The sequence below is a fragment of the Parambassis ranga genome, chromosome 3 (genome assembly GCF_900634625.1).
Source record: "Parambassis ranga chromosome 3, fParRan2.1, whole genome shotgun sequence".
NCBI lineage: Eukaryota > Metazoa > Chordata > Actinopteri > Ambassidae > Parambassis > Parambassis ranga.
Window position 1 is genome coordinate 6,441,411 of NC_041024.1, and position 72,089 is coordinate 6,513,499.

Sequence of the window (72,089 nt, forward strand, 5' to 3'; positions counted from 1 at the left end):
GTTTTCTAAGTTTAATCAACACCTTAACAACATGAACCAGACACTTGAAATTTCTTCAAAACAAAAGTTGAAAATGGAACATGCACCCAAGCGAAGGTAAAAAGTGCGTTAAAAGTCAGCCAGACATCTCTACAAAAAGTGACATATAAACAAATGGATCACTCTGAAATAATAATAATAAAGTCCACAGACCTGCAAAAAACTGCTCTGTCTAATAACGACTTGAGGCTGCCTCCAAAAGCGATTCAAACGATAAACCTCCATGTTAAAAAAAACATTTGAAACCTGTCACAAAACCCTAGTTTGACTTTCAACACAACAACCGTACATAACAATAAACTATAGTGAAGACTCAAATGATGCATCATTATGGCCGTGATTGCGTTGGATGTGCTAGGATGGAATATGTGTGGTGGAACAGCGTACAGTGTACGTCACATTTTTATTAAACACCTTTATTAAAGGTAGGGTAGGAGATTTAAAAAAAATGGTGAGTCAGCCAGATTTTAAAAGTAAACACACGCCCCTTTCTCTCGGAGCTCACCCCAAAGCCACGCCTCCCAATCACATGGACGCCCATTACCTGAAGACGAGCTGCGGTCTGTGACTTCAGCCATCATGCATGTACCTCTCTAATCTAATGAAATCTCCTAACCTACCTTTAACTAAACACCCTTCAACATTAAAATCCAATGATGTAGGACTTGGGTATCTTCATAGTAGTAAAGTAGTAAAAAAAAGGTCTCTGATTAAATATAAAATCTGGACTGGGAGAGAAAGATAACACGTTAGGTCAGCAATGAAAAATCTCGACATCATGTTTAAGTACATGTTGTTTATTATGGTTGGAATATTCGCCAACACAGATAAATACAGAAAGGCCATAGTCAGCCAGTAATATCACAGCACTAATGTTGCTGCCGAGTCTCATCACTGACTTAATGCATTGTAGTTTAACGAGCAGGCTGACAAGTAAAAAAAATAAATATTTTCAACAGGTTCATCACAGTCAGCGAGTACAATTCAAAAACCAAGAAAACATGTTTGAACCTCAAACTTTTCAGAAATCTTAATTTCATTTGGTTTTATCTTAGTTGTAGGAGTATATTAACATATTGCTCATACTGTGTGCAGCCAGCCGTAACAAACACGCTAATTTATTGGGTTTACCAGGCTTGAGAGTACTTGTAGTTTTAATATGGTCTAACTTAATGATGGGCAGACATCCCTACGCTATGTTTAGAATGATGTCAGTTTTTAGCTTAGATACCGATTTCCTCTGCTCCTCAGCATAAATATAACCTCTTTATGAAAAAACGGCATCTTGTACAGATAGTCTTGTGAAATCAAAGTAAAAGTATGTACACAAAATCAAAAGAATTTGATTTACTTGCAGATTTCTGAGGCAAATTTTGGCACTTAAGAAGTTTGCTAATACAGAATGCATCATAAAATACAGCACGTCTGCTTGATGTTTGAAATTAACTATTCTTTAAATTTAAAATTTAAATGTTGGAGTCTTTCATATCTTTTGAGTCCCAAGCACAACCAGCAGAGGCTGTGCCAGTAGTTTCCCTCCTAACCATTATTATATATATTACAGATGGACACCGCAGTTCTGCCGCCATAATGACATGAGCAAAAGTGAGGCCAACGTATCTTACTTCCAGGCACTATGTTGAAAAAAGAGTCTGTGCAGTAAAGGTTGAGAGGTAAAGCTGCATTGATGCTGTTACATTGAAACAGCAGCTTGGCTGCTCCATGGCTACTGGTTGTGACCTTATTTCCTCTTTTTTAGCCAACAATATGAATGTATGAAAACAATTGGCACTTGAAGGCAAATCAGTGTGATAACAACTAGCTAACAAGCTATAAACCCTCTCCTGAGGAGTTCTTCTAGTTTTGAGTTTTTCTGCATGCTATTTATTAAATTGGAGGAGGCGGGGTTGATGACCTATACCGCAGTCAGCCACCAGAGAAAATCCAGATGTTTTAGCCTCACTTCTGGGTCATGTCATCCATTGTTACAGTTCCAACACTGTAACCCAATAACTTCTTGCACTGACCACTAGACTTGGTTTCTGTGTCCACATCCCATCCTGCTGCACTGACTGCACCCACTGCCCAACTTCAAGACAATTCTGCGGCAAGGAATTATAGCGAATACGTAGAGACGGATGGTGAGTAAGTTACTATTTCTTTCTACCTGTTTTTCTTCAGTTGGTTTTTCACACACTATGAAACAAAAGTGTCAATATCAAAAAGAAATCTGGCTAATTTAAAACTACAGTGCAGAACTTCTACATACAATAAATGCCGATTACTCCCAATGTTGCAGTACATAGATGAGATATGAGGGGTTCCGGCAACTAATGTGTGGCAGGGACATTGAAAGCTCCATCAAGCAGCCAAAGAAAACTTTCTGAGGAAGTTTTACACGAAAAAAAAAGCAGACTACCATTAAGGACAAAGTATTCAAGACTAACGCTACATAAATACTGATCTTTTTTAAACATTTTTTAAACAATCCAATATCCAGGAAAATATAGCAGGTAGCCTACTACCTAGTATATTTCACTCTTCAAAGCCTTACCATTGCTAATCTGTGTTAGTGAGCTAGCTAACATCTCTGAACCTTCCAAAAACCCAAACATCAACTTGACAAGTGGACCAATCACTAGAACCTTCACCTGCTCTTACCCCATGGCTTGAGCCACAGCTCAGTGTTTGTTTAGTTACTTTCATTCTGCACTGTAGCTTTAATATACCAGCTTCATTTATAAGAAAAACATTTAGTAATATGCTTATGTGGACACTACTTGAGATTTTTCCTATTTCTTCCATTTTCAGTCTTGCTTAAGGACCGTTTTTAATAAAAGAAGAAGTTACTTTACACAGCATAACTGCTACATGAATGTAGAACTAAACTGATTTTTTTTTTTTTAAAAACCGAGACATTGGGAAGTTCTGAGGAGTCTACATGTTGCGAGTTTTAGATAATTTACAGTTAAAGGCGAATGATTAAAATCTATCTGGATAAAAAACACATCCTCTGATGCCACTGTAGGCTGTGTTCACTGTTAACTTGTAGAAGTAAAGGCATTTAATTGCACTTGAAAGCACTCCACATTTCATCTGCTGCATGTAAGGACCTAGTCAATCAATTCATTTCAGCACATTAAATTTGCCTCAGTCAGGAGAAATCCATATAATTGAACATTTGGCTTGTCTTTGGTGTTAAGCACACTGCATTAATGTTCCCGCTCTACAATGTATCAACGGATCTCATTAGGCAATCAAAGGAAATGATTCATTTCCTGTACAGTCCATGACATTTCTTTCTAAAGTAAGGACTTAATGGTCGTAGTGGGCATAAAACCATGACTACAAGGGGAGGTTATACGTTCATTGCTTTTTTAAAAAAGTCTCTAGCACATTTTCCTCAACAGTTTTTCAGTGGCTTTCAGAAATGTCTGTGCAAAGAGGAATAAAAAATGTGATTTAAAAGCTGGTTCAAATATCAATAAACTCCGTTCCTTCTTCCTTCACTGTTCCCTCAGTGAGCAGCTTCACAGCAAAGCAAAGCTGTACTTTAACACTCACTGGCTCTGCTCTTCAGCTCCAGCGTCACTGGTTTAGAAATAAAAGGCTGTACCTGCTCTAGCCCAGGAACAATTTGGGGGGAAAACTTGCTGTTACAGTGACAACTGAAGTTTGCTGAGGTAATACATTATACCACCGGGGGAAAAACAGGCACACATACGGGCTGTTACTCACAGGCAGAAACCTTAACATTCACTAGAGGGTTGTCAACAGTAAAGCACAAAACGGTTATTTGAGATACTATCATAGAAGCAGAGCACATCTCTGCCAGTGTATTGCAGTCATATGCTTTGAAATTGTTTATTGTCTGTGATCCTGTTTATCTGCGGCACTCGCTTCATTTTTTTTTCCTCCCCATAAAAGCAATGAGCAAGATCGACTAAAGAAACCAGCACAGATCTCTCAGCACAATCTGGATGCAGAGGTAAAATTCAGTCCAAACGAAGCCACCTCCTCTGCACACAGGTGCTGCTAAACACAGAATTACTCACATAAAGCATGAACATCTAGTGATTTCTGTCCACTCGGGCAGTGCATATGGACATACTTGATCCTGGGCGCCTTTGGGTTTGGGATCAAACGTCCGGGTCCATCCTTCTAGGGTGGACAGCTTGAGGACGTCAGATGCGCCCATGGGCCTGCGGAGCTCGTCTCTCCTCCAGACAGCGACAGACCCACATCGACACCACCTCTGCATTTCCATCGTTAAACTGTATGATGAAGGAATGGTCCTAGAAAATAAAACGACACATAGATACACAGTTAAATTGAAGTAAATTTGGTTGAAATGAACTGAAGTGGCTGTAAAAACACAAGTAATGAGCTTTCTAATAAAAACAGAGAAAACTAAAACAACTATTAAAATGATAAAAACCCATTCTGCAAAATTATTTTTACTATCAAACAGATTGGAGCCACAAACATTATGACACCTTTATGCAAAGTGTATGCTTTGAATCTACTGGTATAATTATTCTAACTCATGACTCACGACATAATGATGAAGTACAAATAAACTCAATGGGAATGTCATTAAAGCCTCTTAAATATTAATGTGTAACAGATTTGGCTTTAAGTGCAGAATGTGTAAGTAATGGCTTTTCAAGGGCATTCCAAAGAAATATCTGGAGTTTAACGGTCGACATGAGTCATAGCGGACTGTGAAATGAGCTTTGTAGCAGCAGCAACACCAAGAAATGCTCCTGAACAAAATCTTGACAGCTTTGTTCCAATAAATGAGCTTCGGGAACCCTGCAAACATATGCCCTGTCTCTGCATGTCTGTTCAAAGCTGACGGTGTTCACTTGTTACTGCTGCAGGACTGAAACAGAGATGTCACATGTGATATTTCACTGACAACAACCACCAGCAAGCAGGCTCATCTGGCCGACGGTCCAGACCTGAGCCGGAGGTCAGGGAGGTCGCAAAAGGGGGTCAGAGGTGAGAGGGGAGGAGGTTGTACATGAGACAAATCAACTCAGACTAACCATGAATTTTATCTGAGGTGTCTAGATGTCCAATTAGATAAACAGGGCTCTGGCCAGGCCTGTTTAAATGAACTTGTCAACACTGATTCTAGCAATATCTGTCCTTAACAACAAGAGACTGTCACCGCTGTTCACTGCACAGTTCTAAAGCAGGAAGATCAATCAAAGTGAAAAGACTCAGTTATTTTGTTACAATTAGAACTTGTGCGATACAGACTTACAGTCTGTGCCGAGAGCAGACACAGTGATGTGCATGTGAAATAATTAATAACAAGAAATTATTCACAGGGTGGCACTGTTGGCATTGTGCGCTGACAACAGATGGATTCTTTTTGAAAAGTCTGCAGCAGACACCACAAACTGAACTTCAGTGCTCTGAGTAAACGTTTGAATATTAGGTTCAACGGTAGGCTGCTATGCGATGGAAGCATCATATGCATCATATTAATCAGGAAAATTATCCTAAGACTAAACAGTCTCACTGAACAACAGGTTGTGCAACCTTGAGGAAGGTCAAAGGATGCAGCCACTGAGCTGGGACACAGCTTTAACATTTACCAATGAGAGGCACTTCAGGTAACTTCAAACTTAGTCGGGCTACAGTCTGTGAAGATGGTTATGCAACACAATCTCATACTGTTTTCTTTGTTTACAACAATGATACTCCTACAGTTTTTATTGTGACTGAAACCAAACATGCAAATCTTGTCAACGTGGAAACAAAACCTCCCTATAACAGTGATGTAAGTTTGACTCAAATGAAAGCAGAAAGTGACTTCAAGGTGAGCAGTGTTGTTGTCAGCTGTTTCTTCTGGGGTCGTTAAATACCCCCCAGCAACACCCAAACTGGCGCAGACAATGTAAGATTAGTAACAAAGTAGGACAGACTGGTAATGATGGTCCACTTTTTTCCTCCAGAGATCCTTCTCATCTATTTGTGGCAACATAAGAAAATATCTTAAAATGAAGATCATGTTTGGTAAATTAAAAGCACATGAAGGAGGAATATAAGGACTAGGTTTCTGTGAGTACTCTCATCTGTTATTCCTCATCACTGTTACTGTGACTGACTATTAAATTACAACAGTAGTTTCATATTTTAAAGTAAAACGGTGACACTTTCCAGTGTGCTCTAATCCTGTATAAACTATAGAGATTGTTAAGGACTGGGGGGAGACCCATCAATCCTGTTGTCCTTCTAATGGGCAGCTGGGGTTAACACAGTCTGAGGTTAATTACTCTCATATCAGTGCGAGCATGTGTGCATGTGTGTGTCAGTATGCAATGGGTGGAGTGGACGCTCCTGGGTGCCCCTATGTGCTGAATACTCATCTCATCAATCATTCTTCCCTGCCTCAGTACAGAGGGGGTGATACAGAAATAAAGGAGGAAGTCCTGAGTGATGCTTTTAAAATCAAGCTCTCCAACCTCTGCTCCACAAATTAACCCTGACGGGCCCATAGACATCTCAGGGAATGCGACCTGGATGAAGGTGCGCATATCAAGAAACATTAACTTCAGCCACTACGAGCAAATTACAGCTTGAAGGTGGAACACTGTGGACATGCTTGACCCTCTTTCTCACCTCATATTTACCCAACATACAAGCAAGCGATACAGTGTGATTGAAAACAGCATTGTCACTACGGTTTAAATGTGACTCTGATGATACGTTACACAGCAAATATATGTTCATTAGGGTTGGGCGGTATTAAGGTATTAAGGTATACCGGCGGGGCACACGAGTGGCATGGTATTATTTTTAATACCGTCAATAAAAAAAAATGCAATGTACATATATAGAAGATAAAAATAAAATATGAACGTTTATGAACATGACAGTGACAGCGCAGAGGAGAGAGAGAGAGAGAGCGCTGTAGTCGCACCTGTGACCTGGTCCCTTTAGAAGAACACTGCTGTGCTTTAGAGGACGAGCCAGAGCTGAGATGGTATTTAGTTTCTGAGCGGTGTAGGCAGAAGCCAACAGTTTGGTGCCGCTGTTTGAGCCTTACGTTTATGTCTTAAATTTTTTCCATTAGAAAAACTTGGCAGTGGAAAACGTGACCGGCAGGTTTTCAGTTTATCGGACAAATGTTTTTATTACCCTGCGTAACTTCTAATATAAATACTGCACAAGGCTGCGCTCTTAACATGATGAAATTGCAACAACAACGGCACACGACACGGCATTTACGTATACCGGGGTAAAAAGTGGAGGCCGTTTGACGGTATCAAAATCTGGATACCGCCCAGTGTTCATACAGTTGAAACTACTTAAGATTATTTTGTAGCTTCTGTTTTAGTATTAAGTTAAAAGTTACCCTTAAAAACAGGACAGCTAATAAATCCATGTTTTCACAGTTAGAGTCAATTCAAAGGTCTTTTTCTTTATTGCATGACGGTAATAACTTCATGAACTCTTCCAGCCATGAAGACCACATGGTCACAGGCCACCATGGATGAGACACAAGTGCAGAGTGTACACAGACTCCTAATTTGTGTGTGCAATACCACAATGATCTAAAAAGTTTAGATCGTTTACATTTGTAAACATCTTCCTGCACATATGCTATCTGTCTCACACACTCGTATAGACACACACATGCACACACACACAATCATTTATTAATTAAATCACCCACAGCTTAATTTAGGTATGAAACCTGTAAGAGAAGAGTTATGAATACAGAGTGAATAACTACTCTTGGTTAGGTCATTGAAGGTGTTTGGCTTTCTGTTGTTGCAGTGCTTGGGCAGAGGTGAGATGGAGGGGGGGGGGGGGGGGGGGGCTCATTTAAAAGTTACATTAATCACCGTCTGGCCACATCAAACTGGGATAATCACCTGCAACTGCTCTGCTCAAATAGAAATAGCCTAAACCCAGGGGAAATTCTACCTAACTCTTTAATTGTTTGAAGCCTTTGAAGGGTCTGTTTAATCTAAGATTAATTTATGCGATTTTAAATAACTCTATGTATGATTAATACGCTCAGAAGAAATTAAAAGGAGTTTGAGGCAATTATAACAAGAGACTGGTCATCACCTCATTAGAATAGTGTCGGAAGAAACATGGTGTGTGTGTGTGTGTCAGTGTGTGCGTGTGTGAGAGACAGGGAGAAGGGTGAAGAGGTAGATAGAATAACTAGGTCTTTACAGATTTGCATGCTAATCACTAGATCCCCCTGGAAAGTGGCTGGTTGGTGTGTGTATAAATGCAAAGCCTGTGTTTGTGTGTGTATAAGAACTCTGGCTAGTCTAGACTTTTAGTAACCTGTATACCTCAGTGTGGCTACATCAACACACTCTCTGTCCAGCTGTGTGTTTCAGCTTCAGCCATTAGACATAGGAATCTTTGCAGCGTGTCATCTGTGGGTCTAAAATGCAGGAGCACGCGTGCTTAAGAAGGAAAAGTGCCTAAACTAGTTTTATTACCTCACAAAATCATGTGTAATTTTGTCCTTTTAACTCCAGCTATGATTCAAAATGACGTGGCCGAGTGAGAGTCGCAGCAGCACCTCACCGCAGTCTTGGTATGTGTAAATGGGCTGTACGTCAACAGAGACCCCAGGGTGAAAAGTGAAAACATTTGGCAGGGAAGGTGCTGAGAGAAAAGTTTGGGGAGGATGAGATTTGTTAAAATCTGAAGAAAGGTGCAATGATATGTAAGTATGCACGTGAAAATCCTTTTTGCACCACCGAGACATACGGTATTCCTCAGATGGTAAACTTACTTTCAGTTCAGTTTTAGCACACATAACTACAACTTGTACAAGACAACAGCCACTTCAAACATCCATCATCACTTAGCAGATCTATCAGCAACTTTTCCAAGAAGTACAAAGGCCATATTTGCTATTCCGTTGAGGTTTATCTATGATTTTTAAAATGTGGGAATGCAAACAGTTTAACCTCAATTCTGCTCAATTTCTGTATGTGTGTGTTTGGCGAAACTAGATTTGGGGACAGTCAGAGACAAGAGGCGGTTCTTTTGTGAAAAACCAAGGGGCTCATCTGGTGTCTCAGGGGTTGAAAGGGGGGGGGTATGAAATTTGTGTGTGGTGACGATGAATAGAAAAGCAGAATAAGAGGCCTGCATTGACAAGGGTGCTAAAAGGCTGTGTGAAGGCTGCTGGCTGGGGAACAAGGGACGATGGGGGAGAAGGAGGAGGGGCGGGGGAGAAATGAAATGTCCATCAAACCACAATCCAACAATGTGAGGACGTAGGGATCCTAAAATCTGGCTTTTCCTTCCTCCATGCACACAGAATATGACAAAGAAACACACAATATGATGTTATTTTTGGGTCTTGCTTTAAAAGCTATATAAATAAGCCAGGCTATGTATTAAAGGATAAGGTGGAGAAGAAAGACATGGCAGAGAGAACCAACAGAAAGAAACCTCAGACAGGACAGGTCATCACCAAATACCTGCTTCTAAAGCCCTGGGAGCATGCCAGTGGAAAAGTCTCCTCAACTGACCCACGTCATTAGTTTATGATGACAGGATAGGGTGTCCACAATGAAAGATGCATTAGTATTAGGAGAGAAAAACGCACTCACTTTCCTGTCTGATGGCTCATCACAAGAGCCTTTACAAAAGAACAAAGATCTCTTACCGATACAATTGAAGCACTGAGCTTGATACAAGCGCTCAGATATTTTGTCTTAATTCATTAGCAACAAACAAAATGACAGCTGAGTAAGGTCAGATCAATATTTCTGTTGGCTCCACATGACCTTTTGGTAAGATAATCATATTACAAGCCACGGATTTACTTGTTACATACAGTGCAGGAAGCTAAAAGCAGTGTGAAACCAAAGAGATGAAGACGGTGATGAAATTCTACTGATTTGCAGCATTTTCAGACTGAAAGGCATGCTCCTTACTAGCAGTGAAGGAAAAACTGAACCAAGGCATATTGTACATATTTAATTGCCTTTTAAAAAATTAGACATTAGCACAAAAGGAACAGGGGTTTTCTGTTTTATTCACAGTTAGTGCAACTCCAAGGGCAATTTGAGATTCTTTTTCAGTGGAGTGCAACGACCTTTTCTTGTTCAAGCATGATAGTTCCTCTCAAGGGTGGATTATAAGTGTCTATGGATGCAATTCAAATGATTCTTCTCAGTCCTAGAGATTCAAGAGATTTTGATTCTGCTGGGTGTTTTGTTTTTGAGGATATACATGTACGACCAGTTTCCTCTGCGGTAATTAAGTTCAGCTTTGCAGATGTATGGAGATAAGTGTTTTGGCTAAAAGATCCAACTTTTTTGAAGTAAAACGTGTCACCCTCAACACTGAAAATGCCATTTTTTCCTGACACAAAATAAAAACACATGCTGTGGTACAATATAATAACTGATGACGGACACTTTCATCCTACTACTTGTGGTGTGATTAAAAACGTTTTTTTGACATAAAACTAAATAGGATAGAAAAATTCACAGTACTGGTACAAGTGCTTGTAACAGACTGCATCAAGCTTGAGGGACTCTAAAGAATGTCTAATAGGATAAAATCCAGGCGACAATAATGACGTCAATAAAAGCTATACCAGTGATTAGAGAAACCACATGCTGAAAACTGATGAGCAAAGTAGGGCTACGAGGTGCATTTGAATGGTCTTAAAACAACATTATTTGCTCAGTGTCTACACCATTGTGTGATTTCCTGCATTACCTTCCAGCAGGAACAAGTTGCATCGATAAAAAGTCTGAGCAAATGGTGGCACTTTCTTTGCAGCAGGGAGAGAGGGAGAGAGAGAAAAAAAGGGGGAGCGGTGGCTTGGTGCATTAACATACAGATAGAATAGGTAAAGAGTTTTAATGTACTCAGGAGGCTGGGGGAATGGAGAGGTAGAGTGAGAGCGTGGGGAGGAGAGAGGGAATGAAGAAGACAGAGAGAGAAAGACAATCAGCAGGCTGGTGCCACAAAGGCAGGCATCCATGACCTTATATCTCAGTTCATCATGGGCAGAGGAAGAAATGAAAGGCCTACAGGAGGACAAAATATAGGTAAAGCAAAGGCGAGCGGAATGGAGGGAAAGAGTGAGTCAAAAATAGAAAGAGAGAACTGTGAAAATTTGAAAAAGAGCACAGGGATCACTATGAATATGAAAGAAGTGGGGCAGAGGAGAAATGTGGAGGAGAGCGAGAGAAAGGAAACATTGACAGCAACAGTGATGAAACTGCCACGATGTGAGCTACAATGACCCAAAGCATCAGAAAGAAGGGGGGAAAAAAGCACCATGCAGGAAGAAAAAGAGCAAAGTACCGTGATGAAAGTTATTTTAACGCTGATGTTTCCCCGCACCGATACAAAACCCAGAATCAGCACATCAATACTTCAAACCTTGTAGGTAGGGAAATAATCTTGTTAAACTAAGCAATAAGTATAATTTTGGTGTTGTCAGAAATGGGTTATTTGCTGGATCCTGCACAAATATACATCTGGTGTTAGCTCCGCTGCACATTAATGAATCCTGTCACAAGGACAAAATAAAACCCAACCGTAAGTAACTGGCCGTCTAACATTAAATCTCCTGTAGTAGGAGCTGGCAAAGTGGATTGTAGTGTGATCTCTATTTTATGTGCTCTGGTTCTGTAAGCAGTCGATGATTGGGGCCTGGGTTTTCTTCTCTACAAATCCCCTTTCTTCCACAGTTAGAATGGCGCTCTTGTCTCCCACACAACCTGTACAAGGCAGCATGGAATTAAACAGTAGGCTTGTGTTTACGTTAGTAAAAGTTAAGTTATCGGCCTTCACCCTGCATCTTGTTTTTGTGTTTCTTCAGCTGACAGTCATCTTCACAGTACAAGCACAAAAGCAGTTGAGACAATGAATAGTGAACTGGGCGCTCACCTCAGAAACAAAAAGACACGGAACAACTTCCATGACAACAACTACAGGCACAGACTCAGTCAGAGGTGAATGGCTGAAGCAGCGCACCACAAACACAACAAGCTGAAGCTCCACTTTGTCTGGAGGTAGCCAACATTTCTACTCGCCCTCTTCTCTGGTGTGAGACTGAGAACATGCAATCTGTTAGCAGCTCTGCATTTACACCCTCCAAGCCCACGGGCCCCACAACACAAACCTTCACCCTTCATCTCCCTGAGGACACAACTGTCGCTGTCCTTGGTGCTAACACAGAAAACCGAGTGTGTTGCAACTCTTAAAAGGCAGTTTGAGCAATACTGCTGGTGTGCTAATGCCAGAACTGAGAAAATCATCATTTGGGAGGGAGGACAGTGGAGTAGCTGTCAGACATGTTAACAGGAGGAGCTGCAGCTGAGTAAAGTCAAGCAGGATCTGCTTTAAAAAATTCAATAACTTGCCGTTACTGTTGATTGACTGTAAAACAACATGTCCAAATATCAGTGCTCCACTATAGCTCCACTTTCTTTCTTATCTTCTATCTGTCTATATTTCAACTGGACTTTTGTTATTAAACCTTTTTTCTTTTCAATTTCCAAGAATTAGAGCAGTTTTCCAAGACAGGAAAATTGCACCAAATCCAGACTGTCCAGGACACACAGAAACCTCCACACTGCAACCTTCACTAAATGTTTCCCAGTAGTGTCTCTGTAAGGTCTAAATTAACTAAACTGTTACCATAAAAAACAATTAGCTACATATATCTGTTTAAAATTTTCTAACATCATTTAAGCGGTTCATGGCCATTTTTTTTTTTACATTAAATTTTTTTAAAAAAATCATTGTGTGGACACTTTTTATATCATCTCTTTGATGTTTTATACCGTTCAACAGAAACCTTCATATTTCATGGAGAAAGATAAGCTACACACAGGCAAGAGCTATTTTAACTGGAATTGAATAAGAAGTAATAGTATTGCACAAGCTATATAATAGTAAGTGTGTTAGTGAATGACCAAAAGGAAAATGTAATTTAACAAAAATTGAATTAAATTCACGACAACAATTAAACAGCAACGCACAAAAGTTTTACTTTTACTTTTACTTTAAAGTTTCACCTTTAGGATGTTGAGAACTAATTATATTCTGGAAAGAAAAATGAAAAATAAAGCTCTTACAATTATATGTACAAAAATCAGCAGCACTTAAAAATAATTTGTTTTTGTCAGTGTGTCAAATTTTCATGAAGCTATAAAACTTAATTTTGTTAAGCAGAATGATTTGACTCTTACGACAGCTAGGCCTCATTTATGATTCCAATGAAGTGAATCGAGTGAATTATTCCTGAAGTAGGTCTCAATCCTACCTCAAGGTTTTCTCGCTGACCTCTCTCTGACATCTTTCATTGGTAGCAAAAAGTTCATTACTGTTGTTTCTGCGCAGCAATGCCAATTCGGAGGGTCCTTGACACTAACACCTCAATCATTATGAAAAATACAATTGCATTTTCAAAAAGTTACATAGATAATAGAATTATGTTTAATTGAATTTTCATTGGAATGCATGAATATGATCACCCTCAGTACACATTTATTCAAAACTTATATTCTGTGGACCTTGGACCTGTTTAGTGGAAAGCTTGGTTTAACTTACCATGAGGTTATTAGGTGCAGGCCTTTCTTTGGGGTGCCGCCGCATACTGATTAAAAAGAGACACAATCAGTCCGTATCCAAACATCGTTGAAAGTGCACATGAGATGGTTTTGTTCCAATTTTCTTTTCATGTATAATTTTCTTTTATAAATGGGGATTCAAGAGGAGGCCTGAAACAAAAACGCAGTCTGAGAGCCACAACAATACACTTATTTCAGACAGATTAGTGGATTTATGTTTGTCTGTTCCTGCAAGTGTCATCCATAGTGTCTGTATACATATATGATCTATCAGACTACACTACACTGGAGACTGCCTGCAGTTAGTCATCTAACTCATTAATGTATCGCAGGCTAGGAACAGTGTGGGAGAGGGTAACCTGGACCAGGGCAGAGCACCCATGCTGTATCTGAGGCAGTCCAAAAAGAGAGGTGCCCTGCTCGAGTAAATACAGCAGCCATGGGGGATAAACAACAGCTGGTACAGTCACACAGAGCACTTGTATGAGGTTTGGGTGTGTATGTACATGTTTGTTTAACTGTAAAGGTTACGAGAGGCTAATGAATGAAAGCAAACACTGGGTGAACATTCTATTTGTCCTGATGCATTAGACAAATTAATCATTCTTTGTATAATAGGATGGGGTTTTTTATTCAGTATAAGCAGTGCTGACTATCATAGCAAATGGCCAATGCAACCACATTCATTAACATATTAGGGCAAGTGCACTTTAATCCCATTGACAACATACCATTATACCTTTGATTCAGCAACAATAATCTGGCTCCATCGCCTCAGCCGGTCTTTGTAATAGTTCACTGTGGTTCTGTGATGGTTTATCGTGCACATTAAGGCAGTGCAAACTAAAAATCACAAACACACGATTAAAGCTAATGACTCACCACTGAGTGATGAAGTGAACAAACTTTTCACTGAACTGGCCAACAGGAAGAACTGGAGGATCCTGAGAAGCAGAACAAAACATTGTTATTATGGGATGATGACAAGTGTAATGATGAAGAATCCTGAACTGTAGGAAGTCAAAAATCTGCTGTATTTTTGTGTGACTGCCGTTTGCAATCATGGTGTCCTTGTTGTGTCAAGTGTAGAGTTTATTGTACAGAATTTTGTAAGTACAGAGCTATTATTTTGGAAGAATGTTTATGTAGAGAAGATTGAAGCAAGGCGTCTGGACTTGCTTCAATCTTCTCTACGTATGATGACCTGGATGACTGAGAATCTTCATCAACAAGAATGTTTATGTTAATACAGCCATGTAGAATCAAGTGGTTTTGTTAAGGTTAGACTTGTTTATATTTTCTTTCTTCAAACCTGTGGATGGGTTTTATGGAAAAAGCTCCAAATCAGCCTCTTCATAACTGCACTATGCAACAAATACACCAAACCCCTTATATCATATTGGTGCCAATGTGATAAGACACTGTAGGTTTTGTGATGAAGGTTTAAGTCTTTAATTATCTCCTATAATATAGCAATCACCACTGTTGCACAACCCGGCTGAGTCTGCTATGCTTTAAAAAAGTCAGAAACATTCAAAACTTTGTTGTATTTCACGCCATGGCAAGAGGACCGATTGTAGGCTATAAAGCAGAATACAGGTTTTTCAGTCAGCAGAAAAGGGAAGCTGAACGCAATAAAAATCAAGTGTTTAAGTCCATATGAACTTTTGCCCACTGAAACAGACAAACATACATGTATAGCAACTACTCAACATCTGTGCTATTCAATATAAAGCCACATACAGTTTCAATGCTGTAGAAGTCAAAGTTTATAAAAGTATTTATACAGTTGAATGAGATCAAGGACAAGGCTTATCAATAAGTTGTAATACTATTACTGATGTACCATGGGCTTGAAGAATGCATGTAGTTAGAAAAACCAGATTCCGAGATTTAGTGTTAAGTACCTGTATTATAAGACTTTTGTGTCAGAAATCAAGGCTACATGCTGCACTCTTTATCCTCACTACTCGTGACAGGACCAAGTGGTGATTGGCAGTTGAACCGTTGACCTGGAACATCTGCTGGGTGATGCAAGTTTTGTCTTGCTGGATCAACCAATCAAAAAGTCTAAGAATATGCATCATACACGAGAGAAGTTCGACTGGCTATCACTATTATTTACAGATGGTATGAAGGGTAAGTATCTACAAATAACTGAGAAGTGCAAAACATTAATTTCAATGTAGCAACAATTTTGAGTTGCACATGAAAGAAGTTTGTCATTTTTAGACAAAATAGTCAAAATTCCCTTATAAAGAGCTAAAAAGAGCAAGTAAGGACTCGAGGTCAAAGCAGTAGCACTTAAAAAAAAAAAAAAAGGAACAGCTGCTTATATCAGACCGAGCTCACCATTCATACAACAAGCGACACTTTTTAGTACTTTTGTGGAGGTGTGTGCCAAAAGTTATTTCTACTTCAAAATGTGGGAAAGCTTGACTTATAAATCTGCATCCAATCAAGCTCCTAGGCTCAGGAGTACCACCTTGGAAAAGTAACTAAACATTGCAGCCACACACACAACTTGGTAGCAACCTGTCCATGTGTCCTCTGCCTCTGTCAGTTGAATGGTCATACACACCATATCTTGACATTGTTCTTTTCTGTGCTGTAGTAACGCAAGCTGTAGTCTGATCAATATCAAGTTAAGAAGAAGCACACAAGCCCCCATCAGGAGAAAGCTACACAACCAACTCACTATAAACCATTACAGTGGAACACTGCATGGATTCAACATAAAGTAAATAAGCATACTACTTCTGTATGTTTTTTTTTTCACTCTTCGGGAAAACTTAAAGTATGTTTTTTATTAGTGTGTGAGGATGGAAGGTAAAATGCACATTGTAAGGCTCGGTAGGAATAGCAGCTGCTTGCACCCACTTTACTTACAATATAATGTCCTAGTGTGTGCCGTTGTGTTGGCAGAAAGCCATACTGCTTTACTGCTACTACCAATCCTAACAGATAACTAACAGTGGCCCTGAACTCAACAAACTGTAGTAACAAAAGAAGTCATATGCTGTGTTAAACCATTTAGATGAAGGCTGCATTTCTGAAAGGAAGTTATTCATGCATTGAACGTTTTTTTTTGAATATTACTAATATTATTATTTTTTGCTATGTGTCGCTCCTTTTCTTTAAAGCGTGGTGTGCGAGAATCCTTTGTGCTATTCGCCTCACTGTACTGTGGCAACAAATTTGAAGGCAAAAGAAGTCATTGCTGTTTAAAAAATGAAAAACAGATATGATATGAAAAAAGATGGCTGCAGGTGTGAAGGGATTGTTTATTCAGGTGCTCAAAGGATGTGTTTTCTTGTTTGTTTTATCTGAAAATCATCCTAATGTTGAAGTTTTTGTGCATATATTAGGTGGCACAACAAACAATTATGTGTGGATGTGTGTGTCTGTGTGTGTGGCAGGCTTGCTACATGTTGTCAATGTGTGTTCTATGAACCATGTCATGTAGAACAGCTGTGCCAGACTGACCCTCTATTACAGCCGCTCACCTCATTACTCCATTTTCATTCTCTGCTTCTACCTTTGACAGTCAGCATGAAAGGTTTTCAGTATTTATGCTTATTTTTACCAATATATTCTTGTAAAAAAAAATAAGTTATTAGTTTAAGAAATTTAATTTTTTTCATAATGTTTGTGAACTACTGCAGAGATCCAAGTACTTAATTCAAAGCTAATCAGCGGGCAAACAGTAGGTTTAGTCAAGATTTAAAATTTGCACAGCAGCAAAACACAAAGATACAAAGATACATGGAAAAAAATACACACTATACACAAAAACCATAAAGCCTGGCCCCACACCCAGGCATTTATTTAAATGCAAAGAATTAAACCTCTTTACATCTGAAGTCCTGCTGCGCTATTAAAAACACCTCTGGGCAGTATTCGCCACTCCTTAATGCTCTGATCGGCAGCTTCCCGCAAAGCATGATGCATGAACCCATTTAAATTAACAAAGGAATGGGTTCCTTCTAATCTCACTGCACTTCACAGTTCTGAAGCCGCTTGGATGAGCAATATATCATAGCACACACACACACAAACATGCACAAACAGAAATGCACAAACAAATGCCCTTGAGCATCGAACACCACAAGCAGTTCAGACTCCGTTCAGAGGGAGAGTACCAAATCATTTGCAACCACATTAGAGTGTACACAAGCACACACACACGCACAAACAGCTCCAAACAGACCCACAGCGTGTGCAAAGTCTTGACTACACAACAACTTTATATTTTGTGTGGACTAAATATGATACCAAATCTCTGTCTGCACTTTCCCCACATATCTGCATGCACATGCACCTTTCCGCAGACACAGATGCGTGCATTTATGCATGTATTCATGTCTCCAGCTGAGAGGAACACCGCAGCAGCTTTGATGTGGCAGCAGGCGATGGCACAAAAGACAAGCAAGGCTGATGAAAGTGGATAGTCTGTGTGAATTATTCCTCTGGTTGTCAATGTGCTCCACGACAAGACGGAACACACACTACGAGGGTACAAGGGTACAAGTAAATATACATGTCATTGCCATGGAGTAATTATTAGGCAAAATTAGATCAGTAATTACAGGCTTGAAAATAAAGTGGGGAGTTCTTTATTAGTGGAGCCACTTGCTATTCAACAAATAGAGAAGAGAGGCACATTAATGAGGTAGGACAGCGGACAGATGGTAGCAACAACTGCAGAGAACTTCTTATTTAAGACGTTGCAACGGGGGGAACACGTTTCTCTGCCATACACTAGTACCAACCTAAACTGAATTACCTGTTATGGTGTTATCACATGCACATAAGTGGGATCTATAATGTCAAATCTGTAAGTACTGAAATGTGCAGATGCTCTGGGCCCTGAGAAAGAAAAGATGAATGTTTGTCTATCAATTCTTGCCTCCAATTGTAGCAAAAATATACTGTACCGCTGTGGTGTTCTGGCCTTTAGTTCTCTAAGTTCATCTAAGTAAACAAAAATGAATTGAAAACAAGCCTGACCTCACCTTGAAAATGACAGCAGCAGCAGTAAAAATGGCAGGTATTTGTGCCATTTGTGTTTGTGTAAATAAAAGGTATGGAAAAACTTCCGATGAGATTTGTTACTACAGCTGCCAAGGAAATGGAGGAGAAGCTTGGGCAACGTTTCTTTCATTTTAAGTGCTGGTAGGCTAAATATGCATTTTTATTACATATGAAATAAATAAATATAAATGAATATTTTTTCCACAGAAAGCTTTATCTGTTTCTAAATCCTCCTAGCCAGCCAAATTGTGTCTCTTTAAATGTCAGTCCATCTGTAACTGAAAACCAAATTTTTTTTTTTGTAGTCTATCCTCAAAGTCAAAAATTTCAAGGCCGCTGTCTTTACCCACATTCATTCTTTTCACAATCTTTGTATGACAGCTGCTTTTCTGTGGAGCCACCAATGTATTTGAGCTGAAACTCATATGATTATTCTCTTTTAGCTGGAGCCTGCCGTGCTTAGTTGAATCTTGCCATGCATTTAGGGCTAGTTCAAAAAGAAAGGAAGAAAAAAAAAAGCATGACAGACTGTCACACACCTACCTCTAGCTACAATAATATTAATGATCCTGTAACAAGGGCATATTACTCATTCAGCCATTAAAGCAACTTTCAAATCCCCCCGTGGATAACTCACACACACAATATCAAAGCATCAGAGCCAAAGAAAATAAAAATATTTGGATCGTATTGACAGTGTATAATCTACAAAATGTCAGTGAGTTGAATGAAATTTATCACACCTGCCATAATCAGTGAGTTTCCTTTAGAACAATTAAAACTACTAACGTGCTAATCTATTAATAAAGGCATAAAAACGTCCTCTCTGTTCCCAATCCTAAATCTAACTGTGAGCACTCTGACGTAGACGTTCCTCCTCACAGTCCTCAACCTTTACATTCTCTGTGAGCGACTTCATCTTTCCAGAGAGAGCTTATCCTCTTGTCTTTTCCTGCAAAGCGCTGCATTAGCTGGGACAGTAAGGCGGTGCTGCCTCGCCAGGGACAACGGAGAGCGTTCTCTCGCCTCGAGGGGAGACGGCAAAGGGCACGGGAAAAATAGTTTGAGTGATGGCTACGTCTAGCTGACTAATGAACAGTTCAGCCCGGGTCAATCCATTACAACCAAAAGCATTTAATTATTAATTACGGCCAATCTATAGGCAGTTAAGGACAAGTGACATTGTGTGTTTAATGTGTGATATGGCTGGTGATGAGGGCATTGGGGGTCTAACTTAGGCTGTAATGTTGTTGAGGCATTTTGGATATTTGTGTGTGTCAGCAAAGAGGCAAGCCTGTGAGGCCTGCTTATGACGAAAATGTAGACACACACAAAGAAGAATCAGTACATTAACAACCTGACACAGTGTTCAGGTTAGGATCAGGTTTGGTTGGTAAACAGGAGCTATCTCATAAAACTCACTCTATATTTTGAGAGCAGAACTGTCCGGTTACTTTTTCAGTTTTTCCTTTTTTTTAGAAAAATCTTTCACTTCCTTTGTCAAAAACTAATTCAATTACTTACATGGTTATGTGCAAACAAAATAAATAGGGTATGTTTTGCCACATAGTAACTTGTTATACTGTAAATTTTTGCTGTAATATTATCATTATTGGAGCCATGGAGTCTGGGTTGCTTGTTGACTTTCTTCACCTGATCTTAAGGAGATTGCAATGTTAACTAAGGATCCACTTGTGTGGACTTGAAGAAGAGTAGCTGCTACCTAGGCAGTGCTTTGAAGAGATAAATATGAAACTTATATTAGAAGAAAAAATGAAACAAACCATAGGAATAATTAGATTTAGTAGATTGTGTCGGTTTTATTTTTCCCTTATATATGTGAGCTTTTCTATACTTTTTATATATTATGTATATATTCTGAGATGAAATAAAGCTCATGGATCAGTCTCTTTAGTCTTATGTTAGTGTGTTGTAGCAAAGCCATGTTTTGTGTTATTTTTTTTTGGCACACAGATTTCAGAACTGTGTGTGTCAGTCATGTCAGGTCTAACCTCTACAGTAATGTGCATGTGCATATGTGTATTGCCTGAGGCAGTTGTGTAGGGTGAAGGGTTGAGTGAATGGGGAGCAAAGCCGCCTGAGTGGTTTGCTTCATTAGGAAACAAAATATAAGCTTTCCGGGCCATTAGGACTGACTTTAGATGCAAAAGCACATAAGACGACGACTCACCTCATCAACGATGCATTGCAGTAACTGGAGAGGCTGGAAGACGAGAGGCACAGAAAGATGTAGAAAAAAAAAATAAAAACATGTTAGCTTACATTGGCAATAGGAAAAATCAATAGTGTGAAGTATCTACCTAGATTAATCAAATGCAGTAAGCTCAGGCAAAGCCACCCCTCAGCTCCTGAATGTTTTTATTATTCCATAATGGCACCTAATGTTATACCAGCAGTTTAAGCATGATCTAATATTTTGCTGCAAAAATGCAATTTGAGTGTTTTTTCAAATGAGAAAGTCAACCAAGAGTAACAGACTATAGAGTGGGAGAACTCTAGCATCCTTTCCTCCTATTCCACTGCAATAAAACTTACCATTAAAGATCCTTGGTTCTTCTGAATCTGTAGGGCACGAAAAAGAAAGAGAGACAAGGCAATATGTAATTAGCGTGTCATAATCAAGACGATGCACTTGGACACATTATGATCACTGGGAGAAAATTATTGCTTTCCTGTTGGCAATTTGTGAGTGTGTGTGTTAACACCATTTACATAATGAAAACACACAAATGTTAATGGCCCCGCTCTCATTTTGTGGAGAATGGGGGTAAAAGATCCACTAATGCTAATTTTCAGAGCAGTGCTTTATTTCTGCCCTGCAGGTTATCTGGATGAGCTGGAATATAAAATAACTGTACTAAGGAATATCTGTAATGAGCATGCTCAGTGTTTCACAGGTGCAACAGGAACAGCAAGTGACAATGGGCGCAATGCTGGACTTCAAATTCAAGTTACCTATGGCGTGAAATGGCTGTGAAATAAGATAAGAACTTTTCTTCAGGAAGATCTGATACGGTATGATACTGCAGTAAAACTATAGAAAACATTTTGTTTTCCCCATTTAAAACCCCCAAGGCTGGATTCATCAGTAAAAGCTATTTTAATTTCTTAAAAAAAAAGAAAAGGAAAATGTATAACTTCATCACACAAATGAAATGATACAAGGCACAGAACCTGGGCTCAGCTAAATGTCTAATGATGTTTGGTAAATAAATTGCTCATTTCTCTGGGTCTTTTGACAGTGCATTAGAACACTTATTGATTCACTCAATTAAATACAGGTTTTCACACTCTGTAAGTACCAAGAGACTACTAAACTGCCTCTACATCCAGTTTTGCCTGATTCAGACACATTAAAGGCAACTATGGAAAACTAATTTGTTCAGAAATAATTACTAGAACAAAATTGTGTGCTGCTCCAGGGGTTGAAATTGGATAGTAGGAGACTAACTTATTCAAACATAATTGAACACGTATTCTTCTTGTGCTTGGTAGCTTGACCACATAACAAAAAGAATCTCTCGTCATTGTGTGCTGATTACTTAGCAGATACAGCATTACCTGCATGTTCATCCTGATGGTAAACATTGTTTAATGTCATAGTCAAGATATATATACACAAAGCATTTCTTCAGATCCCGGGTTTAAGAAGTACGTACAAAAACTATTCTCTACAATGAGCGTGTGCATTATTAAATGTAAAACAACAGCCACTTTGAGCAGTAGAGACACTCAAGTTTTTGAGCTTTTCTCACCACATGAATAAAGTATCACAGCAGGCTCAACATAAAAAGTAAGAAGTCACAAAATCAATTTTTGGATGTCAAATGATTTCTGTTTTTTTTTTAAGAGCAACTCAATAAACACTTCAAGATCAGAACGCTGTTTTCCTCAAAAATATTTCTTCAAGGGTAAGTGATCAGAAAAATTTCCTTTTCATTAAAAAACAAATAAACTGCTGGATTACAGAGATGTGTTACACTGATATTATAGGTTATTTAAGAACTAAGCAACTAGCAGCTACAGCTCTCATCTGATCTCCCATTCATCTTTAACCACAAGATTTTAAAGAATATTAAATGACAGAAGAGGGTGAGTCGCACTCCAATTACTCAAAGTTTGCTTGGACATGTGGAGTTTTTACAAAAAAAAGAGCATGTTTAAAGCTGAAGCTCCAGCTGCAGGAAATGCTGATAAACAGTACTTGCAAGAGGAAGGAATACAACCTGTCTGCCCACCTTCACCTCCAGCATCCTTTTTTTTGTCCAAATCATAACAGGATTTTGTAGAGATTACCTTAACATCACTGCCTACATGACATTTATAGCACTGTAATTAAAAGGGAAAGACGTCATCAATCTTTACATACCTAGAAATTTAAAGGGAAGGGTCAATATTTTTTTAAATATTAAGTTAAGATAAGTAATCTAAAGCCTTTTAGGGAAATCAGTGAAACATTGACCAATGACGATGAAATATTAAAATGTTTGGAGCTATTACTGTATGTGCTGAAAATGACAACAAACATTGTTTACAACACACACAGTAGAAACAGATACCATTTCCCTTCCATTTCATTTGATTGAAAAAAAAAAGCGACACAGGGAAAGCTACTGTTTGATGGATGCAGCAGTCTGTAATGGGATTTCTTGAAAGAAGACTGACATGGCATTTCATCCAGAAATTCACACAAATTTGAGAAAATATGACACAATGAAGGGAAACAAAAACAACCAGCAAGCAAAAAAGACAACAAATCAATCAGAAACAATAGTGCTGGCGGCTGTATACACATCCCATCAGGTCTGGTGTCTTCAAAGACTTTCAGAGCGAGCCGCGCAAAACTCCATTAACTCCTGACAAAGAATGCAAATGAATCCCGACATGTGGTGAAGTGGAATTAAAGAGACCATCTCTAATCATGACAAACATGAAGTGATGACTGTACTGTGTGTACACACACATACATCACACAAGTATGGATGTATCAGATAAACAGCATCCACAAATGAAAGTTCCTACTCCTTCACCACCAACACTGCTAAAATTAGATTTTCAAAAGTGCAAATCATCAATACCCCGAAGCTAAATTCAACTTTAACAACTCGTCTAATATCTTCCACTAGTCTACAGTAGGACTTCACAGATTTACTACCAATCTCTAACTCTTCATCTTCTCCAGCTTCTGCCTCAGCCTGTACTAAAATGTTCTCCATGAAGTGTAGCAGGGGGGTTTTGCACAGACAGCTGTGCCAGCGTCTGCAAAAATGACAGCTTAGGCCTGAGGACTTTGGCTGGCTGCGCCTGACGAGCTGGATCCGAGCACTCTCGCCACACTGCTCTGCTACAGCCTGCAGGTGAACTGTCTGCAGTACCATATGGAGTTAGGGGAAAATTAACACCAAGATGCAGATACAAAGCTGCATGACAGCGGAGAGCCTAAACTATAAGCTGAGAGGTGTTTCTAATATGTTGGTCACTCCTACTTTTCAGTACACCAATGAGAGAGGAACAGCGCACTAAAATTCAGACATTTCCTTAGCTGTAGTAACAGCTGTAGAGACAGATTATTCAGAGGTTACACAGGAAGTAAACAAAATGCTACACTGACTGGATATGTCTCTAGCATTCAGTAAAATCTGGTACTTCTCTTTCACAGTGTAGCAGAATTTCCTGCATCAGTCTCCACTGCTGTGTCCATTCAGAAGATTAGTAGCAGGCCCAAGACAAGAACACACAAGCACAGATTGTGACAGACTCTTCCACCTAAACATTGGACGCTTTTTTATCAGCCAGTTTCAGTTTAAACACTAAAAATTAAAATTTTCTGGCAAATCTATACAAGTTTTGTTCGTTGGCTGTATCACATTTTCACAAAATCTGGCAGCAAATATATTTATTTAACAATGGCTATGGCTATTAGCTGTGCAAATATCTAAAAGAAAAAGAAACAAAAAACTATTTTCATCTTCTGAAGGTATTTCATTACAAACACAGGAGACAGTAAGTGTAGTATTTTATACCATTAGCACACCGTGCATGTTGTCATCTTTTACGGCAGATTATTTGTGCATCATCGGATGCCACAGGCTCTACTACACTCGCAGACAAACTGTGCCAACATGCACGCAGTACAAGACTACAGCCCTTGGTTAACATGACCACAGTCTAACTTTAAGAATAACTTCTGCCCCTTCACATTTTGTGAAGGCATACAGCCAGAAGGTAACCTAAGGTAACCAGATTCAGATTGCTCAGCTAGGGATTAGTCTGATAAAACCATCTTAAAGGCCTAATTAAGACTTGATGGGATTGGGAAGCCACTTCTGTGGTCAGCAATTACATTTGAGCAGGATTTTAACTTAGAGTAATAAGGGCTGAAAAAAATGAATCCAAAGATTAGATTTATACATTTAAAGATGTAGATCAACCACTAGATGACTGGCAGACAACAAGGAGCATATTAGATAAGCAGTCAGAAAAGACATTCACAATGTAAAAAATATTCTATTTAATGGGTTATCAATCACTGTTACTAATACAACAAGAATGCAACATGGAATAACAATGGTTTAAACAGATTTACCCAATACAAAAGAACATGTATCATTGAAGATTTCTTACCTGAGGGTATGGGAACATGCCAAGAGCCAGCTGTGCAGAGAAGAAGATCATAATAAATACTTGAAACTTGAAACACAGTGTAAAACCACTGGAAATGTTTCGGCCAGCATGCTTGCTATTACCTTTAAGTCAAACTATTTTTGTAGGCCCAGTAAAAGCCATTGGATTCAATTAAGTTTTAAAGTGTAGCACATCAACTCCTTTGTATATGAATGCACATGTGCAATAATGGATTCAGGCCTCCCAGCGTCACAGCAGCATGGAACTCAACCGTGGACACACAAGGAGAATCATGCTAAAACCACTGAAGCACACAAAACTTGGTACTTTCAGTCTTGGAGGTAAGCTTAGCGCCCACCTGCTGATCACACTTCCTCATCAAACAGCATCAGCTATTAGTTAATAACCCCCACCCCCCCAGAATTACCACCTGCAGAGAACAAAATACAGGGATACGGAGAAGGAGGGGACAGGATTGTGCAGTGGATATAATGTGTGTGTTTTTTGTCCACTGGGGGTTGGGTGACAGCTCTCCCTGACATTTGGCAATTCACTTGGGGTAGGCATTTTTCATCTTGGTCAAGGGCAGCTTATTGGCAACATTACGTTATTAAAACGTCAAAACGCTCACCCTTTTCCTTGAACATAAATAGACCGACTGGTAGAGATCAATCCAAACTGAGTGGGAAGCTATTCCATTTAGCTTAATACACATGTCCACAGTGAGAAACAAAGGGATCCGAGTCAGAGGGGCCACTGCTATTAAACTCCATCTTTATCACACATAATGTCAATAATTTTGACATGGCTTGATCACTGTGAACTCATCCATTATCGTTATAATTGTAATGATATGAAACATTATCGACAAACAAAAGCACGGCAGAGGACCAAATCATTTGTTATACTGCTGGAGGAGAGCTGCAGACAGAAACAGATGGAGAATCAATACAGTCAGTAGGAGGACAAGAGACCAGGGAAGTGCGATACTGAAATTAAAATGTTATTTGAAAACGCAGGGTGTCAGTTAAACACTTGGTTAATGTAATGTGAAGAGATAATGGAGATACTGGTACACTGATACACAAGCCCCAATGCAGGTGAGCAACAAGCAGTCTCAGGGTTTCAGGGTTTTTGAATCGTCAATGCGAAAAAGTCCCAAAAAAAGGTTTCAAAATAAATCAGAAAAATGGGTATGAATGCCTGTTTAAACTTGCAGCCATATAAATGGTTGTACCTCCATGAAAGAGATTCCCACACTCCAGACATCTGCATGGATTCCATACTGTTCTCCTGATATCCTTTCCGGCTGCAAAGCAAACAAACAACTGGACATCAGATCAAAGGATTTTTCAGATTTTTTTTTCTTCACAAAAAAAAAAGTTTACACGCTCACTCACCGCCATGTATGCATTTGTTCCCACATATGTTTTGGCAATAGAGTTCACCAACTGCAAATACAATTAAGCAAATAATTATTCTGTGACACATCACAGTATATTTTAAGATTCATTATGTCATTGTCCCGTATTGAGGAACTAAAAAAAAAGACAAGGCCTGGATCTAATTTACCAAATCTATTGACATGTATGGTTGATATTGTGGGCTGCACTCAGCCCCTTAGATGGAGGACAGGAGGGGTCAGACAAGGAGACATAAGTGTTGGAGTGTGTAGATACAAAAGAGCATGCCATCAATGACAGGAGTGTGATAATGAGTGTTTGTTCCCTTATGGCTGTTTTTTTTTTTGAGCATGCCCTACAGGGTGTGAAAAAGGGAGGAAGAGTGTGTATGTGTGGAGTATAGATAAACAGGAAAATATTGTTTAAAAAAAAAAAGCTATGAGAACAAGTCAGTGCTGCAAGTGTTACACTCTGAGGGTGTAAAAATTCACCTTGGAGTTACTACAAGAGTGGAGGTTAGAAATGAATAACAATTTGCCTCAGAAGGGATGATGTGTGTGTTAGAAAAGGGAGTCAGAGTCCTCAGGGTTGATGTTTTGCAGAGCCATGAAGGTCTGTCCCTGATGATTTCATTTACAAAACACACACACAGACACACACAATGACTAGGGTATTGTCTGCAACCCACGCTTTTCCCCAATCTAATGAATACATATCAATGAGGCCTAGCGTTGTGTGTGTGTGAGTGTGGGTCATAATTATAACAAGTGATTTTTTTGGAGGCTGCAGAACAATGGAGGTGGGGGGTTAATGTGAGAGGAAGACCCTTGGGACAGCGCTGATGTCTTGAGTTGGAAATGAATGCAGTGATTGACAAGCTGACCAGATGCACACAGATCTGTTCACACACACACACACACACTGTGGTCATGCAGCTATAGACAACTGTTTTCTTTTCTCTCCATGCTAACACAAACAAATCAGTGTACCTGTGTGCTGACACCAAAGTCACATAGCTTGACTTGTCCTCGGGTGTTCACCAGCATATTGGAAGGCTTGACATCTGTGGAGACAAACTACTTGATGGAACTGCAACATCAGCACTCTGCTGCTTGTCTTTATCAACTCTGCTCTTTTTTTTTTAATAACACAGTGCCAGTGCACTGCCTTACTCACCTCTGTGAAGTATCTTCAGGCTCCATAGATATGTCAGGCCTTTAACTACCTACAGACATGGGCAGCAGAACACCAATATTAATTTCATCACCGTTCAGCATTAACCCTTGTGTTTTCTTCACATTTGGGACCCTCTGGTATCCCTCGGGTCAAATTGACCCGGGACATATTTGGGGTGTTAAAAGCAATTACAAATCAAAATTTAACTTCATAAGCCATTAACATATATGACCTTTATCTCAATTTCAAACAACAGAGACAACATATATGTTAAATTATTGCAATCACCCCTACTAGAACACAATTAAAAATGGAAGTTTGATTTGTTTTTGTAAATTTAATATCCACTGTCACTGTCAAATCATGCATAACTCTGAACTTTCTTGGTATGTAAGATACCAGAGCAGTGTTGACTGTGAACAGGAAGTTAGAGGAATGCACAGGCCTTTTCTTCACAGTTAGAACCTCAGGTAGGAGCTCCGTCCTGTTTTTGCACATTGTTCCAACCATTGTCAGCTTTCTTTTGAGAAGCTCCTGTCCCAGGTTGTATGATGTGAAAAAGTTGTCACAGGTAATGTTGTGACCACTTAGGCCTTGTGACATATCTAGCACCACTCATGTTCCCTGGTTTCTTTCAGCAACCCCTCCTTCTGGCTTCCCTGTATAAATTTGCATGTTCCATGCATAAGATGAAACAGCATCACAGGCAGACCAGATTTTGATGCCGTACCTTGCATATATTGCCTGAAAGGGCAGCGGCCTGTAAACCCCACAAGTCGTTCATCCCCGGTTACACGCTGTCTTACAGGTCTTGATTCCTGGTTGTCAAATCTGATGATTCTTGAAAATACATGGAAGCTCTTCAGAGACATTGTGGCTCTAAAAATCACTCTCCCTGTCTCAGCATCCCACAGACTTTCAGATGACAGATGCCAAAGTAGGCATGCAGATGCATGAAATCCTCCTCTTTCCACTGCTCACCAAAAACACGTCTCCCTTCAAGATTGGTCATATCTAGAACAATTTTCTGAATTGAGTGAGGAATCAGCAGCTCAAAGGATGACTTTACATCCTGAACATGCGTCACTGCAAATCTTGTGGGCCCTGGTACTATCCGTATTATGTTAGTAGCTGAGCAAGGGGGTTCTCCCACTGGGGATGAAGACCATACAGCCTTTCCATTTTTTGACAAAGATATCTGTGGGCCTCTTCCAGTGGCTGGCTCTTGGGCTGCTCCAGCAGCTCCTTGTAGTGCTTCATCTGGAGTTCTTTGCATGTTCAGTGCCTGTTCCTGGTCATCTTCAAATTCACTCTCAGAATCAGAATTTATTTCTAAATTGTCTTCATATTCTTCACATTGCTGTGTGCCTGGCTCTCTTCAAATATGAGCTCTAAAGCCCTCTGACAGCTGAATCTTTTGGTCATATTGAGAGTGGAAGATTCTCTACTGTGAAGTAGAGCTATTTATATCGTTTGTCCTCTCCCCTTGATCAGCAGGTGTAAGACAAATAGTGTCTTTGATGTACAGAATGTTACAAAATATTGCTCTAAATAAGTGGACACATGACACAATGTCAAGAGAGCGGGAAAATGAGATCAGAGAGCTTCTCAGTGCTTAGATGTGCTTAATGTGTGTGTACATCTATCTATGTGGGTCAAAGTGACCCGAATACCATATGAGGGATGTAAATGTGTGGGGTATAGTAGCAAGTGTGCTCAATTATTTTTTTTTTTTGTACATGTTTATCACAGAAAATAAGCTAAGGCCATGGAGTTTCAGGTAGAACAAATGTATACTTCTAACATTTTTATCCTTGTAAAAATTTGAAACGGGTCAATTTGACCCGAATACCACACAAGGGTTAAAGCAACACACCTGAGTAAATAGAAAATAATTCACTTATAATTCCATTGACATTAACACCTAATGCAGCTCAGCGCTGAGTCCTGAAACAATGACTCTGAAATCCTATTCTGACATTGTGGAATATTTATCTGGTTATTACAAAGAATCTAAAAATAAGGCCACCTAATCACACTGCTTCTTTTTCATTTAATTAAAGCTTTAACATCCGATTTAATTATATATAACTCAACAATTCATAATAAACACCTGTGAGGCTGTTTAAACTGCACAACATGAGTGCCACTAACAGGTTGCTGTAGTGGTCAGTAACCTCTGTAGAGGCAAGCGGGAAAGGGTTAAACAAGATTCACCCAAAAAAGCTGAAAGCTTTAGATACTGCTATGTTGTCAGTGTTGTACTGATGTTATTCCTTGCTGACTGCAGGGCTTTATCCTGCATATTGGACAATTTGGAGCCCTCATTTATGTAAGGTTTGGTCAAGAGAAGGTTAGCCAGAGCAAAAGGAAAAGTGTCTGCACCAAAATGATGGGATTTGTGGATAATAGAAAGAGATAACACTGAGAAAAAAATACATGCTGCCTTTTTCATAAATGGAGGACGACTCCTATTTAGGGAATACTCAGCTGGAAAAATGTGTAACACAGAAATATTGCAATATCCATAAAAATGTCAATATAAAACAGAAGAAGCTCTCAACTTCAATTCAAAGAGGTGTGTCCTATCTGTCTCTTGTAAAACTACAGTTCTTATTTTGCAGTTGTTTGATCTCATTACTTGGAAACTTGAAAACAAAAAAGAAATTATTTCTCTATCACAATCATAAAAACCTATATAAGATGAATGCTAACTCCTTGGATTTCAATACGGCCTCTGAACCATGTTCAGTGCTGGGGCCCTAATGAAATTTTGTCTTAACAGGATGACATTTTAGAGCAGCACGGCAGGAGCTAAACAATCAGAAGTAAAGACACCTGAACTTTGACACTGTAAGAAATTTGGTAAGCTAATCAGGGCAATTCGTAAGTATTTGACCATTACTTATATTCAAATGTGTACCGCAATACTGCTTTGTGGTGATTTCGTGGGATATGCAAGTTGCTTACTGCCCCGAGGCTCCCGTCATTAAACCCTGATGTACAACAAAAAATTAAGAAAGCACAAAAGCTCTCTGAAAGTCCTGCTGCTATGAAAGGTTGTGGTGCGAGTGCAACAACAACTGGCATGTGCAGCTTCAGTCACACCCTCCTGGGTGCTTTTCCTTCTGTGATAATTAACAACTGTGACAGTGGAAAGGAGGGAAAGCTGTGAATTAGAATTAACACTGACTAAATAGCTGTCATTGTTTGATTACGGGCAAATTTAAAAGAGGCAGACAGAAAAGAGAAGTACGAGACAGGAGAAGGGTAATGAGTGTGGAAAAGAGACGTGCATTAATCAACATCAAGGCCATTTCAATCAAAATACTAGGCTTTAGCTGGGAGAAGAAAATAGGGGAGAAAGGGAGAGAGGTGAGGCTAAGAGTAAAACAACATTCACTATGTCCATCACTCCACTAAATAAGGGCTAATTGAAAAATTCACACCTGTGGTTTCCTTTTCTTTTATTGAAATAATAAACTGAATGAGTTTTTACCTTAGGTTTGTCTTATATGACACAAACAAATACCAGGTCACAATAAAAACTGTGACTGGCAGGCATCAGAGTGATCAAATCAGCAGCAATGAGAATGCGACACACATATGTAGCCATTCAAATCTTTTTCACCCATAATAATAGCCAGTGTGATTTATAGTGAAAACTCACTGCCACCGCAATCCTCCCGAGAACGTGCTCTGGAATTCTTTTGTAGACGTCAAGAGATCCACCTGCATGAGAACATTTTTATATCATCAGATTGGATTTGTTTTAGAGGGCTCACACACACATTCCTTCTCTTTTCCTTACTTGCATAGAAAGGCAAAGGCTGGATTCCAAGTCACACAGTAAAAAAACAAATTAAAAATTCAGCCTCAGTGTTGACAGTATTGTCACATCTTGCAAGTCTTTTGTGCAGTTTAACATAGTTATAACACACTAAATCATTAAAAAGCAGACATTACATTTCTTTAGCAAAATTAAAACAGAATTAGTATCAGAGTATTTTAAATGTTGGTATTTATTGGAATGTAGGCTTAAATTCAGCTACATATTCTGATAGAAAAGAACATTCAAGGACCATCAGAAAGAATGGGAACACTGAAAGGTCAGAGTTGGGGTAGAGCAAGAAAGTCTACATTTATAATCTGCTGGCAGGTTGTGATCACCAAGTTCCATGAAGAAGCAGAACATTTAAAAGTTATATGGACTTCACTGACATGCCAGCAAATGTGTGAAACAGGGGAATCGCACATGCACCTAAAAAATACAAACAGTCCCCCAACTCACACCAGTCCAGGGCACGTACGTACAAATACAACTACAAATGCACTTAAGTCAAGATTTATCACCCCCGTGTAGCTTTTAGCACCGACGGGCTAAGCAGCTCGCAGCGATCAGACATTCTCTTGATCAGCAGAAGTGTAAATGGATATACACAGTGAATATAATGTTCCCCAAAGTCTCTTTGGCACAACTGAAGCTAGCAAAGGGAACAAGCAGACTACTTGTTTAAGCCTCAGAGAAACTCACCGTCCATAAATTCTGTGCATATGGATATCCTGTTCTCTACAAAAAAGGCACTGAAGAAAGTGATGATGTACGGAGAATCACACTAGAATAAAGAACAATATTTGAGTGATTATTAAGGAGCATGACAACATTTTTCTCTGTGAAGTGAAACAATCATGTACCCATCACAAACTTTGAACAATAACTAGTAAGGAATTCAACTGCAACAGCTGCAGGTCTCTTACTATCACACACAAGCATGCGTAGACCACGTGTGTGTGCCCAAGCATCACTGATCCTGGGCTTAGATTGTAAGACCAGAGGCGACAAATAGCATTTCATTAGTTAGACTCATGGTTAATTAACAAAGAAGGTGTGGTAGGACAGCACGATACACTGAACAAAGAACACATTGTTTAGGTTGAGTCACAGATGAAATCAGTCAAAACTTACCTTATAGAGAATTTCTAATTCTGACATGATTTGTTTCTGCAACTCCACCGTGATGTCCAGGGGAATGACCTATAACCAAAGTAGTTTTTAATAAACTGAGAAGTTTTGTTCAGGGACTATAATGTGCAAAAAAAAAAAACAAATCTCACCTTGACAGCTAACACCCGCTTACCAAGAACATGGTAGGCTCTAGACAGACAAAAACAGAGGATAAGTGAAACAAAATGTAAGTAGAAAACACATGATAAAGTGTGTCCACAGTGCTTATTTTAAAGTCAGCATCTTTTATCAGCATGCCTCTCCTCTTGTTGGAGGTCTTTGCACTTTTCAAAAAAGGCACAGGTGAAAAAATTAAGGAGAAACTTGTTCTGTCCATGTCAGTGTATCAAGAGCAGAGAAAATTACACATGAACATTCGAAGAAAATCCTTGTCTGTTCTGACGTGATCAATAAATAAACTACTAATCTCTACCTTTGCATGACAAATAACTTCTCTCATTTATTTTAAAGGTCAGCAATCACCATCCAAAACCAGATGCTGTCAGCCCTATTTCTTGCTGTACCAGACAGAGTTTTGAGTTCCAAGTAAAGCAGCAGGCACCGACCGGTCCCATAATGATTTAATTATCAAACTCCTTAATGCCAAACGTTGGATTTAGTTACAGCCCTTGAAGGTTAGTTTACGGTACCAGTGACAATACCTCAGAACCTCTCAACACACAATCCTCAAGGACGAAAACTGTCCAACAGCTGTCAGGTGACGGGGATGAGGTGGGTTCAGTGTAACGTCACACAGGCTGGTGAGCTTGCAAGCAGGCTTAGTATATGTGATACTGAGGTACTCACCTGTCTTCCAGCAAGAATGTGTATGGTGCAAGGTGTGATTAATGCGTCTAGGATTGGCGTATCACATTGCTCCTTAGCCAGATACTTCTAAACTGGCCTGGGCCTTTAATTAATGACACCTATTAGGGCTATGTAAGGTATTTACCCACAGTTAGAACAAGCAGTATTCTCAGACTGTAGCTATGCCACATTATCTTTGATAAAGGTCTTGTGACTTACATGTATTTTACATGTACGAAGTTCACTATCTCTGAAGTACAACCAAATATATCTGCCACTATTATATGTGCAAATTCAGTTATTGAATAGAAACATGACAGTTCATGCTATCAGGAAGCTGGAGTTCTAGTCATCAGACCCAACTGTAGATAAGATGTTTGAGGCAAGTGGACTAGCCAATTTCGTTTTGCCCCAAGAGAGACTGCACATCTTTTGATTTAAAGTGTCAGCTTTCTGGAAGAGAGAGCTCTTTGCATATAAGGATAATGGCCTTGTTTTCATTTTGACATGTCAGTCTTCCTTTAAGCTACAATCAATATCAGTTAAGCATGACTGCTGCCTCTTAATTAAGAAGAAGATGTTAATTGAGGCAGAGGTACATATGTTAGATACTGAGTGGGCAAGCTGCGTGAGTGAGGCAGTCTGAGAACAGATTAAACCAAGTCTTTACCATGCTAAAAAGCTTCACTGTAAAGCTCAGAGAACTACATCTAAGTTCGATATAACACAGACAGAAATACTCAGGTTTAAACAGTATTAAAGGCATGTTTAAGTGCTGTGTGGTGTGACTACTGCTTGGTTAAAGCGTTATTCGCAGACTGTCCTTGACCACCTCAGGGCCGAACATCCCTGTATGAGTTACAGTGACAGGCCTGTGACAGCGGGAGACATGGGGACAAGGTTACATAGCCACCCCCCACTACTTCCCCCTGATCTGACCCCAGTAAACGTGCCCCATTGCCTGGATCTTATTTACACTCCAGCCCGCTCTGTAATAAAAGCTCCATCATGCAGTATTCATAGGGCCTCTCTCTATGTCTCTGAAGTTGGGGCTGCGGGTGAGGAGACACTGGCCTCCTGGATCAGGGCTAACGTGGTACATTTACACTGCCACATGGATGACGGGCTGCCTTTCCCTGACTCTCGCACCTGATACTTCTGTTATAGGTCTTCTAAGTGACAGATACAGACCTAAACACAGACATGGACGACTATTTTTTGATTTGCTCCTCTACTTCCACTGCACTGCAAGCACAACTGCCAATTCCTTCAAATTCCTACCATTAAAAAAAAACTACTATTTCCTAACCACTATACTGACTGTAAAACATAATTGTTTGATTTTTGAAATAAATTAATGTTTTATTTTTCTATAAGGCCTTACACTTCTTTATATTCTTAAGCCCTTATCATTGTAGCCATGTTTTACAGTCTTTGCCTGGCTGTATTTGACATAACAGAAACAGGTTCTATTTTAATCAATCCATCAGTCACAGAGGTAAACCAGATGAATAATAATGTGTCCTAATCGTCCAGAGACATGCAGCAGCAAACACAAAAGCTTGGCCTAAATTTTAGAAAGTGCTTTAGTATTCTGGTTCATTTAATTGCAGTTGCCTTTTTTTAAAATGTGATAGCTAAACAGAAACAGTACATGTTTGAGTATGCCGTTTCTGTATCAGAACATGTATTATTACACTTATTTTCTACCCAACCTCTTATAATAGTATCAGACAGGAAAACAGGAAGATATGTTCATTCAAGACGCATTAGGGAGAGCAGGTGTAAGATTAAAATCCTATTCCACTGGTTGACACAATCCAAAAACTGTAACAACAGTTAACCAAAGAGGTACAGCTCTTCAATATACAATCTGATCAATGAGGTGAGAAAACAAAATCAATGGAGAAAATGGCCTAAAGGAACAGCTGTGGGTGTCTAAGTAGATGTCACCACAGTCACAGCCAGGCAAATGTGTTTCTTTTAATTGCACTGTTGGATCCATGAGTCACAAAAATAGCCTGTGTGTCCTTGTTATTGTATTTATAAGCCACAGAGTCAGTTAGATTGGTGGACAAGATGGACCTCTGAGAGAGTGTGTAATAAAAAAACAAAGGCCGACATTGATGGATGGCCGGGTCAGCGTGTGGCTATGGAGAACTGAGGTGTTGGTAACATCCAATTGAGTCTAAATGGCTCTGGGTCATAAATGGGCTAAGAGGTTAAAAGGTGGGGAGCCATTTGTAGTGCTATTCAGACGTGATAAGCTCGATATAAGCTGGGCCAAACACAAGAGGCTAAAGAGGACCATGACGCCTGCGCATTCTCTCAGTGCAAAAGCATAGAATATTTTATTTCAGAAAACAGGCAAATTTGAGAAACAATAACCAGGCAGCCTGCTGTCTGAGGAGATATATATTACTACGCATAGACCACGTTTATCAAAGAAGCTCTGAAAACTAGAAAGCGCTGAGGAAGCTAAGATCCTTCAACGTGTGCAGCAAGATGCTGGAGATCTTCTACCAGTCTGTTGTTGTGATGGCCATCTACTGAGCTGTGGTCTGATGGGGGAGCAGCATCAGTGCCAGAGGTGCTGGCAGCATCATTGGACAGCACATTAAGATGTTTGAGTCAGTGAGGAAGAGGAGGTCACTGAACAAACTGCTGTCTATCATGGACAATCCATCCCCCCCACTGCACAGCACAGACAACGAAGCTCCTTTTCAAACAGACTCATTCAGCTCCGCTATCAACACAACAGCTCACCTCTGTGTGACAGAGGAGCAATACTGTTACAACTTCACACTGTTTATACTACCATTAGCACAACTTGTACTGCTTTCTGTAGCACTATTTTATTTTATTTGGTAAATAATTGTACATATCCTTGTATCTTATATTGCCACTTGTTTTTCTTGTACAGTAACTTAGTTGTGTTCTTTGCTGCTGTAATAACAATTTTGTTTGTTAAATCTTCTATCTAACAATTTCTCTGTCTGTTTGTCTGTCCAGCTATATCTTAAACACAGTTGACACATAATTGCAAAATATTTGACTGATCCATGCTAAAGTACTGCCATGTGGTCTCTACACAGAAACACAAAGACTGACAACAGTCAGTGACAGACAACAGATTATGGTGATCCTTTCAACCTCATCTCTGCATCCAGGTCAGACGCTTAAGAAAATCCCTCAATAATAAACCTTATGTGAAGACTGACGGGATAATTCTTTTGATGTACTTACTGCATCACTGTTTTTCTCTTCTAATCGCAAAGGTAACACCAACAAAAGAAAATTATTAAAAATATCTGAAACTGTTTTCTTACTGTGACAGAGTCATTAAAATTGAAGAGACAACACAGTGAGTTTCAGTCAAAGCCACCAACACAATTTTTAACACTAAAAATCAGTTTTAGAGTATATGATAACATATGTAACTGTTGCACTCCCTCCTCATTGATCTATTTTCACTTTGTGTTGCCTCTGCTGGATTGCTAGAATTTTAAAATGTGAGTTTAGAAGTCTAAGTCTTATGCTGTGCCAGCTTGTCCTTTCACACAGAAGTTGCTTTGGTGCTGTGACTACCTCTACTACAACAAAGTTTCCTGCTGTCTGCTTCGGTGCCTTTTTACACAGAACAGCAAAGTGGACTAAAGGCACGAGTGTCCCACACTGAACAGGCTGTGTCAAAGAGGCTAAAGGAGCAGGCTGAACTTAAATAGCCCCTGAGTTCCTATGTTGAAAAAGACAAAGGAAAACTGGAGAGACCAGTAAGGATACAGCTCTACCACAGCTGTATCCTTACTGGTCTCTCCAGTTTTCCTTTGTTTTTTTTAACAATTTCGGGAAACTAAAGCCTAAACTGCTGGTATTGTGAGGGACTCGTACAGTAGGTATATTTCCTCTTGTTTATAAAAGAAATACTGCATCTTTTTTTCCCACAGCCATGACAAGCTTCTCAGTGCATGGCATTGTGACAGACATTGTACATTATTCACATTGCATTTTGGGTAAAGCAGAAGTGCAATTGACTCAAAACGACTGGATTCCATTTAAACGAGCTAGTTTCAGGGTCCGCTGTACTCACTCACTGTCATGTCTTAGTGGGACACTTGCAATTGGGCCATTGTTAACAAAATTTGTTTCATTATAAGTCAAAATGTCAATAATGAAAAAAGCCTAAAGTGTGTAGTAAGAATGAGGGACAAAAACTGTGTTCAGGGACACAGTAAAAGGGCTGCATTGTCAAGCTGTTGAAAAGTACTTACAAAAGTACTCTTTCACTTACTACCATTATTCTGTTCTCAAAAAAGCACCCATGAATTTATGAATGAATCTGGATTAAATGCTAAATGTGTTCTCTATCTGGTATAAAATGCACACGAACACCAAAACGGCACAAACTGTCAGTGATTTCTCTGTCCTCTCCTTTCAACCATACAAATTTAAACACCAGGGCATATAGATTTTTTGCTGGACTAAATTGACTGAAAAGTGGTTGGGTTTGCAATATTGGCCTTCCCCAGTGCAGTGTAACCATTTCTTGTGCCAAACTGATGAACAATCTTATTCTCCTACGACTATGAGATATTGACACATAATGACAATCTCAAAATCATTAAACAGTAAAAGATGTTTGGAAAGAGAAGGGAAGAAAATGTGTATATATAAAAAAAGATATTCTTGTGGATTTGCTAGATAAGAAATTTACAGGGTTTGCAGGAGCCTGTCTGAGGTGGACCACTCTATCAAGCCAAGGTTAGTCTGAGCAGTGATCAATACTTCAATCTCAATAAAACAGCTCAATAGCAAAGGATTGATGGTAAGGACAAAGCACAAGGTGGGGAAAAGTAAGATAGAAGCAGCGACAAATGCCAACCTTGTCATAAAGTTAGCAGGCCAGCAACACATCTGTCTAGCCAGAGAGGATGGAGCTCTTCATGGTGGCAGGTAATGTGCTGTACTATAGACCGATTAAGTCAACTGCTGTCATATGTTACAGCCCCAAATCAATATCATATATGTTTGCAACCTTCAAACCAGAATAAATAAGTGAAGGTGAGACACAAACTAGCTCAACAGATGTCACAATGTGATGTGAAATACAGACAGATAAATGAAATATAAAATGGAATGCAGTGACAACTGGACAACCTTCACAGTGTCCAAGATATTAGTTGATAGATCCTTAATATTTACACTGTATTTCAGCTTAATCCTCGAGGAATGTGTGCTTCAGCAGGTATCTCTTCAGTGTTACTGTCTGTTACTCTGCTATGGCCTTGTGATATTGTTGCTTTCGATATAAGTGCCAGCAAACACTTACTTATAAACGGTGCCCCCATTTCCATGGCCAAGTTGTTCCTGATAATGGATATCTTGGGCATTTATCTGCAAAGCAACAAGCACACACAAATACACAAAGAGAGATTATAACATGAGCTGCCATGCAACCACGAGATTACATGCGTAAGGTAAGGTAACATAAGAGAGAGACAAGAGAGAGGGAGCTACACTGTTATTGGAGGCTATAAACAAGAGAAGCATTCAGGTTCACTCCAAGTTCAGCAACACAAGGAGGAACAGAAAAAGACCAATTTATAAGAAGACATGGTTTTGGGGTGAGCAGGGCAGTGACTGTTAAGAGTTTAAAGACAATTTGCTTGCTGACATCATTCATCACCATACTTACTTACTTACTTGCCATACAAACAAACAAAACAGGTGTCACAGTAATAGAAAGTGTAGCCTGTCTGTCATGCTTTGTGTGATCTTGCTGAAATAATAATTAGATCATGGGAACAATAAAAGTCCAATTTGTATTTTTTTTCTTGTTGAAGTAATGTGTGTATTGTTTGCTTACTTGCGTGTGAGCATGCCTATAGACAACACACATGTAAGGCTCCCTCCCAAATTTAACCACAATTGATTTTGGTGAGAGGGAGGTAAAGAGAATAAGAGGAGATGGATGAAAAGGCAGAGGAGAACTGAGAGAACAGCTCTATTAGTTCAGTGTGTTACAGCAGTAACCTGAGAGGCTGCTGGCTTAATTGTCTCCCTCACATGCTAGCTCTGTCTTTGTCTATGAGAGTGAAGAAACTACAGACCAGCTGCGTTTTGTGTCACAACAACAACAAGAAAATGCCTGTGGTCATTTTAGAGCGTAAATGAGTGACTTGTATCAAAAAACACAAGCTCACCTGCCCATTTGTCAAAATCCTCTTCAGCTCTGCCGATGATTTTTTTAAGCTGGGGGAAAAGAATGCAGGATTCACATAAATAAGACACTTATTTATATATATGAAGTGCAACCTGCTCCTGCAGCTGCAGACAACTCACCTGTTGTTGGCTAAGGAATCTGGGACAGCATGTGTGCAGTCATTGGCTGGGTTAGGTCTTGTATTAACCTGGAAGTATGCATACATACACATGACACATAGACAGAAATACACCAGACCCTCTTAATTACAGCAACAGCAAAACAAGGCTCTCCGTTTAGCTTGGAGCATAACTGACTTTCTTAAGTAAGAAGGTGGCAAAAAAGAGGGAAAACTGATGTGCAGAAGGTCAAGCAGGAAAGAAAAATATATGTGTATATGTGTATGTGTAATATAAGGACATCAACGCATAAAAATGTGTTTCAAAAGCAAGATATAAACTTAAGGTAAGACAAACTGTCATACATCACTACATTGTTCTTTACATCTGCATCTATGTTTACTCCAAAGGCCTCCATACTCAACCCAGATATTTAATATAAAAGACGAGACAAGACCCTGCAAAAGGGGATACTAAAAATAACTTATTAATTGAGGTCAAAATGGCAATGTGTTGGGTCCACAAAAGCATAGGGATTGTCTCTTTAATTAGTGCCCAGGAAAACCTAATTTAAATGGCACACAAGGCTCCCCTCAGCCAATTACTTCTGTATTAAGACAGGAAAAAAAGGGGAAAGATTACCCAAGGACTAAAGGTTTTTGGAGAACATCATCTTCTCAAAACAGACCCTTGACCTTAAACAAAACTGACACAGTTCAGAAGCTGTTACCAAAGCTCAGGAGGATACATTAAATAAAGCACTCTGCGTATTTGTGTGTGTGTGTGTGTGTTTGGGGGGGTTCTTCATTGAAATGCAGATGGGTATAATATGGATCATCTGGAGGGATGAAGGAGGTGTCAAGTCATTTAACCCATGGTAATTAGCAGTGAGTTTCAACAGCAACATATGCCTAACATTAAATGGGAAGGTCTGTGGAAGGCCATTTGGGGGCTTGTAATGACAATTTCATGGTTGAACAAAGACATCTTCCCATTGCCCAGTTCAGTTTTTGTTCTAACCAATGCTGCTATTCTTTCATTCATAGGGAATAAGAGGATCATAATACTCTGGAGGGGTTTCAGGATAACACTTTGGGTCTAAAATGATAAGAAACAAGCGTATGGGGATAGGATGGAGAGACAAGCCTTGCCACTGCAACAACTATACATCCCTATACATAAACATAGATGAGGGGAGCAACAGAATGTGTGAAAGAAAAGGAGAGCCTTGACTTCAATTGACATTTCAATAAGTGGAACACAGCGTTACCAATCCATTTGACTCAACTTCCCGCCCTCCCCTCCCCTCGTTCTCTGTGTAAGGCAGCCGAAACAATTATTGAGATAGGTACCTTCAGGCCATGTATGTTCCGGATCCCTGGAGTCTTGCCGGCTGAAACAGTAATTGACTAGATTGTAGAACACATCACTGGGCCATTTACAAATGTGTTGAAAAGGAATCAGTTCTTTATAAAGAAAAAAAAAAGATGAAATGAAATGAGGGTTACTCTGAAATTAGTTGTGGACAAGAGAGTGATTGAGATGTTGGGCTCTTGAGAGAGCCAGCTGTAGGTGGAGGAAACACAATCACAGAGTTAAAGAAAAGAGGAGAGAGAGAGGGACAGAGAGAAACTGAAAGAGAGGTTAGTCTGTTCAAGAGTTAAATAAAGAGAGAGAAAAAATGACTGCAATTATCTATGACTTTAAAGGGGAAATGAAAAACTGGCTGGCATAATTTGAAACATGTGTTATCCATCTCAAAAATAACCACAGGTTTAACACTGTTAGTGAGCCAAGATTAAATCAATTTTATTTACATGTTGCCCAACATGTACAGTGCCATTTTATCCTGGCAGAGATGGTGACGTCCACATCCAACAGCAGCTGGCATTAGTTAACCAGTACTGACAGCTCTGATAATAGTCTGGTTTCCATCTAAATATGAAAGGAATCTTTCAAAAGTTTACAATAAACTAGCGATACATTGATACTGATCGCTGTTCATGCCTGTTTACACAGTGGTCGCAACAAATGTTAGCATTAAATCTAGCAGAAGAGTTCTTTGTAACAAATTGATTACATTTATTCACTGCGTCGATTAGCAGTATGTGACCTCCATTGTATTCTTTAATTGTAATTAATAATTAATAATAATAAATAATCTTTTATATAATGCCAACCACAGCCAGTGTTTTATTTTATCTTTAGAAATATATAAAAAGCATGAATCACGCATGAAAACTTTTTGAGGAAGAATCAAAAGATGCAGGTGAGATGTAGTCTGAAGAGAAGCTGGCACTTTTAATGTCCTTGAAGCAAAGACAATGTAGATAGTTAGATTGATTCCATCAACACAATAATAGCTGAATGAGCAGATGAATTTGAACACTGTCCATACAAAGCTATGTTTGTGCCTTTACTATTTGCATGATGAAACTCAAATATGAGTATAACAGCTGTGGATGTTTTCACATATTTAAATGTTGCTTTTAATTTACTGTTAGTACATTTACTACAAGCTTTTATTGAGCCCTCAGCATTACCATATTCCAAAACAAACTGTAACATGTCATGTTGTACCTCTTGGAAAAATCTGGAGAGGGTCAGGCAGCAGTCCATTCATGCGTTGTTCATTCATTGTGTTGCAGTACTAGAAGGGAAAAGATAATAGCTGTTGAGAGTCATAGTGGTTTAAAGGGACCGAAGTATTTTATGTTATGAAGGTAACTAAAAAACAAAGGACTAACAAGAATCCGCACATCTAACTACTAAAATGTCCACATTTTATCTGTAAATGTATTCAGACAAAATTTGTCATCAGAGTACAAAGAGTGAGACGTTTGTGTGAATAAGTGTTGCTCGACATGTTTTACAGATCCGGCACTCTCACGTGTGTTTAATCATCATTCCCTGCCCCACTTGCAACATCATCCATTTCACTTTTCAGCCATTGAAAGAACTGGATGCCTGCCTACACTTTTAGAAATTACTTTTTAGGAAACAAAATCAGTTCAATATTTCTGTACCAATATCAATGTCAATACAACACAAATGTAAATGTGCTCTTTGACTATTCATTACACTGACAAAGAGACATTACACACATAAAATAATTTATTTAACTAAAGTCAGAATTAATTAGAATTAAACAGTATTCTTAAAAAATTGTGATCATGCTGTGCTGAAATCTGTTGCCAAAGAGGACCGATGCCCTGTGGGCTTGTTCTGAAGGAGTGTAGCATTAACCCTTTTCTCCTCCAGGTCAACAGCTCACACAGGACTAACATGTGCACACACTCACACTCTCTCTTTCTTATGCACACACACACACACACACAGGAGCCTCTCAGATGCTTGCCAAGGCAATGCAATAATTGATGTTTCAGTTACCCAAACCATCTGTTAAACTGTGAGCATGTGTGTCTGTGTGCCTGTAAGAGTCTGTGTGCTCATCTGTCCTCTCCTTTTGGAGGCATCAAAATAACATGTCTTGTGCAGAGTCATCAGTCTTTGAAGATGTCTTTACAGTGTTCATGGATACATGTGTTTACTGTGTTTCGTTTACAATCCAGCATGAAGTACCAAGTCATCGCAGCAATATGTAAATGTGCTCTCTCATTGTGGGGGAGGGAGGGAGGACGATGGGACCGGCTTGGAAGGGAATGGATCAGAATGGCTACCCAAGTGGCACAGCTGTTATTAAAAGGCCTATTTATCACTGTCAGATCCCTCCTTGCTCCTAGCCCTCTGCTTTCGCCCTGCAGCACTCTCACTAGGCCACATCTGAACAATGGGCCTAATACCAAAAAACATGTTGTGTGCGTGTTGGGGGGGCTCGGGCTTCACGTACCTTTAATTTTCCGCTCAGCTAGCTTATTGATTAAAGCTGCAATTACCACCTAATCTGTGGTAGGTGTGTTATTAAAAGACATTCTCCATTGTTGGCCAATAACTAAACAGTGTCCGATCCCAAATACCATCGCTCAGCCTTGAGGGACAAGTGTGAGAGCAAGAGCAGAGACTGGGTCTCATCATCATTAGCAGACTAAGGGGAAAATGGGAGTAAGAATGGTGGAATTAGAGCTGCTACCTCCAGGGGGAGCTGAGTGAAGAAGGGAGGTCACATGTTTTTTTTAGCACCCGACATAGCTGGTCTTTAACTTTGAACAGGGGCGTCTGTCTTTCAAGGTGTCGAACAATGATTAGAGATGCCTGGAAGTCTAGTGGGTCTCACAGGAGCATGTAGCAATCAATGTTCTCAGTGATGGGGGATACTTTTCACAATAAATGCCCTCTGCAGACCAATGTTAATTAAGTGTTGAATTTGAGCATTAATTTGGCAGGAAATGTTAAAGCGGAGATCTAGAGGAAAAAAAACACCATGCAGCAGTAGTATATTTAAAATTATAATTATAATTATATTACCACAAACACACAGGAGAAACATATGCAACCACAAAGCAGTCATGACAGACTCAATGAATTAACCCACCTTTCACCTAACATGCAGTTTCCCTTAATTCCTATTAATTTCACATAATGGCCATCTTCTCACCTGGAATTAATAATGCTGAAGCAATAAATAAATAATTCCGCTGGGGTCTCTATGGAGACCAAATGGCAACCACAGCAAACCAACAATAAAAAAAAAAGCAAAATCTCCAAATAAAAATGCAAATGACTGCTGAAACGCATAACCCTTGCATAAGACTTTCAAAGTACGCAAGTGGCGTAAATGATATTGTTGTGACTCTAGTATTTTTCAATGGATCAGCAGGTTTTTGTGCACTTGGCAGTCCCATGAGTAGAAAGCCATTACGGGCCTCCTGGATTGGTTTGCCAAAAATTCACTGAACAAATGGGTTTTGAAAGATGTGGGCGAAGCAGTGCAGTGTTGTACATACTAAATATTTGTGCCAGGTACACCGAGGTGAGGGTCATATACATAATATGCACTAACTTAGACGAGACATATATAAAGGAAGTGGAGAGAAAATAGACTAGTAGCTAAACTGATAGACACCAAGTTCAATGACATCTTAATACAGTGGTCCCTCACTATAACGTGGTTCACCTTTCGCAAGCACAAGTTTTACAGATTTTTTTGTGTGCAATTTTGTGAGGTTTTTTTTCTCCAGCGCATTGTGTTCTATGTCCTGACAATGGTCTACAGCCAATCTCCGCTATGTCATGTCTCCTGTACAGTGCAGAATGCGTACTGAAAACAGGTTTTGATCTTTGGTTTCATTCTACAATACTGGACATTTTTTCCTATGAAGGTTTGAATTTTTAGAGCGTTTAAATAAGAGAGAAAAGTGTGAGAATATTAATGCGTGTATGAGAAAATTGTGAAAAATTTGTGAAAAAAAAGTGTATAGTGAGGGGTTTTACAGCCTTAACACATCTGCAATAATTGTAAAAATAAAGCTGACTTCGCGGAATTGCCTATTGCGGGTTATTTTTGGAACATAACCCCGCGATAAACGAGGGTCCACTGTATAGAAAAATTAATTAAATGAATTGCTTTCATATAACTCGAAACACTAATGGCTCTGATTGTAGGTGTTAAATAAAACTACTAGTCTTTAACTTTGGTTTCACTTATACTGGCAAATCCAGCTAGGACCATCATAGGAGCTGTCACTCAGATTTTGACATTATTTTCTGAAAAACAAAAGAAAAATGCACACAAGCACTAAAGTACAATAAACCAGACCAAAAGAAAACCAGGGATGACAATTTCATGAAAACCTATTGGTAAATAAACCTGTTTGGGGCTGGTCTCAATCAGTACGCACTGAACAGCAATCCAAAATGACAGAAGACTGTCAAATATGCCAGCTGAAAAGTGAACAATAAAGCTGGCCGAGGTCATTCTCTGTTTCACAACACTACTTGGAACAACATCCGTCTCTTTTTGCTTAATCACCCTGTATCTCTTGCTACTCTACTTAATGATTAAAAAGCAGCCACAAGTGAATGCATGATGAAAATGGACAGAAAAAAAACAGTGTGTGTAAATTGTGCCTGTGGCTCTTGTAGCATCATTGTGAGCTGATGGGGGGTAAAAGACATCCACAGATGAAAGTAGATTTTGAACAATTCTGCAGCCCAGGGGGTCTCCTCCTTAATGAGGCAAAACTTTAAGTACTGAATAATAAATAATAAAAATTGACAGTTCATTTAGCTTTCAGTGTACCTCGTACAGAAACCCATTACACGCCATTACTCTTACTGTCCATGGCATGAACTGTAAGTATGGTGGAATATGAAAATGTAGGTGGGGGAGCTGAACGGTTACTGGGAAGTGTGTATGTGTGTTTATGTGTGTTTGTGTAAGTGCTGCTGAATATTGCAAATAAACTGGTTTTACAGCTATATGGTCTGAAATCAAAAAACAGGTGCGAGATGGAAGCAACACATTTAAAATCTCCCTCTGATCATTTCTGTTTCTCTGTGTTCTACCAGACTAACAGCACTTCCCAGGCTACATTGTAAAGCTAATTTAACTGTACAGCAGTTTTGAGGAAGTCATTTTTAAACCATAAAACAAGGTTTGGTGACCATGAAAGGGATCCTGTAACAGTTAGGGTTTAAAGATGACATGTTTTCCAGGTAGTTAAGCTATTTTTATGCCGGCGCAAACATTCAAGGTGACACAGTATATGTTTTATGCCAAAGTTTTAAGATGTCTGGGAAGGTGGAGTGCCTTTTTTATTGTGCTGCACCTAACCATTTAAAAATACAGGACTTTTAAAACCCATGTCCTTGTTGCTCCGTCTAAATCAATGTTATTTTATTTGGATCCCCTAAATCCCCAACTAAGTCTTCAAAGTCTGTATATAATCATTTTTGTTTTGTTTTTCTAGATCTGAAAAACTAAAATAACTTCTCCATTAACAAATCTTAATCACAATATTGAACAAAAACGTACTCACATATGACAACATGGCTTTGAGTTCTTCATCACTTCTTACTGTGATTCTGTCTCCCACCTCATCTTCATCTAAAAAAAAAAGAACCCATAAATATAAAAATATAAAAAACACATTTCTGCTGGATCCCCCTTATGCACTAAAAAGTATCACATTACTGGTTCTGTCATAGACAAGCATCTGTTTTAGCCACCAGTTTCCTTATTTACCCAGCCCCATAACACTTATAATATTCCTCCAAAATTGCACAAATTCTTCTATTTTTATGAACATATACAGCATGCTGTTAATTTAAATATAAAAATTAACTATCCCACTTATAAGCAGGGTGTAATTACATCACTCCAAACCTGGCTACATACAGCAATCTACATCAGCCAGCATGAGAGTTCAGAACCAGTTTCAGTATTTAAAACATACAACTGTGAGACAGGCACTTACATTCAAAGGCTGTGACAGTTGCTTCAGGCATGACATCTCTGATTGCGACCTGAAATGTTTAGTAGAAAACAAATTACAACACTGACAATAATAAAGTAAATTAAGACATTAAGACAGTAAATTAGACTGAAAACTAAAAGGTGATACTGTTAGCTCTTCTCAGAGGTGTTTAATGTATGTGTTGCTTCATTGTGCTACACGCTTTGTTTTTAAATTAAATATGACAGACGCTAGCTCTCTAGCTTGCTGCAAACTCACCAGTAAGTCATTGAAGTTTAGAAGAGATGGACAGTCGACAGACGAGTCCATGTCCCCTGACGGCGTTTTTATACGGATCACTATCGCCTCGGTGTCCATTGCGCAGAGTTTATTTAAACCGAATATGAGCATAAAGAGTGAAGATTAAGCCTCATATTTTTGGCCGTTTGTCGAAGCTAACAAGCTAATTTCCTGCAGTGGTTTGCTAACGACACATGCTAGCATCCTACTCAGTAAATAAACTTCATTTGCGGACATTTAAACGCTGAGGACCTCAGTCACAGATGACACAGAAGTCAGGTCATATCCGCATGAAATGTTGAGCCTGAACCGTAATTTATTGTTAGCCTGTCGTCTGGGGCGAAGTTTTACACTATGTTAAAAGACATATTCAGGCTATGTGGCTAGTTTTGAGGAAACTGCTCCAACAGCGTTTCCAAATCAACATCCGGTCCAGACATTTCAAAATAAAAGCACCCATCTCTAGGTAACCTCATGAAGAGTAGATACTGCAAACACGGTGCTAAACGCTGTGCTGTCAAAACACACTTCATTTCTGTGTGCAGTCATTATTGTAATGGCAGTTTGTAGCTCAGAGTCTGGCTTAAGGTTAAAGATATTTTAGATGTGATAGGTGGTTTGACAAATAAATTACATGTTTGTGTGTCATTTTTTCATTATTAACTCCTGACAAAAATGAGATCCTAGTTAAAAGAAACATAAAAGCAAAAGAAATAAAAAGAAAGCAACATTGTGTGACACCTCCATGTGTGTGTAAAACTCGACTCTGTACTGAATTGTTGAATACAGATTGTTGCCACCATGGGCTGTAGTCTTGCATTCAGTTCTGTCGGTCTGTGCTTGGGCTCCCTGTTCGATTCTGTGTGGAGTTTGCACGTTCTCCCTGTGCCTGTGTGGATTGTCTCCAAGTACTCCGGCTTCCTCCCACATTGTGGTAAATTGGTGACTCTAAATTGCCTGTAGGTGTGAGTGTGAATGGTGGTTTGTCTGTATGTTGCCCTGTGATGGACTGGTGACCTGTCCAGGGTGTACGCTGACTCTCAACTATAGATAGCTTGGATTAGGCTCCAGCATCTGCTTTCCCTCTCCCTCCTCCTTTCTTCACAGATGCTCATTGGAGTTGCTGTGTTTGTTCATAAGGTCCTAATTTCTCTCCCGTACTCTCTCTGAACTTACCTGTTTCTCGTCCTAGGAGAACCTGAACTAATCCTAGCAGTCCTGCATCCTCCCGAGCACCTGATCTCAACAATTGTTTTCTCCCCTGTAGAGGTTTTTATATTTTTTTCCTTTTGTTAGCAATAAATACTCTAAAACTTGAGTCTGCATTTGAACCTTCTTCCTGAACCACACATAACATGGGCTGCTTTTGCTGTGCATAACACAGATGTGAGATGAAGTTTGGTAAGAGAGTACAATGCTGAGAATACAATAGCTGTCTGAGGGTTACAATAGGTGCATAACTAAAGGGTCAATATTGCTTTTAGAACTGACCTCTGATCACTATTGTAAATGATGAATCAAAATTTGGATAGCATTTGAATGGTGCTTCATTTCACAGAAACGAACAACTGTTGAGATGAAAACCACTGCAGCCATTCAAAGAAGTATTCAGAGAGGTTTTTACCTCTTTCACTTGACATTAACACAGCATTAGTATTTAAAGGTTTCCACTCGGCATTAGTCGTAAGTGTATAATTGAATGTAAAACAAAGGGACACTTATAACTGTTGTTGATTAAGGCCTTATGACTGAGGATATGCATCGGTTTCTCTAAAGAGCTCTGACTGCATTGCAAGAACAAAGCATTGATCCCTGAGTGAAACGTCTCCTTTTCTGTTAATTTACAGCATGCTGCTCACAGACCTGATACCCATGTCTGTTGATCAGGGTTCTGTTTAATGACAAGAACTTGTTAAAGCATGCTCCGTATTCTCACAGCGAAAGATCTGGCTAGACATGTGGCACTTGAAAACAATATCAATGGGGTGTGTGCTGTGCCAGCCACTGTGGCAGGTTGGGTTTCATTGGCTGCTAAAACAACCGTCTCCACCCCTGCTTGACCTGAGGATGAACCTCTCAAATAAAAGGGAAATGTATGATAGTGAATTAGGCATATCTAAACTTCTGCTTATCTGTTTAGTGTCAGGTGTCTCACACACACCTAACACAGGTTGCAAGGTTATTACATTGACCCTTATATCATCACTCACGCCTGTGGGGTTAAATAGCCATTGATTTCCATGTAATGCCTGGAATTATTACACTGCCTAATTGTTACAGGAGAATAAAGAGGGTGGGAAACAAAGCTGGGCTATCAAACGTTCTGATTAATGCCTCGGGCAGCACTGCCCTTCTGATGAAAAGCAGAGGATCTATATGGCACTTTGTCAAACATACTCTCCCAAGACTCGACGTGAGGTCCTTCTGCTTCAGGGGCAGTGAGGATGAAGACCAGTCAGCAATCCACATTATCAGAAATCAAACTCCTGACTTAGCTGGAAGGAGAAAGTGAAAAAGGAAGGCCAGCATTCACTGTCTGGTAATTAAAAGCCATTTTATCAGACCTCCTCTTTTGCCCCATACCTTTTTTTCTTGTTATTGACAAGCTGCTTAGCACAAAGTGAGCTCAGCTTGACTCTAAATATATGAGGCACACTTATTTAACTTTCTCGGCAAAGAGGTAAAGGCAAGCAAGCAAGACAGCAACAAGGACTGGGCATTACTTTACTTATTTTCTCTTATTGTGCATAAAGAATGTAGCCTGTGTTCACCTCCTCTTCCTCTGCTTCCGTTGATGATTATTATTTCATTAGTCTATGTCAAATGTATTGATTAGCTTGTTGTGTTTATTGATTAATGAGCCAAAGTCAGCACTGTTGTCTTCCACTGTAATGCTGATATAGAAGATCTTGAAATGCTATTTGTCTGCTTGTTAAGCATTGATTGTTCCCACACATATTGACTGTCACTTTCTATCTGCTCTGCCTGTTAACATTAATGGTAAATATTCAAAGTAAAAAATGTACAAACTTGTAGTTTGACACCTTTTTTTTTTTACCTCCCAACACTAGGGAAGGTATCACTGACGCAAGAAAAACGTGTCCCACCATCTGTGCAGGGCCACGTCCCAACTCGGGTATCCAGATGCAAACCCTCGAGCTGAAATAGAGATGTGTCTCCTCAGCCTTGAAGCCTGAAGCCTGTAGTTTATTGATGCTGCCACAGACTCCGCTCAGATCGATACCATCTCCCTCAGATGGGCCTTCAGCACACAGTCTCAAATTGAGGTCAGGATATGTAGAGGGTTATGGCACTTCAGCAGATGTGAAATGCCCTGAAAGGCTGTGATCATTTGTTACGTCTTCCTTTAAAGTTCATCTCTAAGTTGACCTGTGATGAAGCATGGGGAGTTTGCGAGTCACTGTTGTAAGAGTTATGAGGAAATGCACTGATGTGGACGAGTCACTTGGAAAGAAATGGATTGTGTGACTACTTCTCTGCTCTCAGAGCAGCATGCTTTCCCTGCCATATCCTAGTGTTTCAAATTCATCTCTGAGGTCCCCTTTATAGCTGCATGTTGTTTCTGTTGTTTCTAATAAAGAGGAAATATTGGTGCCTTCCTGACCTGCTCATAGGGGCCATAGAAAAATTTATGGGGTATGTCTTACCCATTGAGGCTGCTTTTGGACTGAGCCTGACATAAATAACACATCACCGGTTCATACAAGCTACACTGGCTTTTTCTCCATGCTGTGGTCAAGTGACTTTATTGAATGCAAGGTGTCACTGCTTTTTTACAGATATCACTTAAAGCCATTAAGTGTGGAACATTTTTGCATTAAGCACTCACTTCACACCTTGTAGCTTGAGCCCGGGAATCTGAGGTTCCAAATATGGGTTAAACAGTGTATGGAGTACTACATGTACCATATGTTGAATACTTTAGATTACTCTACATTACCTTACAAAATTATTGCATGTAAAACTGAATGTATCCCAGGTCGTACACTCTTTGTTTACCATGCATGCTCTTTTTGCCTTGGTTTCATGATCCCGGAATACTGCATGCTTGTTTACATGCAGACTTCCACTCAGGAGTCTGAGGTTTAATTCCCCCAGATAACGCAAACTGTTTTCTTTTTAAACACTGTAAACTACAGTTTTTAAATTGCAGCTGGAATTGGTTAAGATTATGCAATGAAAACAGGGTAAGGGGTTAGGTAAGGTACTGGAGGTGACCATACTAACCATACTACAATAAATTGTATGCAACCTGTGATATAGCCTATAGGCACTGAACAAAGGAAATTTTTTTTAGATGTCCAACCGAGCATAAAATGCTCAAGAAATATTTTTAAATAGTTCAAGTCACAGCAATAGAGCCTCAAAGGGAAAGTTCAGTAACAAAAACATTTAGAACAGAATAGAAACAACAACACTGTAATTGTATATACATGTGCATGCATACTGTATGTGTATGACTGTGGCCAAGATGCGTGACCTCTCTCTAACCACACATTGCTTTGGTGCAGAGTGTCAGGTGGCCTGTTTGTCAGCTGAAATATTCATCAAACAGATCAACGGAAAGTCTGGCTGGCTTTTCAACTGACAACAGCGTGTCAATAATTTACAGAGGATGAGGTAAATGACTTAGTGAGCGTTTGAGGAGGGAGGCGGGGGTCCTTCTCTTTTTTGTAAGTGATGCCTCTGACCTTTGGTGTGTGAAAGAACTCATCATGGTCTGTGCTCACGTGTCATATAAAGCCAGATACGAAGAACTCAAGAGTGAAAGTAATAAAGAAAGCAATGCTATGATGACAGATAGAATTTCATATTATCTGTTGTGTCTTTACATGTTTGTGTATCTGTGTTTTATTTTTAGTAATGTAATAAATTAAAACAAATATATATATATATATTTCTTTTGGCTACAAGAAACTGCATGGTCACTAAACTTACCTCAGACAATTAATGTTATTATTACATAAATGTGATGAGCATGTGAGGTTGTGGTTAATCACAGGGGCCATTACCACCTACAGTATGTTGACATGGTCTAATTCATGGCACACAACATACCTGATACTGTGATGAGTCAGTGGAAAGTTGTGGTGGGGTTGGTGCGTGTTGGTCCTTCCTGTCAGATGAGATTCTCCTGACTGCCAGCACAATCAAAATCTTTATCCTCCTGCTAGTCATCTGACCTTTTGCTCCAACGACCGATAGTGGCTGAACAGCATCTTTATGGTCCCAATTCCCATCTGAAGCATCTGAGGAAGAGAGCATATTTAAGCATGAAGTGATGCATGAACAACTGATTCTGATGTAATATTTGTCATTTATGAAAACCCCTAGGTTTGTGTTTTATTTCCTTATAAAGCATAATAATATAAATGTCCACACGAGATCTCTAAAATAAACAGCTAAAAATTTTACCTAAATTATTATACCAAACATACACACACACACCACATTTTTGTGCTTACACAGTATTGTGTGGTTAGGTGATGAGTAAATTCTCCTTTATTTTTTACTGCTATAATATTACTGAAGTAACATCCAGTGGTCAGCAACAAAAAAATCTAGGGAAAATTGTGTAAACTTAACGCCTAAATATAATTACAAGAAGAAAGCTTATATAAAACCATAAATCATGAACACATAACTTTACCATCACAGCATGATGACATTAAATTTGATCTTTATCTCCACTGCAACATTTATGCCAATAATTTGCCATTTTTTATTTTTTTTGTATCAGTGTTTGTGGGTGCTACCGTCCAGACGTCCAGAGCTGAGCAAATACTTTAACAACTCATTGACTGATAATGTAGATGTTTTCTATAAAATTGAATTATTAGTGAAGATAAGCATGCACCCTTAAAGACATTATGGTTGAATACATCTCTCACTATAAGAGTGTGTTTATTTGGGGGTGTTTTTTAATGACCTATAATATACATTTCAGAAATCTGTAATACAACTGAGGGGATGTGAGTGAGGAATTTCCTATAAGCACTCTAATACTGACTTAGTTACAAATGAGAACACATGAAATTATTATTCAGTTGGAAAATCCTGATAATGTTAGGTAAAAGAAGTGAAACTAAACAAGTCTGACCTTGATCCTTACAAGCCCACAAAGGAACTCCAAAATGTCTAGAGTCTAAAAAAAAATTGGTCTGCATTTAATAACCTCAGATGTTTCCTAATGTTCATGATAGAAGTTTTAAAACATTTAATATCTAATGTCTAAGAGACAGCCTTTCAGATTATCAAGGATACATACAAAATTTGCTTTTTATGGGGTAATAGGTGAGTGTTTATCTGCCACTGCTGTAGCTGTATCATTGTTGGGTAAAATCTGTGTGTGTGTGTGGGTGCACACTGCCTCATTGTGGGACATAACAAAGCCCTGGAAATACAACCTCCAGGGGTCTTACCTGGATGTGGCGGCCCCCACTTTTTCATTAAAAATTGCAATCCTGCAGCTGAGGCTCCGTTACACCACAATGTGACAGAACTATACAAGGGCAAACATATGCGACCAGCACCCAACCTTCAAATATGCCCCAATAGATAGATCTTTTGATCTTCTCAATTTTACAAGTTTGAATGCAAATTGATGCAGACTTCCAAAAGAATACGTGCAGGGCTTTGTTGTTGGCCTTGCCATGCTGCTTTAACAAGCCTTCCTTGTTTAAGTATTGAAATGTCTGCATATTGAAGCGGGTACACGAATTTACAAGCCTGTCACAGGGGATGTGTCAGGGTTTATTTATCTTTTCCTAAATATCAGCTTATAACTAATTAAGAGAATATGGCAATTCATATATTTTAATATTATTTTCATTACTTGCTTCTTGTCACATTTTTTGTCTGTCTTTGATTCGACAATATTTGCTGAGGCTCATGCCACAAACTTTAAAACAGACAATTCCCCAGACTGTCATTATGGTTTTGCAGGGCATGTGAGAGCTACAGAGGTATTGAAGTGAGGTAATTGAAGTGTCCGAGACCAACCTGCACTGGTGAGATTTGAGAGCAAAGTAGCAATGTAATTACAGGTCATAAGTTGAGCACCTCAGAACCACAGCAGGCGCAAGGAGAGCTGAGCCTGTCAAGCACACTGACATGCACACATACTGTACAACACACACACACCACACACACACAATTTTCTTGAGAACTATATATCATTACACCACTCACTGTATGTCTATCTGAAATTATTTGTTTTTCCAAAAATCTATTTCCTCCTAGCTGAAAAGTTCTATACCTTTATGTCAATAAGAGCCAAATTTAAGTCTATCCATATAACACTGCCCCCTAGTGATGGACTAGGAAACTACTAATGCAGACAGAGTAATGAGGTTGAATTGAAAGGGACATGTTATTTAGTAGGACCTTGTTGTAGAGTCTTTAAAGCAGCATTAACTGTATATCAAATGGTTTAATATTCACAAAAACTGTGCATTTTACAATCTGTACCTCTGTCAACATTTTAATAAAACTTAAAAACACACTGATTCTGAAAGGATGAGCTGGTTGTAATTGATTTTGACACGTCTTTTACCTGGCGTAACTGGTCCAGGCTGAGTCTGCCAGAGGAGCTAACCCCCCTCCTTGGGTTGAGTCATTTGTTATCACCTCATGGCTGCACTGCGCAATTGGCCGAGTTGCTGCAGGGTGAAGGGTCAAGCCTTTAAAGGGAATTACTTCATTGACACAATAAGAGATGACATTTTATTTGACATCTTAGCACCACTTCACTCCCCTCCTACATCCAACCCTGCCCTGCATTCTAACTGCTCCCCAGGGTGCACTGGACCTGTGTAAACGTGTGTGTGTGTGGTGGCTGATGCATCCTTGTCGTGTTGTGTGTGTTTTTATCCCCCCTCATATATTTATCCGTATTCTGTTTTGTGAAAAACTACGATCTGTTGCTGAATCAAAACACCACATTAGAAACTACTGCACTGAGAATAAATGCTAATTTGAGTGTCTTTATTCAAGTATCTGTTTGCATTGTGTACTCAGTGCTTGTTATGTATTCCGTTGACTCTATTTATTACTGTGTCCCTGTCAGGTGTATTTGGATTTGAATAAACTGCAGACTTCTGGATTTAAGCGCAGACCTGGGATGTCTGAGTTTGTGTAAATTTGTGTGTCATTTATTTGTGTAAAAGTGAGAGACAGGAGAGTGAGCGAGTGAATGATTGACACCAGACACGTGTGTCACACCCAGGGGGAAAGGCAGAGGCCATACAGCCCAGTCTGGCAGGTCATTATCAGTGTGTCACACGGCAGCATGACGGCTACTTCCTCCGAGACACACACGCACACACACCAACTCCTTCACAGAGTCATTGAGGAATGCCTATCCAAGCCAATCAATTGGGCGATCAATTGGGGACCAACTGGCAATCCCCTGCAATCAATACGCCCCTTGTTGCATGGCTCTAGAAATGCCACAATAGCTGTGGCACTTAATTAAGTTGTTAATTGCTGTGTTAAGCTTTCTCAGGTACCCTCCCTAGACGGTAATTGAGAGTGGCTGGACAATTCGGCTATCGGCAGCACTTTGCTAAATTTAATCACAAATCCAAGTAATGGCAAAGGCTTTAACACAAGCAGCCAAACAACAAGGACAGTGTCAGTTTACGTGAAGGAGAGATGTGTAGCCTGTTGCAGTCTGACGGCTGGGAAGCAGAATACAGTTGACCAAGTGGAGTGCACAATATCAACCTTTTCAGGGATAATAATAATAATGTACTATATTTTAAACAGGCTCAACAACTGTGAGAACGACATTTGTATTTTGGATCTGCATACACCAGCAATACAAAGGCATTCAAAAATCCAAATAATAACAGTTTGGACCAATCAGTGTCCTGAGAGCGCATGCATTACAAGCAGCAGCACTGGGCATGTTTTAGGTTAGGAGGAGTATAATCTGACGGCCCTGATAGACTGCCAATCTACTTTTCAAGTATTGTTTTGAAACATTTTTCAAAGACAAAGTCTCAGATGTTTCTGTTTAACAAACCATCAGTCATGCCAGGTTAGGAGGAACGCAATTCACATGTTGAACTATAATTTTTGAGTTATACTGTTTATGTTTTTTGTGCTGCTGTCCTCGAATGCTGATTTCATGACAATAATTGCTGCTTTTCTGTAAAGAACTTTTAGGATAACACAGGTAGAGTTGGCTTAATAGGATTCTATACAAAATGGGTTTAATTTAATAAAACATTAAAGAGTTCAATGATAAAATCAAACACTTGACCTCCTACAAAGACACGGCCTTTTATCCTCCCCTCCTCAACATGTGCTTAGTCTGAGGGGGGTGATTATCAGCACTGCCTCCAACCAGGGTGGGGTTACAAAGAAGTTAGACCACTGCTGACTGGCACTTTTATAGGGTTATTAGCACATATCCCACCGCCTCTCCCCGTCTTTTGTTGCCTAATCGCATTACTTTCAGCACTCAAATGGAATTCAGATGGAATTGTGTCCTCCATTTTAAGAAACGACTCCAAACACAGCAGGCGTCAACGTTCTGATCCTGCTCTGCTAGGAAATTAGAACAGCGCAGGCAGGAGCCGAAAGCGTATCAAATCATCATTACCAAATAGGAGCTTTTACCTCACGCACTGTGCAAACGTTTTCACACATCCACTTCACTAGAGAGGCCTGGATGTGCTGCACAGCTCTTCGGAGGTTTGGTAAGAAGTGCTAGGGTGCAGAGGAGCACAGAAAAGTGGCAAGTAGCAGCTAGACAATGAGAAACAACCACTGCTGCTCTAGGCTCTGTGAACAGGCTTGCCATTGATTAAAACAGCAAGGTGTGCAATAAAGCGCAAGGCAAAGTGTTGCCTTCCATATGGACCCCCAGACCCTTAGGCTCTGGCCACCAATTGGGTCTTTCTGTCTACTGCTGTTCCCCCTTTCTCCTTTCTGCTTCCCCTTCTCTGTCCCTCGGTCCCCAGATGGTAAAAACAATTTTCCAGACCTCTGTCTCTCTCCTCTGCTGCCCGCCACTCTGCAACCACAAAGGGCCCTGGCCGTGATTCAACCGTTTACTCCAGTAATTAACAGCACCCATACCACAACAATTACAGTCAGTAGTCTACTACACTCCAGATACACACACACACAGTGTTGTTGTGCTGTGCTGTGCTGTCACAGTGTGAATTAGAAGGCATTGTAATAGCCAGAAGCTGTAAAAATAAAATTAAAATAGTAATAACAAAAAGGTGAGAACAACATGCGGGCACTACAGCAATGATTACCTCATAATTAGACGAGACAAAGCGCTCTCCCTATCTAGTGGCAAAACACTGTAATTACTGCCGTGACAGAAAATCAAAGGCTACTTTGTAAGCAGCAGGAAAAATTAACATTTTAGGCCCTGAAGCTGTATGTCCTGATTAGAAACGTATTAAATCAATGCATTGCTAACTGCTGGACATAAATACATCCCTTCCTGAAGGGGTCTATAATTGCGAGATGAAAAAAAAGTGGGGTTTCAATTTCACAGGGATGTGGCATTAATGTAATGGCAGTATTATGTGGCAAATGTACACTCCTTTTGTTAAAAGATGATGCACTTAAAGCAGCACTTTTCTGAAATGTGTTCCTGGAGTGAAGATCAAAGCTGTGTTTTACATAAATTGTTGTAAGCTCCTATAATCTAATGCAATGCACCAAAGCAACAACATTTTCAGTAAATCTATTTATTAGGGACCAGCAGCATTTCCCACTTATTCCTGTTTAAGGGGTGCTGACTGTTCACATTGTCTGATATGATGTAATAAGTGAACTTCACGTTTTTCATGTGCATTTTAATTTTTTTTAAGTATTGTCTGTTTTTTTTTTTACTCTCTTGCTAATACTGCAGAAAAAAAACACGATTTGAATCAAGGTTAAATAAAAAGGACAACAGCAATGTAATTAGTGTGGTCCTTTAATTTTACAGATATTAAAGTGTGGATAAATAAGAGGCAACTTGGCATTTCACCTTGTTTAATTTCCAGGCCTGCATGTTGGACACGCGACACGTCAGAAGCCACATGGGTTGTGACCCACCTAGTTTCTGTTCCTGTTTAAATTGATAAAAGCTGCTAGTGGGAAAGGAAGCTGATCCCTAGCATCTTTAACATGCCCACAATAGGCTTCTTGGGAATCCAACTAATTACTTCACATCTGTATTTATTTGATCCACGTGGAATTCTCCCTTCTGTCACCAGCACCAAGCTATGCCAGCTTGGACTAACAGTGATTTATCTAAGTGACACTTCTGGCACAGATTCACATCAAAGCAGCGCCAAAATCAATAGGGGAAACATGGGGATGACGGGGAGGAGGAACTTTTTTTTTTCCTCTCAGCAAAACTGTCATGCATAAAATCCAGCCGCATAAATAAGGCATGCCTGTGCTTGCAGGTTTGCTGAATCAGATAAGAGTGAATACAAGATACAAGCTGTTTGTTAATGGCAACTTAAAGAAAGACTTTCACAAGTGCAGCATATTTTGGGAACTCTAGTTCACAGCAGCACCGAGGCAGAGAACATGCTGCCTTCATGCAAGAGCAGCTTCTAGTGACCTCTGTTGTGTACTGACTGAACTGCAAAGAACTCAACATGACCTGAACTGCAATGGAGCCAAAGGTGCATAACAAAGATATTTAAATATCTAAAAAAAAACATGCAGCATCACAAATATTTCCACAAAAACACACATACACACCCCTTCTATATCCACATGGTACAAATTAAAGTTAAAGCCGGGGGCCTGTTTTACAAATGAAAAATGACACTGGTTTGATAATTGTTGTCATTAACAGGTTGAATAGTTAAGTCTGAAAGCCAGCAGCGGCCCCTAGAGGGTGCAATGGTACTTACACCAGGGATGCTATTAGGGATACTAATTATTAGGGCCCGAGCACCGAATGGTGCAAGAGCCCTATTGAAACCCTTAGGATTATTAGGGCCCGAGCACCGAATGGTGCAAGAGCCCTATTGAAACCCTTAGGATTATTATTTTTTTTTTTTTTTTTTTTTTTCCCCCTCCGAGATCGCATTTTTGGAGGCCTTAACATGCCCAAAAACTCACCAAACTTGGTAGAAAAATTCATTCGCCCGAAAAATTTTGAAATTTGCTGACTTTTGAAATGCACATATAAAAATGGCTCTATAGCGCCCCCAACGCGTAGCCCCTCTGGCCGGTTTGACACAGGATTATGAAAATTGGCACACATATGTATCACCTCAAGACGCACAAAAAAGTCTCTTGGACCCCCCCTCCAAACCCAACAGGAAGTCCGCCATTTGAAGGTTTGTGGCCATTTTTGGCGATGTGTGACCCTGCTGCCAAACTTTTCACGCCTCGCATACTTCAACGGATTGAGCTGAAATTCGCCGTGTCCACTCAGGACACCATAGGGAATAGACGCATTCCAAAACTCTTACAAAAGTCTGACGGTGTGGCCGGGGCGTGGCCTCAAAGTTTGACCATTTCTGAGGACACAGAAAGTCTCTATAACTTCTTCGTTTTCTGTCCGATCTGTACGAAATGTCACATGTATGATCATAGTCTGACCCTAAACACATCTATACAACAATATTGAGGCTTTGACAGAGCGCCACCTACTGGCTACACAAAATGTTGTGTTTTCATAGGTTTTTCTGCCTGCCCCCCTGGCCTGTTTTGAGTAGGGTCATGAAAATTGGTACACATGTGTATCACCCCAAGATGCACAAAAAAGTCTCTTGGACCCCCCCTCCAAACCCAACAGGAAGTCCGCAATTTTGAAATTTCTGGTAATTTTTGGCGATTTGTGACCCTCCTACAAAACTTTTCACGCCTCGCATACTTCATCCAAATGAGCTAAAACTCACTGTGTCCACTCAGGACACCATAGGGAATAGACGCATTCAAAAACTCTTACAAAAGTCTGACGGTGTGGCGGGGGCGTGGCCTCAAAGTTGACCATTCGCCATTACAAAGGAACTCACTGTATTTATTGCCCTAATGCGTAGCCCCGCTGGCCAGTTTGACACAGGATCATGAGAATTAGCACACATGTGTATCACCCCAAGACGCACAAAAAAGTCTCTTGGACCCCCCCTCCAAACCCAACAGGAAGTCCACCATTTTGACTTTTGTGGCCATTTTTTGCCTATTTGTGACCCTGCTTCAAAACTTTTCACGCCTCACATACTTCATGCAATTGAGCTGAAATTCACTGTGTCCACTCAGGACACCACAGGGAATAGACGCATTCCAAAACTCTTACAAAGGTCTTACGGTGTGGTGGGGGCGTGGCCTCAAAGTTGACCATTCGCCATTACAAAGGAACTCCCTGTATTTTTTGCCCTAATGTGTAGCCCCGCTGGCCAGTTTGACACAGGTTCATGAAAATTAGCACACGTGTATCACCCCAAGACGCACAAAAAAGTCTCTTGGACCCCGCCTCCAAACCCAACAGGAAGTCCGCCATTTTGACTTTTGTGGCAATTGTTTGCCTATTTTTGACCCTGCTTCAAAACTTTTCACGCCTCACATACTTCATGCAATTGAGCTGAAATTCACTGTGTCTACTCAGGACACCATAGGGAATAGATGCATTCCAAAACTCTTTCAAAAGTATTACCGTGTGGCGGGGGAGTGGCCTCAAAGTTGACCGTTCGCCATTACAAAGGAACTCGCTGTGTTTTATGCAGTACTACCCATATACTTTATGCAATGTGGACAAAATCTTACAGTACTGCTATGGACCCGAGTCTGAACAGACATATATGCTAATAGGATGATACGGTCATAGCGCCACCTACTGGTAGCAGGAAAGTTTGGTTGTAAACATGTGTTCGTTGTATCTCTGTGGAAATAAGAGGAGAGCATAGGACAGGAGAGTATAGGAGACAAGAGCATAGGAGAGAAGACTGCGATGACCCCGCGGATCGCAAGGTGCGCGAGGGCCCGCAATGCTGCTTGCAGCTTTAATTATTTTTTTTTTTTTTTTTTTTTCTTTCCCCCCCTTAGATCGCATTTTTGGGGGCCTTAACATGCCCAAAAACTCACCAAACTTGGTAGAAAAATTCATTCGCCCTAAAAATTTTGAAATTTGCTGACTTTTGAAATGCACATAGAAAAATGGCTCTATAGCGCCCCCAACGCGTAGCCCCTCTGGCCGGTTTGACACAGGATTATGAAAATTGGCACACATATGTATCACCTCAAGACGCACAAAAAAGTCTCTTGGACCCCCCCTCCAAACCCAACAGGAAGTCCGCCATTTGAAGGTTTGTGGCCATTTTTGGCGATGTGTGACCCTGCTGCCAAACTTTTCACGCCTCGCATACTTCATCGGATTGAGCTGAAATTCGCCGTGTCCACTCAGGACACCATAGGGAATAGACGCATTCCAAAACTCTTACAAAAGTCTGACGGTGTGGCCGGGGCGTGGCCTCAAAGTTTGACCATTTCTGAGGACACAGAAAGTCGCTATAACTTCTTCGTTTTCTGTCCGATCTGTACGAAATGTCACATGTATGATCAGAGTCTGACCCTAAACACATCTATACAACAATATTGAGGCTTTGACAGAGCGCCACCTACTGGCTACACAAAATGTTGTGTTTTCATAGGTTTTTCTGCCTGCCCCTGTGGCCTGTTTTGAGTAGGGTCACGAAAATTGGCACACATGTTTATCACCCCAAGATGCACAAAAAAGTCTCTTGGACCCCCCCTCCAAACCCAACAGGAAGTCCGCCATTGTGAAATTTCTGTTAATTTTTGGCGATTTGTGACCCTGCTACAAAACTTTTCACGCCTCGCATACTTCATCCAATCAAGCTGAAAATCACTGTGTCCACTCAGGACACGATACAGAATAGACGCATTCCAAAACTCTTACAAAAGTATTACGGTGTGGTGGGGGCGTGGCCTCAAAATTGACCATTCGCCATTACAAATGAACTCCCTGTATTTTTTGCCCTAACGCGTAGCCCCGCTGGCCAGTTTGACACAGGATCATGAAAATTAGCACACATGTGTATCACCCCAAGACGCACAAAAAAGTCTCTTGGACCCCCCCTCCAAACCCAACAGGAAGTCCGCCATTTTGACTTTTGTGGCCATTTTTTGCCTATTTGTGACCCTGCTTCAAAACTTTTCACGCATCACAAACTTCATGGAATTGAGCTGAAATTCACTGTGTCCACTCAGGACACCATAGGGAATAGACGCATTCCAAAACTCTTTCAAAAGTATTACCGTGTGGCGGGGGAGTGGCCTCAAAGTTGACCGTTCGCCATTACAAAGGAACTCGCTGTGTTTTATGCAGTACTACCCATATACTTCATGCAATGTGGCCAAAATCTTACAGTACTGCCATGGACCCGAGTCTGAACACATATATATGCTAATAGGATGATACGGTCATAGCGCCACCTACTGGTAGCAGGAAAGTGTGGTTGTAAACATGTGTTTGTTGTACATCTCTGCAAATGAGAGGAGAGGAGGGCATAGCACAGGAGAGTATAGGAGACAAGAGCATAGGAGAGAAGACAGCGATAGCCCCGCGGATCGCAAGGTGCGCGAGGGCCCGCAATGCTGCTTGCAGCTTTAATTAGGGCCCGAGCACCGAATGGTGCAAGAGCCCTATTGAAACCCTTAGGATTATTATTTTTTTTCCTTCCCCCCCTTAGATCGCATTTTTGGGGGCCTTAACATGCCCAAAAACTCACCAAACTTGGTAGAAAAATTCATTCGCCCAAAAAATTTTGAAATTTGCTGACATTTGAAACGCACATAGGAAAATGACTCTATAGCGCCCCCAACGCGTAGCCCCTCTGGCCAGTTTGACACAGGATTATGAAAATTGGCACACATATGTATCACCTCAAGACGCACAAAAAAGTCTCTTGGACCCCCCCTCCAAACCCAACAGGAAGTCCGCCATTTGAAGGTTTGTGGCCATTTTTGGCGATGTGTGACCCTGCTGCCAAACTTTTCACGCCTCGCATACTTCATCGGATTGAGCTGAAATTCGCCGTGTCCACTCAGGACACCATAGGGAATAGACGCATTCCAAAACTCTTACAAAAGTCTGACGATGTGGCCGGGGCGTGGCCTCAAAGTTTGACCATTTCAGAGGAAACAGGAAGTCGCTATAACTTCTTCGTTTTCTGTCCGATCTGTACCAAATGTCACGTGTATGATCAGAGTCTGACCCTAAACACATCTATACAACAATATTGAGGCTTTGACAGAGCGCCACCTACTGGCTACACAAAATGTTGTGTTTTCATAGGTTTTTCTGCCTGCCCCCCTGGCCTGTTTTGAGTAGGGTCATGAAATTTGGCACACATATTTATCCCCTCAAGACGCACAAAAAAGTCTCTTGGACCCCCCCTCCAAACCCAACAGGAAGTCCGCCATTTTGAAATTTCTGTTAATTTTTGGTGATTTGTGACCCTGCTACAAAACTTTTCATGCCTCGCATACTTCATCCAATTGAGCTAAAACTCACTGTGTCAACTCAGGACACCATAGGGAATAGACGCATTCAAAAACTCTTACAAAAGTCTGACGGTGGGGTGGGGGCGTGGCCTCAAAGTTGACCATTCGCCATTACAAAGGAGCTCACTGTATTTATTGCCCTAATGCATAGCCCCGCTGGCCAGTTTGACACAGGATCATGAGAATTAGCACACATGTGTATCACCCCAAGATGCACAAAAAAGTCTCTTGGACCCCCCCTCCAAACCCAACAGGAAGTCCGCCATTTTGACTTTTGTGGCCATTTTTTGCCTATTTGTGACCCTGCTTCAAAACTTTTCACGGCTCACATACTTCTTGCAATTGAGCTGAAATTCACTGTGTCCACTCAGGACACCATAGGGAATAGACGCATTCCAAAACTCTTTCAAAAGTATTACCGTGTGGCGGGGGAGCGGCCTCAAAGTTGACCATTCGCCATTACAAAGGAACTCGCTGTGTTTTATGCAGTACTACCCATATACTTTATGCAATGTGGACAAAATCTTACAGTACTGCTATAGCCCCGAGTCTGAACAGATATATATGCTAATAGGATGATACGGTCATAGCGCCACCTACTGGTAGCAGGAAAGTTTGGTTGTAAACATGTGTTTGTTGTATATCTGTGGAAATGAGAGGAGGAGAGCATAGGACAGGAGAGCATAGGAGACGAGAGCATAGGAGAGAAGACTGCGCTGACCCCGCGGATCGCAAGGTGCGCGAGGGCCCGCAATGCTGCTTGCAGCTTTAATTAGGGCCCGAGCACCGAATGGTGCAAGAGCCCTATTGAAACCCTTAGGATTATTATTTTTTTTTTTCCCCCTCCGAGATCGCATTTTTGGAGGCCTTAACATGCCCAAAAACTCACCAAACTTGGTAGAAAAATTCATTCGCCCGAAAAATTTTGAAATTTGCTGACTTTTGAAATGCACATATAAAAAAGGCTCTATAGCGCCCCCAACGCGTAGCCCCTCTGGCCGGTTTGACACAGGATTATGAAAATTGGCACACATATGTATCACCTCAAGACGCACAAAAAAGTCTCTTGGACCCCCCCTCCAAACCCAACAGGAAGTCCGCCATTTGAAGGTTTGTGGCCATTTTTGGCGATGTGTGACCCTGCTGCCAAACTTTTCACGCCTCGCATACTTCAACGGATTGAGCTGAAATTCGCCGTGTCCACTCAGGACACCATAGGGAATAGACGCATTCCAAAACTCTTACAAAAGTCTGACGGTGTGGCCGGGGCGTGGCCTCAAAGTTTGACCATTTCTGAGGACACAGAAAGTCTCTATAACTTCTTCGTTTTCTGTCCGATCTGTACGAAATGTCACATGTATGATCAGAGTCTGACCCTAAACACATCTATACAACAATATTGAGGCTTTGACAGAGCGCCACCTACTGGCTACACAAAATGTTGTGTTTTCATAGGTTTTTCTGCCTGCCCCTGTGGCCTGTTTTGAGTAGGGTCACGAAAATTGGCACACATGTGTATCACCCCAAGATGCACAAAAAAGTCTCTTGGACCCCCCCTCCAAACCCAACAGGAAGTCCGCCATTTTGAAATTTCTGTTAATTTTTGGCGATTTGTGACCCTGCTGCAAAACTTTTCACGCCTCGCATACTTCATCCAAATGAGCTAAAACTCACTGTGTCCACTCAGGACACCATAGGGAATAGACGCATTCCAAAACTCTTACAAAAGTCTGACGGTGTGGCGGGGGCGTGGCCTCAAAGTTGACCATTCGCCATTACAAAGGAAGTCACTGTATTTATTGCCCTAATGCGTAGCCCCGCTGGCCAGTTTGACACAGGATCACAAGAATTAGCACACATGTGTATCACCCCAAGTCGCACAAAAAAGTCTCTTGGACCCCCCCTCCAAACCCAACAGGAAGTCCACCATTTTGACTTGTTTTTGTAATTTTTACCGTTTTCTGACCCTGCTATAAAACTTTTCGTGCCTCGCATACTTCATGCAATTCAGCTGAAATTCACTGTGTCCACTCAGGACACCATAGGGAATAGACGCATTCCAAAACTCTTTCAAAAGTATTACCGTGTGGTGGGGGAGTGGCCTCAAAGTTGACCATTCGCCATTACAAAGGAACTTGCTGTGTTTTATGCAGTACTACCCATATACTTTATGCAATGTGGACAAAATCTTACAGTACTGCCATGGAGCCGAGTCTAAACAGATATATATGCTAATAGGATGATACGGTCATAGCGCCACCTACTGGTAGCAGGAAAGTTTGGTTGTAAACATGTGTTTGTTGTATATCTGTGGAAATGAGAGGAGGAGAGCATAGCACAGGAGAGTATAGGAGACGAGAGCATAGGAGAGAAGACTGCGATGACCCCGCGGATCGCAAGGTGCGCGAGGGCCCGCAATGCTGCTTGCAGCTTTAATTTTTTAGGGCCCGAGCACCGAATGGTGCAAGAGCCCTATTGAAACCCTTAGGATTATTATTTTTTTTTTTTTTTTTTTTTTTTTTTTTTTTTTTTTTTCCCCCTCCGAGATCGCATTTTTGGAGGCCTTAACATGCCCAAAAACTCACCAAACTTGGTAGAAAAATTCATTCGCCCGAAAAATTTTGAAATTTGCTGACTTTTGAAATGCACATATAAAAATGGCTCTATAGCGCCCCCAACGCGTAGCCCCTCTGGCCGGTTTGACACAGGATTATGAAAATTGGCACACATATGTATCACCTCAAGACGCACAAAAAAGTCTCTTGGACCCCCCCTCCAAACCCAACAGGAAGTCCGCCATTTGAAGGTTTGTGGCCATTTTTGGCGATGTGTGACCCTGCTGCCAAACTTTTCACGCCTCGCATACGTCATCGGATTGAGCTGAAATTCGCCGTGTCCACTCAGGACACCATAGGGAATAGACGCATTCCAAAACTCTTACAAAAGTCTGACGGTGTGGCCGGGGCGTGGCCTCAAAGTTTGACCATTTCTGAGGACACAGAAAGTCTCTATAACTTCTTCGTTTTCTGTCCGATCTGTACGAAATGTCACATGTATCATCAGAGTCTGACCCTAAACACATCTATACAACAATATTGAGGCTTTGACAGAGCGCCACCTACTGGCTACACAAAATGTTGTGTTTTCATAGGTTTTTCTGCCTGCCCCTGTGGCCTGTTTTGAGTAGGGTCACGAAAATTGGCACACATGTTTATCACCCCAAGACGCACAAAAAAGTCTCTTGGACCCCCCCTCCAAACCCAACAGGAAGTCCGCCATTTTGAAATGTCTGTTAATTTGTGGCGATTTGTGACCCTGCTACAAAACTTTTCACGCCTCGCATACTTCATCCAATCAAGCTGAAAATCACTGTGTCCACTCAGGACACGATACAGAATAGACGCATTCCAAAACTCTTACAAAAGTATTACGGTGTGGTGGGGGTGTGGCCTCAAAGTTGACCATTCGCCATTACAAATGAACTCCCTGTATTTATTGCCCTAACGCGTAGCCCCGCTGGCCAGTTTGACACAGGATCATGAAAATTGGCACACATGTGTATCACCCCAAGACGCACAAAAAAGTCTGTTGGACCCCCCCTCCAAACCCAACAGGAAGTCCGCCATTTTGACTCTTGTGGCCATTTTTTGCCTATTTGTGACCCTGCTTCAAAACTTTTCACGCATCACAAACTTCATGGAATTGAGCTAAAATTCACTGTGTCCACTCAGGACACCATAGGGAATAGACGCATTCCAAAACTCTTTCAAAAGTATTACCGTGTGGCGGGGGAGTGGCCTCAAAGTTGACCGTTCGCCATTACAAAGGAACTCGCTGTGTTTTATGCAGTACTACCCATATACTTCATGCAATGTGGCCAAAATCTTACAGTACTGCCATGGACCCGAGTCTGAACACATATATATGCTAATAGGATGATACGGTCATAGCGCCACCTACTGGTAGCAGGAAAGTGTGGTTGTAAACATGTGTTTGTTGTACATCTCTGCAAATGAGAGGAGAGGAGGGCATAGCACAGGAGAGTATAGGAGACAAGAGCATAGGAGAGAAGACAGCGATAGCCCCGCGGATCGCAAGGTGCGCGAGGGCCCGCAATGCTGCTTGCAGCTTTAATTAGGGCCCGAGCACCGAATGGTGCAAGAGCCCTATTGAAACCCTTAGGATTATTATTTTTTTTTTTTTTTTTTTTCTTTCCCCCCCTTAGATCGCATTTTTGGGGGCCTTAACATGCCCAAAAACTCACCAAACTTGGTAGAAAAATTCATTCGCCCAAAAAATTTTGAAATTTGCTGACATTTGAAACGCACATAGGAAAATGACTCTATAGCGCCCCCAACGCGTAGCCCCTCTGGCCGGTTTGACACAGGATTATGAAAATTGGCACACATATGTATCACCTCAAGACGCACAAAAAAGTCTCTTGGACCCCCCCTCCAAACCCAACAGGAAGTCCGCCATTTGAAGGTTTGTGGCCATTTTTGGCGATGTGTGACCCTGCTGCCAAACTTTTCACGCCTCGCATACGTCATCGGATTGAGCTGAAATTCGCCGTGTCCACTCAGGACACCATAGGGAATAGACGCATTCCAAAACTCTTACAAAAGTCTGACGGTGTGGCCGGGGCGTGGCCTCAAAGTTTGACCATTTCTGAGGACACAGAAAGTCTCTATAACTTCTTCGTTTTCTGTCCGATCTGTACCAAATGTCACATGTATGATCAGAGTCTGACCCTAAACACATCTATACAACAATATTGAGGCTTTGACAGAGCGCCACCTACTGGCTACACAAAATGTTGTGTTTTCATAGGTTTTTCTGCCTGCCCCTGTGGCCTGTTTTGAGTAGGGTCACGAAAATTGGCACACATGTTTATCACCCCAAGATGCACAAAAAAGTCTCTTGGACCCCCCCTCCAAACCCAACAGGAAGTCCGCCATTTTGAAATTTCTGTTAATTTTTGGCGATTTGGGACCCTGCTGCAAAACTTTTCACGCCTTGCATACTTCATCCAATCAAGCTGAAAATCACTGTGTGCACTCAGGACACCATAGGGAATAGACGCATTCCAAAACTCTTACAAAAGTATTACGGTGTGGTGGGGGCGTGGCCTCAAAGTTGACCATTCGCCATTACAAAGGAACTCCCTGTATTTGTTGCCCTAACGCGTAGCCCCTCTGGCCACTTTGACACAGGATTGTGAAAAGTAGCACAGATGTGTATCACCCCAAGACGCACAAAAAAGTCTCTTGGACCCCCCCTCCAAACCCAACAGGAAGTCCGCCATTTTGACTTTTGTGGCCATTTTGTGCCTATTTGTGACCCTGCTTCAAAACTTTTCACGCCTCACATACTTCATGCAATTGAGCTGAAATTCACTGTGTCCACTCAGGACACCATAGGGAATAGACGCATTCCAAAACTCTTTCAAAAGTATTACTGTGTGGTGGGGGAGTGGCCTCAAAGTTGACCGTTCGCCATTACAAAGGAACTCGCTGTGTTTTATGCAGTACTACCCATATACTTTATGCAATGTGGACAAAATCTTACAGTACTGCTATGGACCCGAGTCTGAACAGATATATATGCTAATAGGATGATACGGTCATAGCGCCACCTACTGGTAGCAGGAAAGTTTGGTTGTAAACATGTGTTTGTTGTATATCTGTGGAAATGAGAGGAGGACAGCATAGGACAGGAGAGTATAGGAGACGAGAGCATAGGAGAGTAGACTGCGATGACCCCGCGGATCGCCAGGTGCGCGAGGGCCCGCAATGCTGCTTGCAGCTTTAATTTTTTTTTCTTTCCCCCCCTTAGATCGCATTTTTGGGGGCCTTAACATGCCCAAAAACTCACCAAACTTGGTAGAAAAATTCATTCGCCCAAAAAATTTTGAAATTTGCTGACATTTGAAACGCACATAGGAAAATGACTCTATAGCGCCCCCAACGCGTAGCCCCTCTGGCCAGTTTGACACAGGATTATGAAAATTGGCACACATATGTATCACCTCAAGACGCACAAAAAAGTCTCTTGGACCCCCCCTCCAAACCCAACAGGAAGTCCGCCATTTGAAGGTTTGTGGCCATTTTTGGCGATGTGTGACCCTGCTGCCAAACTTTTCACGCCTCGCATACTTCAACGGATTGAGCTGAAATTCGCCGTGTCCACTCAGGACACCATAGGGAATAGACGCATTCCAAAACTCTTACAAAAGTCTGACGGTGTGGCCGGGGCGTGGCCTCAAAGTTTGACCATTTCTGAGGACACAGAAAGTCTCTATAACTTCTTCGTTTTCTGTCCGATCTGTACGAAATGTCACATGTATGATCAGAGTCTGACCCTAAACACATCTATACAACAATATTGAGGCTTTGACAGAGCGCCACCTACTGGCTACACAAAATGTTGTGTTTTCATAGGTTTTTCTGCCTGCCCCCCTGGCCTGTTATGAGTAGGGTCATGAAAATTGGTACACATGTGTATCACCCCAAGATGCACAAAAAAGTCTCTTGGACCCCCCCTCCAAACCCAACAGGAAGTCCGCAATTTTGAAATTTCTGTTAATTTTTGGCGATTTGTGACCCTCCTACAAAACTTTTCACGCCTCGCATACTTCATCCAATCAAGCTGAAAATCACTGTGTCCACTCAGGACACCATAGGGAATAGACGCATTCCAAAACTCTTACAAAAGTCTGAAGGTGTGGTGGGGGCGTGGCCTCAAAGTTGACCATTCGCCATTACAAATGAACTCCCTGTAGTTTTTGCCCTAACGCGTAGCCCCGCTGGCCAGTTTGACACAGGATCATGAAAATTAGCACACATGTGTATCACCCCAAGACGCACAAAAAAGTCTCTTGGACCCCGCCTCCAAACCCAACAGGAAGTCCGCCATTTTGACTTTTGTGGCAATTGTTTGCCTTTTTTTGACCCTGCTTCAAAACTTTTCACGCCTCACATACTTCATGCAATTGAGCTGAAATTCACTGTGTCTACTCAGGACACCATAGGGAATAGATGCATTCCAAAACTCTTTCAAAAGTATTACCGTGTGGCGGGGGAGTGGCCTCAAAGTTGACCGTTCGCCATTACAAAGGAACTCGCTGTGTTTTATGCAGTACTACCCATATACTTTATGCAATGTGGGCAAAATCTTACAGTACTGCTATGGACCCGAGTCTGAACATATATATATGCTAATAGGATGATACGGTCATAGCGCCACCTACTGGTAGCAGGAAAGTTTGGTTGTAAACATGTGTTCGTTGTATCTGTGGAAATAAGAGGAGGAGAGCATAGCACAGGAGAGTATAGGAGACGAGAGCATAGGAGAGAAGACTGCGATGACCCTGCGGATCGCAAGGTGCGCGAGGGCCCGCAATGCTGCTTGCAGCTTTAATTTTGAATGAGGTCCCCTTTTGAGACCAAGGGCCAGTTAATAAATAGTAATCAGCAAAACAAAGCCAGGTTTGCTGTCCTCACTCATTGTTGCCAGGGGTCTAATCAGTCACAACAGCCCTGAACGAAAATTAGACATAATAAACTACATGCTGAATATTTATTGACACTAAAATTAGGCCAATAGTTCTTTGCTGAAAAACTAAAAGTAAAAATAATCATTTAAACACTTTTACATAGTAAAATAGTGGCATTAAAACAAAACTGGTTTCTGCACAGAGATGAGAGAAACTAAAACTGAAAACACTGTCCGATTCGCCTGATGGGTTACTGTCTCCCCAATGAGCCCTCGGGTATCTCAGCATGAGACACTGCAGCCTTTACACGCTGCCTCCCACCGGAAAACAAACAAAACTCAAGTCTCAGTAAATAATGAAAAAAATCTCTGTCTTTACAAC

The 72,089-nt window shown here is 40.5% G+C and overlaps 1 protein-coding gene across 1 annotated transcript; it reads right to left on the reverse strand.

The window, feature by feature from the left end:
- Window positions 1-820: 820 nt before the first annotated feature.
- Window positions 821-48,089, reverse strand: map2k5 (mitogen-activated protein kinase kinase 5). The gene is made up of 22 exons (XM_028402158.1): window positions 47,666-48,089; window positions 47,408-47,456; window positions 46,970-47,037; window positions 42,612-42,681; window positions 41,384-41,424; window positions 40,053-40,120; window positions 39,914-39,962; window positions 39,040-39,104; window positions 33,014-33,053; window positions 32,865-32,933; window positions 32,433-32,514; window positions 31,569-31,630; window positions 27,899-27,947; window positions 27,712-27,785; window positions 26,720-26,770; window positions 26,557-26,628; window positions 25,320-25,349; window positions 21,231-21,257; window positions 20,866-20,898; window positions 14,523-14,584; window positions 13,621-13,666; window positions 821-4,334 (listed from the first exon to the last, which is right to left on the reverse strand). Exons 1-22 carry the CDS (start codon window positions 47,795-47,797, stop codon window positions 4,224-4,226), a joined length of 1,350 nt encoding a protein of 449 aa, XP_028257959.1. The 5' UTR covers window positions 47,798-48,089; the 3' UTR covers window positions 821-4,223.
- Between the last annotated feature and the right edge of the window lie 24,000 nt (window positions 48,090-72,089).

Bases quoted from the DNA above. Each gene is read 5' to 3' on its own strand.
- map2k5 (XM_028402158.1), bottom strand. From the start codon at position 47,797: ATGCTCATATTCGGTTTAAATAAACTCTGCGCAATGGACACCGAGGCG. The intron at 26,629-26,719 runs GTGAGTGAGCGT...TTTGCTTTGCAG, and splicing joins GAACAAATGCATACATGGCG to CCGGAAAGGATATCAGGAGA. The intron at 25,350-26,556 runs GTACAACCATTT...TTCTCTGCACAG, and splicing joins TGGGAATCTCTTTCATGGAG to CTGGCTCTTGGCATGTTCCC.